Below are 72,089 nucleotides of genomic sequence, written 5' to 3'. Positions count from 1 at the left end.
ACAAAATACAGGTGGAAAAGCAGAGAAAGCCCCAGGTGGGTCTCACAGCCTAAGGCTCGCCTCAGAATGGAATGCCCAAGTGGCGAGAGGGGATCTCAATGGCCCGCAAGGCCTACAACACACACACACAGCAGCCCACCAGTCAGGGGAGGAGGGCGGGTACAAACCAGGAAATGGATGCCGGGGAGTGGAGGGATGGAGAGAGGCACACAGCGGTGGAGTGCTGCACACAAAAATACAGGTGGAAAAGCAGAAAAGGCCCCAGGATGCTCTCATGGCCTAAGGCTCACCTCAGGATGTAATGCCCAAGTGTCGAGAGGGGAACTCGATGGCCCACAAGGCTAAAAACACACACACAGCAGCCCACCAATCAGGGGAGGAGGGCGGGTACAAACCAGGAAATGGATGCCGGGGAGGGGAGGGAGGGATAGAGGCACACAGCGCTGGAGCGCTGCACACAAAAATACAGGTGGAAAAGCAGAAAAGGCCCCAGAAGGGTCTCACAGCCTAAGGCTTACCTCAGGATGTAATGCCAGCTCTGTTAGATAAAGCACAAGCTTGCACATTTTTGCAGAAATAACCCCTGATGCCTGCGTAACATAACAGGTGAATTTGAAGAGTGCACATTTTCCCCTAGAGCGCTATTGACAGATTTTATTGACCTAGGATGGATAAAGGACTGAGTCAACGTGCCAGGATTCGAGCCTGTGACCATATGTCAAACACATGCCCCTGTAGTGGATGCATTAGTCCACTCAGCCACATGCTCAGCAATAATGGTGGTAAGGTAGTAGCTGAGGAACCGTGGACCCTTTACCATACATTAGAATCCGGGTTTGTTTAAAAAACTCCATTTGCTCATTACTGGTCCGGCTAAAGTTTGTAAGAGGTAAAATCCTTTCCGTTTCCTTTTTGTGCATTGTTTATTGGGTGTCTCTTATCCTTTCCTGTCTATAGATATAATTCCCTAAAGATGTTTCTGTATTCGGGGCTGGGCCTCCTCACACTGAGACCCATCCCCTCATCATTTAACATTCTCCAGAAACAAGAAGCAAAAGAGCCCTTGTAGCCCATTTGAGGGCTGATGTTGCAGCCATTTTATACTCACACCAAAAAATGTAAATTGTCCGAATGAGTATGTATGGTTCATAGGAATACACATTTTAATGTTAGGGTCAGTGTTGTGAACAGTGATTTGCTCACCAAGCCATGTATCTGTTATGTATTTAGAAATTCACACATACAACATTTTATCACAGACTTGTTCTTCAAATTTAGAGATCTATGATCACTGTTATATTTCTGAAATGCTGTGTGACTTAATGCAAAGCAGACAGGAACACTCGTTGGTGCTATTTGTCTCCTTTCCCACTCTCATAAGGGTATTTTGAAAGACTACGATAAGAACGTGCCAGACTTTTCGTCTTGGAATGATAACCTTCTATCAGAAGATAATTCATATGGTTAGCCTAGTATTGACCCTTGAAAAATACAAGTGAGATGGTACAAACAGAACACCTGCAACACAGGGCCAGAGGTCAGTGGGCCCCCAGGCCCTTGCAGGCTGGTCACACCACAGTGTGCTAGTACAGACACTTTGAAACTGCATTCAGGAAAGGCCTTCCCTAAGAGCAGATAACAGAAGAACCAATTACTGGGCCAGCAACAGCTGTGTTTTCACATTAAATGTCTTCTATAAAGTACTTGAATTACAATGTAATGAAACCAGCTTCACTTATATAGCACTGATTTATTCATATTGAGGCATGGTTTTGTCGTGAGACACAGCGGTCTAGTTTGGGAGTGACGTGTGCCGAGGGGGGGGCATCTTCTAGTGTTTCGCTGTGGGCACCAAGTTGGCTAGAAACTGCCCTGTCCCTGTGAAACAACGTCAGAATATAGCCTTTCTGTTTACCTGCGCAGCCAGTGAATGTGCAGCGAGCCGCCATCTTGAGAGCACGGACTGTAGTGTAGTGGACAGTTACTGCAACTCAAGGGGCTGTAAATCAGTTGGAGCTCTTTTTGCTACCTCCTGGGGGATTATGTCCCATCCAATATCACTTAGTGGTGGTTATTGCAGGGCACTCGCATCGTTAACTTCTGGGGAATGCCCCCCCCATACCCCCTTCCAGGACAGACAGTAAAAATAATGATTTAACACCGAGCGGTGGCTGGGCTATCCCTGGAGGTCGGCCCCATGCAGACCCGCTCCTTAGTATAATGGATTGATAGTGGTGTGGGCTGATAAGATAGCGCTGCCCAGATAGGCCACACTCCTGACCAGACCTCCTTTGACATTAGTTAAACTGTCAACTGCATTACAATGACAGCTTTGTGAGTTGCCAGGCATGCTATCACACCCTCGACACGAACGCAAACGCTGCTGGTTACACAAGTAAAACCTGCGCCGCATTCCGCATTGTTCTTAATGGATATTCCATCCTCCCTCACTCACGGGCTCGGATCACCCAGGAACGCTCTATTACGTAAGGGCGTGAGGGCTGCAGGACGGGATCTCAGTGAGGCCGAAATTGAAAGCAAGCATTGGCAATGCCAACAGTTTGGGCGTTTGTATAGGCATGGCAAGCCATTTGCCAGGCACGACAATTGACCATTGACGGTAGCAGCTGCAAAATGGTCAAAATGGTGCAAGTACGTGGGCATCTAATAGCAGTGCCTAGCAAATGCCTAATGCACCAAAACTGTTGGGTTTGCCAATGCTTGTTTTTAACAGGACTTCAGTTAAGGACAAACATATTGTTAATACAACGAGAGGCTGAAGGCAGACCTGGGTAAGACATTTTTATTACACCAGTGGCACCTTTACAGCTCCATTTAAGCCATTTATTTGCAGAAGACTGCTTTGAAAAAACACTGGAAGGCACTTGGAGAAAAACGTTTAATGGCACGTCTTGAAAAAGCAAGTTCAAAGGGATCCTAGGAGGATGTGTTTTGTGAGGGGCAGGAAGTGGGTGGTGATGGCCATAGAGATTAACAGGGCAAAGGTAAAACAGTCAATGGATGGGGAAATAACAAACAACATCTATACGATTTGTATCCCTCCTCATATGCCATTTCTCCCTTGTTGTGCTCACTCTGATGCAATAGTTTTGGCGTATAGGTGGCACTTTAGAGCCACTTAATAGCCACAGCTAAACAGTGTTGACAAAGCCAATCATTTTGCTTTTTCACAGTGAGAAAATGTCTGTGTCACTAGGTACTGCCATCATAGGGCCAGGTTGTTCACCTATTAACATTATATGAGGACCGATTGGTACCGGTTCCCCCCTGCATCATCGCACTCCTTTGACAAACTGTAAAAGCAAATGAGCAAAATATCTTCCTAAATATCTTCCTTCTCGAGCTCTTCGCTCATCTGCCTCCAACTGTCTCAGGGTCAGTCGCTTCTCCAAGCAACGGGTTGGTGGTAGAGCTCTTTCTTCGGCTGGGGCCTCCCTCTGGAACAGCCTCCCTGCCTCCTTGAAACTTGAGGAGAACCAGCTCTGGTTCCGTAAGCATCTAAAAACCTTCCTCTTTGCTACTGCTTTCTCTCCTCCTCTCCCCAGCTAAACTCCTGGCTGAAACTGAAACTGCACTGTTTCCGGGCCACCCTCTGATTTCAGGCCCAGGTCCCCTTCCCCACCAGTTGCACACCTGTACTGCCTCCCTGGCAGCCCCCGCACTTGGGGACTGTTTGCTGTATCCCTACAGTCGCCTACCAGCACATGACACCTGATGTTTGCACTTACCCTTGCACTTGCCACCAGCTGGCCGCACTCTTTACTTATTCTTTATTTATTCTATTATCACATGTACGGCACTGTCTCCTCCCCCTTCCCCCACGCACTTTTCTCCTTTCCCCTTCCCCTGCACTTGCACAATCTGAATGACACCTGGCCTAGTAAGATCGTTGTCTCTGTCTTATCTCCGTTTCCCCTCTCTATCTCGTCACACCTTGAAATACTTGTGTGTAGGTGCATTATAAATGCCATACCATATCATATCATAAGGGAGGTGGGTGAGACAAGGGGAGATCATGGACACCACACTCCTCCCCATTTGCTCAGGCAGCACCGGGAGGAAGGTGCTATGCCCCCTGCTTTGCCCCTGCCTGGCCCACTGCAAAGGCAAAGAGGTCTAGAGTTGAGGGAAACGCTGAGGAGTGAAGGGCAAGAGTACTAAGCTCCTCACACACCCCTCTGCCATTTAGTGAACTGCAGCACAGTCGTTGAAGAAGTGCTGGTACTCTACCTTATGGAATAAATCATTTCTGGTGGTAATCGACAGACAATCTCTTTTCTATTTGTAGCACTAGCAGAGCAAGGTTTTCTCTGTAGGCTTCACTATAACAGGACGCAAGACATTGCCCTGCAATCTATTGAAGCGAGTTATCATAGTAGGAAGCCATAGTAGGAAGGCTCTATTTTCTGTCCCAGAGATACAGTGCTATTAGAATCAGTTTCTTCTAGGTCCACCAAGATCCCTTTGGAGTTTAGGCACCGTCTGTCATGTGCATTGTTTAATCGCCGTTCATGGAGTTACCAGACTCTACGCTGCACAGGACTGGTGTCTCTATCCACCAGTATGTCAACGAAACCAAATTTTATTAAATATCTCCCCAGATATCCATCAAGCCAAGCATTTACTAGGCACCAGGTAGGGACTGGATTTCATCCCATTTCATCACCTCAGCTCTCCTAAAGCTGAACATCTCATCGCCAACATACACCACAATCTCCCTGTCTCATCCTGGAACGCCTAGGCATGTTGGCTTGGGGGTATCTCCTTGCCCAGAAAGAAACCCTCAATCCAAGATCCCATCTCATCACCAGAATGAGTACACATCAACAACTTAGACCCCACTCTGATCACCACTCACTGCCCCCCTTACAGGCCTGGATTATTTTTGGTCTGCATTTGTCATAGAGGAATCCATAAAGCCACCTGTAAACCCAATGAGCAGACACACTAACCATCTCTGGCAAATAGAAGGATCATAAAGGACTTACATTTGGAGCCAACCGCAAGAGTGATAGCACGTAACATGTGTTCTCTGAGGGATTTCTCCCCTCATCTATACCCTCACAGACTATGTCCCCTTCATTCAAAAAGGCAGGATGACCCTCTTTCCAAAATGTCACCTCACAATGTATCCCCCTTGCACATTCTTGCTGAGCAAGCATAATTTCCCCTTGCACATTCAAAACTGTTTAATCCTGCCATCTCTCAATTTTCTGGGAACTTCTAATAATTGTTATAAATCATGAAGCTATAAAACATTATCCACAGATTCCATCAGTCACACTTAGCTAAATATATGCATGCAGATTTCTGGTCTGGAATCACGGCAATGGCAGGCATCTCTGAATCATGTGGGTATACACAGTCGTTGTGTAGCCCCATGCCACTGTTAGGCAAGATTGTATTCCCTTTGGGAACGCTACAACACTCCTGTGGGTAATAGGAAAGGAAACTCAACCTTTGGTATAAGGTTGTACTACACAGTTTTGGTAGCGTGTTGAGTAGCCTGGCCTATTTCAAGAGGGGTCAATGTGAGCTGTAGGGGAGTTACACAAAGATTCAGTGACAAGTGTTCAAATAATGCCTTACACAGAAGATTTCTTGAATAAACAAATAGTTAGGTAAGCCTTCTTCAGAAGGGAGCAATATAACAGTACCACTCACATGTACATCACAAAATACAGACTTAATATTTCTAAAGCAGTGAGTACCCTTTTGGGATGGCCCACAGACACAACCTACTCCCTCAGGTGACTTCAGTAGCTAGGGTGCCGGGGACATTAATGTATCACTGCTGCATTTATAATCATTTAGGAGTAAGTCAAAGGAAAAGGTTAATAGAACATACAAGAGACCACAAATATTCTTAAGCAGGCAAATGCTTTCAGATCCTACAATAAGAGTCATTCAATAGAACAGGCTATGCCAAAGTCAATGGGCAAAAGTCTATCTGAGCTGAAGTACTTCTTTGCAGGTTAGTACAAAAAGTCTTTGCACACTGTTTTAGAAGTATTTCAAGAAAAAGAAGAATCAATGTAGGGCCACAAGCCGTTAGACTTATGAGTAGTAGAAGATGCAAGCAACTCTACAGCAAAAGGCAAGTTCTCTCAGACTTTTACAGTACCTTTGTATTGAAGAAAAAGTGCAGCAGATGACTTCTGTTCCTGAGCAGCTCTTCAGATCTCACGGTTCCTGGGCCTCAGTCATGGTGACAAGAGGGAGGACTTCTGGGGACTCCTGCACTGCAATGGGACGGTCACCGCTCGCAAACGGCAATCTTCAAACAGGTGGCTGTTTGCGGTTTCAGATCCTCGCATCTACCGCAAATAGCAACACTGCAGTTCCTGGCTGTCGAGATGGGCTTTCCTTGCTTCTGGGGTTCCGCACTCTGTTGAGGGGGCTCAGGCTTGTTGAGTCCTGCTTCTTGGGAGTCTAGAGGATCTTCCTGGAGCTCTTGGCCAGCTTAAAAGCAATGCACACAATCTGGTGCTCCTCTCCCTGGTGTTTCGGTTTCCAGCAGCAACTCTGTGAAAAGTCAACCAGCTCTGAGAGAATGTCCAAGTGGCTTACTTTGGAGTTGATTGGTCCCACCAACTGAAGGAGAGAAGTCGTCCTTGCAGGGGCTTCTCTGTCGATACGAATTTGGAGTTTCAGCACAGCAGCAGGGCTTCACTGGCTAAACCAACGGTCCAGGAGTTACAGTAGGCATCCTCTTCAAGTTCTTCTTTGGTTCCTCCGTCCAGTGGTCAACTCTGCCTTGCAAGCCAAAAATCTCGCCTTTTATACAGTTCTCTCCCATTCATTCCAGCCTAGCTGTCAGTCACCTAGCATGGTTGTTGTCCTTGCCGGACAGTCAGTTGGCCAATCACTACAGAGTACATTTGGGTCTCCTAGGAGACTAAGCACAGGGAGTTACGGGCACCTCCCTCACTTCCTGCCCACCCCAGACACCCTGGAGCCAGAGGCGGGCTTCATTCGTGAATCCCGCCAAAGGCAAAGCAAACAAATGGACCAAACCTGGTTTGGCGCACAGAGTAAATCTCAAGAAGGACCTTTCCATAAAGAAATGGCAAAAAAGAAGACCGGGGCCATTTTGACAAAAATGGCTCCCTGGGGTACTTTACTGCACCTGCGAACGCAGCCCATGGTAAATGCACACCACGGTAGTTACCACTGCCACCAGCCATTCAGTGAGGAAAGGGTAACATTAAAAATGTTACATGAGAAGCTAGACAAAGGGGATACTAAGTAGCCCCTCCAGCACTCTGGTGGGGACATTGATAAAATTCTCACCCAATTAGAACAGAAATGGGTCCACAAATTACGCACTGTAAAAGATGGTTTAAACATCACCGTAGAGTGGAAGCATCTTTTGTAAAAAGATGTTCTATGAGTGCCAAACATTTGTTAAATGATGTTCTGTGACTGCCTCGCATTTTTACATAATGATGTATCATGACTGCCTTCATGTATGACGCAAATTGAATCTATGCACATGTGGAATGATTATTAACTATAGTCCCGTTGAGGCTATGATCAAACCTGATTGAAGAATAGACACAGTGGCTGTAAACTGTCTGTACATAATGGCCCTGCTCATAATCGTGTTTGTATAGAACACACACAAACTGTTGACACCACATATGGCTACCAATGTGGCCCCTAAATACCACTTTCCAACTTAGGGTCCATCATCACACTGTGACAGATCACACTTGTCACACATGCGCACACCGTATACAAGACCATTTGTCTGCTTGTTTTGCCTGTTTACTACTAGGCGAAATCGTGAACATCTTCCAGGCTAGCCAACAGTGCCGTTTGGTATACATGTCCCACAGCCACTTGAATTTGATTCTGGCCATACTAGTCCAGACCCCATACCGGCACTTATTCAGACCGCCTATTCGGCAGCCTCCCAAAATGGCTGCCGCATATATAAACATCAATGTTACCACGGTAACAGCATGCACTCGCAGCCGTGCTGCCACTGAGACTCTGGACCGCCGGTAGCTCCCTTACAGCGGTTCCTTGATCCAACAAGAGGTAAGCACTGACAGGCGTAATCATGCTGTTGCTCTGCACCCCCGCTCTCTCTGCACACGCGCCTCACGCTCGCCTGCACTAGCGATCAGTAATTACACATGATATGCCTCTTTCCACACACGGCATCCCTCGCGTTTTATGCACAGCATGTTCTGCCATTCTTGTCATACTCACGTCTCCATACTGGCAGCACTATCGCCTCGGTAGTACTTCACATGCCATCTGCAGCCCCAATTAGTCACCTTGGGTAGACACACACTTTTACTCAACGTGAGCACACGGCACCACTTTTTACCACCATAGTGGCACTGCTGACCGCCATAGACATGCATGTTGTAGGCACCAACATCAGCCCTTCACGTCTCCATACTGGCAGCACTATCACTTCGGTAGCGCTTCACACGCCATTGGCCACATGTACTCACCATGGGAAGATGCACACCCTTACTCAATGTGAGTCCACGGCACCACTTTTTACCACCATAGTGGAACCGCTGACCGCCATTGAGTCCCTTCTTTTTATTTATCCGCAGCAAGGATCCTAATTGGACCACTCCTTACACTCTTAACACGACCTGTTGACAAACCGCCACAGGCCCCAGAGGTAAGATACTGACCTACATCACCATAACTCTGAATCAAGGCTAGATACAGCCCCATTGATCATTCCTCTATCTGTTTTGACAGGAGTGACCGCGTGTGTTTAGGATGAAGGCTCCATCTTCCTAAAGTGTACTCAGACACTTTCACACCCCAAGCCAATGTGCTCATTGGATCCGGTAAGCACCAGCATCCCCTCGTTTTCATTATTTACTTACATGTCTACTGCTATACTATATCTACCAACTGAATCCTGACATACTCTCTGTCTGTTTTATTCCAACAGACCACATAGGATACTCCACTCCCAAGAAACTCTTGTCCTGATGAAGGCCTACACCATTAGAGCTCACCTAGCTTACCACAAAATGGCCGAAACACTGTCATGTTGACATGTTATATGTTGTTGTTCAACTCTTGATTGTACCCACATCAAATGGGCTGCTTACCTGATTATGACTCCACTAAATTCTCTAGCTTCCTTCCCAAGGAACCTTTAGAGAATGTACAAACATAAGAATTTGGTTTTTCAAATACTTACCATTTGAATCAATTAATTCAGGTACTATACTCTGTATGTCTTAAATGTTGAATGTCCTATGTTCCTAAAAATTCAAGTGTATCTTGACACTAACTGCAGTCAAAATAAAATCCGAACTGCAGTTTACAGACTTTGCGATAATTCTGTGTCTACCAAAACATTTGGTGACAAATCCAGGATTGAGTTGCTAGATTTTCAGCAGGTATATCTCCTTGACCTTGCTCACTTGCTAGGTAAAGGTTGGGCATCAGTCGTGGTGACTGCATTAAGAGCTGTATAGTCCACACATAATCTCAACTCCTTGGATCCTGCCTTTGGTACTAGCACAACTTGATTAGACCATGGACTTGTAGAGGGCTCTATTACCCCACAATCAAGCATCTTGTTGACCTCTTCTTTTATGTGGGCTCTTACATGGTATGACACTCTGTAACCTCTGCTTTTAAAGGGTAAACAGTCACCAGTGAGAATCTCATGCTGGCCCAAAGGGGTCAAGTCTGGTGATAGTGAAAACAGAGGGGCAAACTAATTTAACAGAATGCTATAGGTTCACTCTCCTCCTTCTCTTGAGCAGAGGCTGGAAGCAAAGCTCCCAGTTCTGGTCTAGAGACATAGGCCTTTAGGCGGTTGGTGTGAAAGACCCCGGGGCCTCCTTAGGATTCCCTAAACCCACCAAATAATTGACCTCTCCCAGTTTCCCCACAACCTTGAAGGGTCCAATCCATTTGTCCTGTAAGGCCATCTGCCTTCTAGGTACCATAACTAGAATTAGATGGTCTTGAGTAAAGTCAACTACGTTGGCCTTTAGGTCATGCCAATGCTTCACCAGAGCCTGACCTGCTTTCAGGTTATCTGCAGCTTCTGTCATCATGTGTGTCATTCTCCTTCCGAGACCTAACACAAAGTCAATGACTCTCACTGGCTTGTTGGAAAGAGCACTCTCCAACCCCTCCTTGATTAGGGCCAAGGGACCTTTAACCGGATGACCATAGAGAAATTCAAAGGGACTGAATCCAACCCCTTCTTGAGGAACATCTCTATAAGCAAAGAGAAGGCATGGCAGTAGAAGTTCCCACTTTCTTGTAACGGGTTCTTCTAAAGCCCCTATCATGCTCTTCGTAGTTCAGTTAAACCTCTCCACCAACCCATTAGTTTGGTGATAGTAGGCTGTTGGGAACGTGTAGGTCACCCCACAGTTTTACCACATGGCTTGCATGTAGTGGGACATAAAGTTGGATCCCCTGTCAGAGATAACCTAAAAATACCAAGTAGGGCCTTAGCCACTGCCTGAGCAGTAACCGTCCTCATAGGTATAGCTTCAGGATACCTGGCAGCATGGTCTACCACAACCAATATAAATGGGTTACCTGAAGATGTGGGAGGGACTAAGGGACCAACAGTGTCGATTCCTATCCTCTCAAAAGGGACTCCCACCACTGGGAGAGGCACCAAAGGTGCCACATTCTTGGCTCCACTCTTGCCAGATGTCTGACAAGTGTGACAGCTTCTACAGAACTTATTTACATCAGACCCCATTTTAGGCCAGTAGAAATAAAGAGACCTCCTTTTCTTGGTCTTCTTAAAGCTTAAGTGGCTAGCTAAAGAAATCTCATGGGCTAACTGTAGAAACAGAGTTCTCACCTCCACTTCCTGGCCACCCCAGATACCATGGAGCCAAAGGCGGGCTTCACTCGTGAATCCCGCCAAAGGCAAAGTGAACAAAGGGACAAAACCTAGTTTGACGCACAGAGTAAATCTCAAAAAGGACCTTTCCACAAAGAAATGTCGAAAAAAGAAGGCCGGGCCAGTTTGACAAAAATTGTACCTTTGGGTGCTTTACTGCAGCTGCGAACGCAGCCCAAGGTAAAGGCACACCACGGTAGTTAAAAGCAGGGGTGAAGTCCTAAAAATGAAAGTGGGGGGACTCATCAAGAAACGCAATAGGATGTGACGTAGTCAGAAATTAGCATGTCAAGGTGAAATATGCGCATTTCATTAAATTGGCTTTAAATAACCACTCAAATTGAACAGGACGAATGGCATTTACTTTCATAAAATCAACACACACACAAAACCAAGACAGGATATTTTCTTCTAATAGTGATTTTGAAAACGTTAAAATGTGTGCATGTTTTAAACTCCAAGAACCAATACTAATGTTTTCCCTGGGACTTGCAGTACCAAATGGGACATTTCACCTTTAGTTGTTTATTATTTTTGATCAGGTTACACAGTGCAGCAGTGAAGTGTCCGGCATGCAAACATGACGACTGTGGTTTGATCCCTGAGGTTTTCATAAATTCAAAGAGGACATCCATGTTTCTCTTTTAGCTGGGGGGACTGAGTACACCCTCTGAATAAATTGGGGGTACTCTGTCCCCCCGCGTGTACCCTTGACTTGAGCCCTGGCTAAAAGTAAACCACTGCCACCAGCCGTCCAGTGAGGAAAGGGTAACATTAACAATGTTACATTAGAAGCTAGACAAAGGGGATACTACGTAGCCCCTCCAGCACCCTATTGTAAGATGGTGTGTGCGGGGTCTAGAAAGTTACAATTGTAGGTAAAGTCAATTTCACTTTACTGCTCTGGGAAACAGTAGTTTATCCCAGAGAAGGTATTAAAACCTTTGGGAAATCTGAAAGACTTCCCTGTGCCACTGCACTGAAGGTGCTGTGTGGCACAATGTAAAAGATGATGCCTATGGAGTTTGTCAGGCTCCATAACCAAAAGAAACACAAAGTTCAGAAATCACATTAAAATACATGAGAGAGTGGGAAAAAAGGGTCTCACTCTCTCCATGTAAATAAATCAAGTCTTCAAATTCCAGCAAAGTTGCTGGGGGTAGGTGTAGGGAATTAGCACATTTCTGAGAATTCTCCCTAACAGCCACCAACACACTTTCTCCATCAAGGTGGCACAAGAGCATTGAGAAAATCAATGCTGGCTCAATGTCTTGTTGCATCTCGATAATACTCTTGTGCATGGGTGAGCCGACCAATGACTGTTCCGGAGAAGCACATATCTGGCCCCTGCACATTGACTAGAAGGCCATCAGTGTGCTGCTCTGCAGCCCCATCTCCTACAATCTATTTTGTGCACTATAAGTGTATTCATTTTGTGCTTGGCAAGTATATGTATAGTTTTTGAGAAATTGACACCATGTGCCTCTGATGAAATGACTACTGTCTAGCAGGAATAAGGGGATGAGTAGGGGCTAAACCGCCTACTCCGCCCCACTCTACTACCAAACCAACAGTGATCCCAATCATAGAGCGGAAACCCAAAAGTTATACCTCCTATGTTGTGCTGGTGCAGAATGAGATCAGGCTATAGATTCAGATGGTGTGTGAGGGGAGGTGCAAACTGATAACAGTAGCAACTCAAACACTCAAAAATACAATAATGTCCAATCAATGTTCTATAAGAATAGAGACTTTGAATTGACAATAAACATGCAAGAAAAACCGAAACCAATAGCAAGAACCCACTCATGTAAAGAAAACACAGAAAATACAGAATGTTGTAGAATGGACGCTGGGTTGATATTAGACGGGCTGTTCAGGAACCTACTTGGTGCATTGTTAACATTCTATAATGTCTTAGAATAACAAGGCAGAGAATGGGGGCTTAAAGGTCACTATGGCCCCAAATGTAGATAAAGGGGACAAGGCCTCTTCACAGTACATTATTCTTGTATTTGGGGGCTCGACAGCATTTAGCAAGGCTTTGTGGCACTTCAGCTGGGGTCGAGCCAATGTCGTCGTTTCGAGTCAGTTGGATCGATGGTGCAATCTTCCGAAAGGTCGAGTTGACGTTTGATATGGTGAGAGTTGGCATTTGAGACAGTGAGAGCAACGGTTGAGCCTGTAGAGAGACAATGGCTTCTGGTGGGTTGATTCGGCATTTGCAATTGCAAATTCGATGGTTTCCAGCAGGTCTAGTGTGCGCCCGAATCTGTTGCTCCCTCAAAGTTAAAGTCTGCAGTTGGATCGATCAAGGCCGTCCGCAACAATAAGTCAAACTGGCGGCTGCATGGCTCGAGATGATGCAAGCAGGTTGAAGTTTGCTTGGGGCCTGTGTCGGCTTGAAGGGCATTGAGTGCAGTTGAAGCAGCTCGAAGATGGTATGAGGTGGTGAAACAGGATTCCAGTTGCTCTTGGACTCTGGGTTGCTGGGAGTCCCAATCCACGTTCTCCAGGACAAGGTGAGTCTTTCTGTTGCACTCCCACTCTAAGGCGTTTAACTGGCACCTACAAGGGATACTTCCTTTCCAGTGAACATAAGCCTACTTCTAGTGCAGCCAGCAGACAGGGGACTTGTTCCAGCATCAGGCACCTCACTGTTCCCTGTGGATGGTTAGGAGATGGAGCTCTCCTGTGCCCTGCATGACTCCTGTCTTCACTTCTGTGGCAGAGGACTTTGGAATGGCATGTACTCGCAACAGAGGTTGAAAAGTGGATCCTCCTTCTCTTGATGGTCCAATAAATGAATCAAGGAATGGGGGAGGTGGGGCGTGACTTTCCTTTAAAAGGCAAATTTCAGCAATTGGTAGGTCTAAAGAACGCCTGCTGTAAGGATTCCAATCTCTATTGCTACAACAAGTGTTATTCGCACACCTAGAGCACCTTTCCTGCAGGAAATGGAGGGATGGGAAATAAGAAATTAACCCTCTGGAAAACCAAGATCATGGGATCCTTCTTCAGGCCAGCCTTCCCTCTTTGGCTACTCTAACTGTGCCCTCGTCCCATGCCTACTGGCTTCAAAGGGATTCCAATTATCTGTACAGTGGTCAGAGGTTGGCTTTGTTATGTCGATGCTGCCGCTGAAGCACCAGTCGCAGGAGCACCAGTCCCAGGAGACGTCCAGGGAAATCTTTTTATGCACTAGGGGAAGGTGTTACCCATACTGCAGATTAAGCAATGGGTTAGCATCTTCGCTATTGTTCCACACGGCAGCTGTGGAAGCAGCATATACATCAATACAGTCAGTCCTGCAACAGAGGTGACACTGTTGTGATATCGAATTGCTGTCGCTGTATAATTGTGTACCCTTGGCAACCACCATGCAACAACCAGGCATGGCTTAAATTTAAAGAGTACACGCTACCAGACTGACTAAGACATAAAATTGTTATAATTTAGATTAAAGGTGCAGAAGAACAAAAAGTCACCTCCGACTGCAGGAACGTTGTGTTCCAGCAGCAATCAGGAATTCACATGTAACCTTTGAACCTGCTCTGTACCACTGCACAGCTGGGTCTGTAGATGACAGAAAACCGGTTACAGCAAAGGCACATGTGCACTGTAATTTTGGCATGTAGCATTTATGAAAGGAGGGCCTGATTAGCAGACCTCCAAAACAGAATTACCAGCATCATTTTATGTGAATAAAAATAAAACAATCCAGAGCTTCCATGCCCTTACTGATGGCAATCCATCTCTGGTCCATTCATCTTATCATTTTTAGTTTGACTGGCTGTGCTAGCCCTTTGAAGAAATGTAGTTTGCAGTAAGAGCACCAACACCTTCTCAATCACTTAATCATCCAATTTTGACTACAATTCCCAGTTGTCTTTTAAATCTGAGGCTAGGTAGGTCTGTGGCTCAGTGGGATAATACATCTAGTGCAGGGATTTGTGTTTGATCTGAAGGTCCCAGGTTTCAAATCCATCAACTCAAGCAGCCCTTCATCTTAAATTACAAATGTGACCACTCTTGAGTTGGGGAGCAAGATGTATATTTTATCTCTGTCTCTGTCAAAAGGCTCCCTGTGCTCTCTATGAATACACCTGTTATGTTATCGGATGCAATGTAAAGAAGGGCCTTGAATTTACTATGCAGCCATTTGCAGTTTAACAATAACCGCCTTTACTGTTGTTTGCACATTCTGACATTACATCGACCAAGGTTGATGAGCTCGGTTATCAAAGCTAATACTTTACAAGCAGCCAACTGCCAACCAGAAGAGCTTTACAACTATCCTGCCCCCTCGAGCTGCTATTACCTGTAGCCCGTGTGGATGTTCCACTTTGCCCGTGGAAACATTGATTACTTAATAGTCTGCTGTCCAAAGGGCAAACTCTATTAATGTATTGATTTCTCTGATGGAAGGCATGACTCACGCACGCGCGGCAGCCTTAAGGCAATCATGAAGGTTATTTTGAGTTCTGACAGAGGATACTTCAAATGTCAACGTTGGTTGGCCTTTTCTGCCTTCAGAGCTTTATTGCCGGAGAAAGTGAGAGACTTAATGATAGAATGATGCCTGCCAAGGGCTAGTAGGGTTGGAGAAATCTTCTGACTTCCTCTGCCTTTTTCCCTAATAATGGCCTTTCAGGGGCACCAGCCTGTTGCAAAATCTCCAGAATTCTTTAAAGAGCTTAAAAATCTGAATTGATAAGAAACTGACGGAGGGAAGTAAGTGGACAATTTTCATAGATGTTACTAGTAGTAATTCATATTTACCCATGACTTAAACAATTTCATGGCTCCTTGAATCACAAAGAATTTACAATCAATAGCCGTTACTCCTGACTTAATCTTGGCTTTCTAGGTGTAAATCATGGGTAAGTTAAAGTGACTCAAAGTACTTTCTTTGTGAAAAAATAACCCGCTCTCGGTTTCAGCCAGCGGTAAATCAGAGTATTTTCCATGTGAATCCCCACCTAGGGATTAAAGCTTTTAAACCATCAAGAGAAAATATGAAATTGGCCTGAAGTGAGATTCAGTAATTGAGGTATTGTATGTTAGTAGTCTGTATATAACCTTTACTTATGAGGAAATTAAAGTACTTAGGACAGAAATTGAAACATACTTTACAAGAGCAGCATAACACATTATAGGAGCCATAAAGAGGGCACCTGAATATTATTATGCTACCATTATAAAGGGTTCCCTTTCACCGTTGTATCACGCTTACGTTTTCCTTCTTTTTCCATTCCTGGGAATGCAGATGGTACATGCTAATAGGCCTCAAATGGAGAATGTTTTTCATGTCGAATCGTTTTGTTAATCAAGTGTACGTCTATGTGTAATCGATCCCAGTGGAAAGATTTTTATGAAGATCTTTTCTCTGAAAGTTGATTTGGAAAGACCGCTCTGTGACTGCACGGAGCGGTCTTTCTAGATCAAACTGTCACGCCCCTGCCACACACAAGTGCGCACAGGGGCTGACAGGCTCTGCGGGACGAGGAAGCGGAGAGCGGGGAGAATGGGTAAGTGTGTGTGGGTTTGTGTGGTGTCTGTGTGTGTTTTGTTTCCGGAGGGTAGGGGCAGGAGTACAGGGAGGGGGAGGATGCTGGGGAGGTGGGTGAAATCCCGAGGGTGGAGCTCAGGGGCTCGGGAGGAAAAATGGAAGGCTTGGGTTGTGAAACCCCCACATTTTTATTTTTGAAAGGGGTAAACTGCCTTTTAATGGTCTTAACAGAAAAAGATTGTGATAATGCCTGTTTTCTGATCAAAAGAAAATCGATCAATTTAAATCAGTCTTTTTCTCTTCAGTCCTTTAAAAAAAGGTATTTTCACATAGAACCATTTGTAACCTATTGTTCAAATTGATATTCTGACAAGCAATAATTACCAACAAATGCATTTTCCTTCATTCCATGTACATAAAAATCAAATAGCGGACTGAATAAAGAATTGATGAATAGTGGATAACAGTTTAAATGCAGAAGGATGAAAATGTCAACTAAAAATGGAGAATCAATCCAATTTTCACCAATTGTGGATAACCAGAAAATATATGTTTGAAACAATGTTCACTGCAGAGCAGAATTTGCCACAAGTATAATATTTCTTTTTTGAGAACTTCCATCGTTAGTCACAAGCAATGTTGTGTGGGATCAGTTAGAGAAAAAGGGATGTTTTTTTTATATTCTATTCCATTTTACTGCCAACTTATTTCAAAGTTATAAAAGTTACTGGAGTTCAAGAAAATGTTGGTATTGGTTTGTCAAAATGTTTAAAACTTAGTTTTAATACTCTTTAACAAAGGATGACACCCTTTTATTTTTGCCCTAATAACTTTTAAGACGTTGCCAACAAATGATGTTGCATCATTGCCATTCACAGATGAGTCGAGATACAATAAGTGACAAAGTGCGCTCTTCACACAGTGCACACTGTAAGCTAAACTGATTCTTAGCTAAGGACTTTAGTGACGATAAAAGGTGTCAAGTTTAGGATGCGGTAAACTGAAGTCTACAGCGGTGAAATGTAGGGTACCAGGCGTATTTGAAAGTCCCTTAAAGAAAAAAATATAGTCACTAATCTGCTATACATTTTTGCAGACTTTTTGAGCACATTAATATCATGGGCGTACATTATTTTATACAGGTGAAAAACTTGAAGAGTGAGTTTTTACTAATTACGTGAGGAAAATTAAAAACTATTCCTCTTTTTTAACTTTTAAATATCAATTGTTAAATTACTTATACTGTTGTAATACAGTCTTGGGATAGCAACATATTTACAAAAACCTTCATACCTTATTTTGGCTATGTTACATTTTTTTCAGAGGGAAACAGCCTATCCCAAATTGTTAAATCATTATAAGACAATTCTATAACTTTGAACACATAAAATAAAATATGCTAAACTTAAAGACCGTTTCAAAAAGCAAATGGAATCTTTTAAAAAGTAAAGTTATAAAGGTTTAATACAATGCTGGTATCTGTTGGTAAACATGTTTTAAAACACTTACAAAACCATTTGCTCACAAATATAACCTTTTAAAAACTCTTTTAAAGAGCCCTTTTCACTGCCACATTAACAATAGTCATAACTATTGATAAATATTCATTTTTATTTTTTATGATGAAATGAATAAAATACCTTTGTAATTGAGTTAGTATTTTTAATCAGATATGTAGTTATTAAGTATTAATTGTGTTGTTCAAGTATTATAATTGTAATGTATTATCTTCCTGTTTATGGACTTAATAACCTATTGTCAATCATTTCCAATTGTTTCTTATATTTTTCCGCTTAGTTTATTTAAATTTATTTCTCTATTCGATCTAATAATTGATTTGATCATACTTGATTGATAATTACCATATTAATATATACTGAGTTCATATTTTCTCACATACTGTATGTCGTTCATGCACATTTTTTGCACAGTTGTAAGTGTACCAAATTTCACATCTGCAACTGCATTTCTAAAACACATATATGTCTCAAAACCAGGGTCAAGTCCTAAAAATGAAAGTGAGGGACTCATCAACAAACGCAATGGGATGTGAGATGCCAGAAATTAGCATATTGAGGTGAAATATGCACATTTCATTAAATTGGCTTTGCATAACCACTCAAATTTAATAGGACGAATGGCATTTGCCTTTCATAAAATCAACACACACACATAACCAAGAGAGGATATTTTCTTCTATTAGTGCTTTTGAACATTTTAAAAGGTGTGCATGTTGTAAACTCCAAGAACCAATATTAATGATTTCCCTGGGACTTGCAGTACCGAAATGGAACATTTCACCTTTAGTTGCTTGTTATTTTTGTTAAGGTTATATTGTGCAGTGGTGAAGTGTCCAGCCTACAAACCTGACGACTGCGGTTTGATCTCTGAGGTCAGCTATAATTCATACATTCTAAGAGGATATTCAATGTTTCTCATTTTTGCTGGGAGCAATGGCTCCACCCTCTAAATAAAGTGGGTGGACTCCGTCCTCCCGCATGTACCCTCGACTTGAGCCCTGCTCAAAACAATAATCCCACAAGCAAGCCTGTAGATGTTTTGTGTTGAGGCTGTGTCATTTTCTAGCTATCGTACATGCTCTGGATCCTGCCATTGGTCATCAGTTATATTAATCACTCGCATGCGTCTAAGGCACATGGCATTGAAGTCAGCACCCATATCGATGCAAGGCGGCATTAGCCCTTGACTACTGGTAGCTGCGGATCACTACACAAGTGTGTGTGAGTGTGTTGGACATGTGGTGATAACCTGGGTCCCCTGTGCCCAAAGTGAGTGCCTCCTACTGCACACTAGTCCCTCAAGGGAATCAGGGCAATTGCATGCATGCAATTTACCCCTTGCTTTTGGCTCCTGCACCTTTTTTTTGGGTTAGTTGTGCCAAGTAATATAATGGCATTTTATTAATAAATACAACATTCAAATAATATGATGCAACATATTTTACATTTCCCAGGGTGCTAGGTGTGGCCATACAGCTGCTTCCTGTGAAATTTCGAAAATGTAGGTGCGCTTTTTCAAAAAAGTGTTTTTTGTGTGTAATTTCACTCCAATATCAACAGTGGGAACTAACATAACTACCTTCTTCAAAATTGCTTATATTTTGTCTCACATTTTCTGGATCAAGTAATGGGATTCCACTTGTGCAGTATGGGAAATTTCTAAAATGTTGGTGGACTTTTGACATTTTCGCCTCATCATACTCAAAGCCGATGAAATGACTTTTTCACATTACCATTCCTCATCCAACTGAAAAAGAAGAGAAAAATCCTTAGTGTATTTAAGAATTATTCTTATTGTTATGAGACGTCAAAAAATCCAAACATTCCCCACCGAACCTGAGAATGCAAATTGTTTCTTCCCCTGGTTGCTTGTAGATACCTTGCTGCCCGCCCTCTCCCTGACCCGTTATTCGCTGCCCACTCCCTTTGATCCCTTGCAATCTGTTTCCGTCGCCTTGTTCTTCACCAATCACTTGTAAAGTGCTCTGTTGCTTCCCAAAGCTAGCTCCACAACTAAATACATGCCCTAATATTAATAATGACAATAATAATACAATCCATAATTAATTAATGTTTACAATTGTTGAAAAGGTGTATTAGTCTTCAAAGAAAAATTTACTCATTCCTTGACTTTTCGTTCAATATTTAATGTTATGAAAACATTGTTAGAATTGTTAACATTGAATGGTTGTATTTCCTCTTGGGAAAATAAGAAATAACCATAATAATTAATTTAAGATAGTCTACATTTGTTTTGCTAATTAATAGTTCCAAACTTTATTTGAAAGTCATAGAAAAATGTTATATCTTTGTTAGAAAATGTTGGAATGATTTATTTTAAATAAAAATCCCAAAAAATTAACTTTGTATTGCACACATATTTCTGTGGAAAATAAAAACAATGCCAACTTTATTTCAATGTTATAAAAAAGAGGTGCGTAATGTTTTCCCAACTGCTACAAAGTTTTGAGATATTTTATTTTCCCCCACTACTAATATGGTAATAGCTTTCAAACATGTGAAAAATCAATGAATTAATATATGCTCGCTACCAAATTCACTGCTCTCTTTCCCTCTAAACTCTTCCCTCCCTAGTTATCTGTTTGCTTCGTCATAGTGTTCGCCCCAAACAACTTTATCATGTCCATTCCTTTAAAAAAAAAAAATAGTTTTATTGTATTTGGTTTCATTTGTAATTTAAAAGAAAAGAACTACACAGAAAAAAAGTGTAAGCCAATAAAATGTCAAATGCAGCATCCAAAAATGTCTTAAAATGCAGTGTGATAAGTTACATTTCTACCCATAAACACAAATTCATTTTACAACAAAAAAGGCTATCATCGTAAAAACCTTCTCTAAAATCATCTAATTTCATTATCAAAACCTGCGGTAAGATTTCCAAGTACAATACAGTGACGCGACTAGGTTTGCTTGTCCAACGAACTAAAAAGCAGTTTTAAAAACCTTGTCAATGCCAGTATCAAGGAAGTTGTTTCTCCTAGCATGAGTGAAGCCCACAACCTTTCTCCCACCTCACTAAAGTTTGGATCAATACATTTATAGAAGTAGTGCACTCAGAGCTGATGTAGCTGTAGAGCAGCAGGTGCACGCATTCTCCTAAGTCACCGCCACCTCACCCCGTCCTATTGGAATGACAGACGAGGAGTTACAATTGCAAATCCATGCACAGGTTTATGCAATATGTCTATACCCCGTTCATTATTTGAAAGACAATATGCACTCAGAAAATACCCTCATAATGAAACAGTGGAAGAAAACTACCAAGAAGGATGTCCCTTGCTGAGTTGCTGAAAGGCTGCCATGGATATAATGGTGCGCGACATGGATGTACGTTAAAGAAAGTCTAATACCAGCAAAAGAATGTCCCAAAGACGATGTATGAACGTATGCTGAAATGATATAAAAACATAAGAATGATGATGCAACTGAAGCACTCCAAGATACAGTACTTATGAATACAAAGAAGAATGAAGTGACTCACTGGTCAATAACTGTAAATGCGCTGAAATGTAAGGTAGAAAGAATACATAGAAAATTCCTTACAAGAGGTATATTTCAACGTTTAGTATGACCATTGGAACAAGATGGACGACAGCTCATGTCAATCAGCCCAACTACCTCCGAATACAAGCCCAGAATCTGAACATGGAAAAAGGAAGAAGCTGTTTTTCTTGCGAAATCTAGGAGTACATTGGCTGTGAACCAAGGATGCAATTTTGAGAGATGAAGGAAAAGCCCAAAGGGAGTTTAGTGAGTAGACCACTTGCAAGGACATATTTCCCAAAGATTGTGAGCAACAAGAATATTTACTGATGCCAAATATTGGACAATTAAAAGGATATAAAGTTAATATGGGAAAAAGCGGGCAAGTCTCTAAAGGCTAATAAACCCAGCATCATTTAATCAAATGATGTTAAATGCACTGTTGAAATTGACAAATTCATGGGCCTCATTACGAGGTGGGCTTTAAGGGATTACCGGTACCGGTTAGGGCACCGGTACCAATAATCCCTTACCGCCCTATTACGAGTTCCCTTTGCGGGTCCTCCCTTAACTCCTGGTTTTACCAGGCGTTAAGGACAGGACCCGCAAAGGGACTTTGGTGCTAATAACGGTACCGCAATTTGTGGTACCGTTATTAGCGCCTTCCCCATTCCCATTGAGCCCTATGGGGGCTCAAATGGGAATGGGGAAGGGCCCTGGTGAATGGGGAATTACCGCCCCCGCCAACCTTGGAATGGGGCGGTAATAGCTCCATTCACCAGGGCGGAATCGGTAAGGATTTGGAGGCAGCCATGGCACTAATAGCGCGATGGTTACCTCCAAACTCCTAATGAGGCCCATGGTCTTGTAACACGTGATGAGGAAATCGCAAACAAGGGCTATTCACTAAGCCGGAAGCTAAGATAATGATGTGCCCACACTCCCTTGAATGTCCCAAGACAGTGCAGACTGGCAAGGTCAGTCTTCAAACAGAAGACACTGGCATGAGGCCTACCGATGAGAGAGTGTGGCCAAATTGGGAAACATGGGGAGAGCTGACATATCTTCAACCACCTGGGTTTCGCTTCTAAGTACGTGCTGTTAGCAAGCCGAATGTCCAAGATTGGAGTTGTGCGGCCAACCAATTAGAATACCCTGCCATGCACTTTTACATACGATGTTGCAAAGCATTATTCCTGTGCCACATTTTCTGCTATGATGCCGTACACCATGTGTCTCGAAGCAGCTCAGGGTGTGTCTCACAGAAAAGAGACCACCAATAAGGGACTAACACACACATTTTCTTTAGGTAGACATGATCCCCTAATGCAATCCCAGCCCTCGATAGGTTTTGTCCTATACATTCTGGCATAGGTAATTGGTAAAATATTCAAGTAACTTGGTACAAAGTCACGCCTATGCATAGCAGCCGTACAGAGTATAGCAAGTAATTTCCCATTTAATGCAATGGTTATCCTCCAACACGAGTACAACTTTTTCTTCGTCAATGAAGGTTTATCTACAAGTTTATCAACGTCAGAGTCGATTAATCTCAAAAGAGATAGTTGATATAAGGAAAAGGACTCTAGTTAGTGCAGTGAGCGCTCAACCAGGGCTCAAGCCAGATCTATAAAAAGGGAATTCTTCGGTGGTCGAACACATTTTTGCTATAATGAGGGCTTTTTTACCAAAGCACGCAAGTTTTATTAGAAGTCGAACCTAACTTGTGTCTCAGAATACAGTTAGGCACACTCAAGGGGAGCCCTATAGTTCTCTTCCAAAGAGATCCTTCCAGTGAATTCAAAAGTCCCCCTAAGTCTAGGGCTGTAATATCCAGGCCGTAAGTCAAAGCTGGGACTATCCTTTACCTATAAAACCTAATCAGTGGTACAACAAAGAACTTACATAGACACCAATAAATACGGTGCAGCTGAGCTTGTAAGGGTTTTATCTTGATTCTTAGAACTGAACTACAAGAACGGTTGGAAATTATAGATCCAGGTATGTCAAGACACCCACTCGATCCAATCTAGTATCACCTACCATCCATCGACAGACCTTGGGAACCCCTTTCCTGGTGGAAATAATGATTTTAGACTTCTCCCATTGATTTGTAGATTATTTAATTCTGTATATTTGGAAAAGATGGTCAATTTCTGTTGTAAGCCAATGGCAGAATGATCAAAAAGACGAATATCATCAGAAAGCGCCAACCAGTGCATTGATATTGAACATAGCTTTACTGGTAGGCAATTTGGATTTTCCCAGAGTCTGTCGAGGTAAGCGGTATATAGGGTGAGGAGTTTGGGGGTGAGAATACAGCCCTGGCGTAACACAGTGACTGTCGGAATGTGACAGGACAGGGAACCTTCTTTATTAAGCCTGATTTTTTTAGTGGAATGCTCAAAAGGCCTTATGCCACAGTCTCTTCCTAATAACTCGATCCAATGAAATGCTTTATAAGTAGCTATATAAGTATTCTTACATGAGGACGTGAGCAAATAGCATGGAGATGGCTTAGAAGAGTGCATTTAACAAGGTACCCTATACCTTTTGAAAGCCCACTTGAAGCCTCAATGGCTCAACCTTAAAAGCCCCAGCTCTTTGAGCAAAAGAGCCACAAAGATCTTACTAGCAGTGTCCAAAATAGCGATTGGATAATAGTTACTCGGACAACTTCTGTCACCTTTTCCTCATCCTATTTTTCCTTCTTCCTCTCCACCTCACTTCCTTCCCCTTTCTTGTTCTTATACTAATCAGCTCTTTATTTTTACGTTTCTTTTCCCCTCATGCTGCGTTTTCCATCCCACTCTTAACAGATACTTTTGTTTCATTTTCTGAATAAAAAGTTAAATTTCTTTCCTGGCTCTATAACTTCCCTTCAATCATGAATATCCTTGCTACACCAAAAATTTACTAGAGTTGACAACCCCATTTTTCATACCTTATGTTGCCTCAGTTCTGTTTTGGTGCAAATTGTGAAAGTGAATCTGAAGCCAGCTGAGAAAAGTACCCAGCACCATAATTGATTAGCCATTTTCACATTTCTTCCTGCTGATTGTAATGCAGTTTTCAGAAATGTTTGTTTTTGATTGAATCTTAACCTCTGGCACTGGGCTGTGAATCATAACCCCTGGCATTGCTCTGGGCAGTCCTCCAGACCATTGCTTTTCAGCCTACCTTCCAACAAAGAAGGCTAAAGACCATATGCAAATCAGGCTTGCACCTGTCCCCAAAAGGGACAGTCCAGACTGACCTTCACGAGGCCACAAACAACCACAGTCAAGTTTCAGGCTCTTTGGGCATCGTCAGTGAGGTGTAGCTTAAGTCTCTCATCTCAGCTAGGCTCAGGACCCACGTCTAGGCATTCCTGTCGCACTCAAGGTGAACTTAAGCAAAACTCTTGCTTGAATGCTTTCTATCTTCACCTCTCTTTTGGAGGTCTTACAAATTGACTCAACTACCAATAGAGGTCCAATTAATTTTTCCTGTCATCTTGAAAGTCCACAGATTACTCAAAAAAGGAGTGGCAAAGTGATTCCTTATTACAGCAAGTTGCCAAAAGGGGGAGTGGCCAAAGGCAAGCCAGAGTTCAATCTCTGTTACTGTAACAAGTGACCAATGCCTTATTAAGTCATACTCCGAGTGCCTTGTCCTGCAGGAAATGAGGAAATTGAGGGGACAGGAAGGGAGAGAACCCCAATAGAAAATAAAAATAGTGGACACACTTCTCAGGCCCGGCTTTCCCTCTCTGACTACTCTAACCCTGCCCTTTTCCCATGCCTGCTGGCTTCAAAGTCTGACTGTAGTGCAGCACTCTGGTTTGAGGCTTGCCTTTGTTATGTCAGTGCCCTTTTGAAGCAGCTTTCTCAGGAGGTCTCCTAGTGAGAGCTTCGATGGCTCGAGGGGAGGTGTTACCCTTCCTCTCTGGGAATCACAGGAAAACAAAATCCTGGCTTTGTCTCACTTGGATCACTGTAGACATCCAGGCTAGCCCTGAATACATGGTGCCTATACAACACTTACATGAGCTCACAGGGTTGACACTTGCATGCTATCAAATTGGTGTGGCTTTAATAATAGTGTGCTCTTATCAGTCACCATACCATAAACAAGTATGGCTTATTCTTAGAGATAAATCTTTCACAAGACTTGTAAGGCAACAATTATTACATTATACAGGTGCAGAAGGTAAAAGGCAACCTCTGGCTACATTGGCTTTGGCTCACAGCAGCTGTCAGGGATGCACAAGTGACTTTAGAATCCACCCTGCGCCACTGGAAAAAAACATTTGCTGCAGCAAAGGCACACGGATGCACAAAGCTTTTGGAATGGATATGTATGAAAGGGGGTCTAATTAGCAGACTCCCCTTTCAGAAACAGAATAACCCACATCATTTTATAATAACACAAATCCACAAAAGCAAGGGCTTTTACATCCTCTCCAGATGGCCTTCTGTCACAGTGGCCATGCACCGGGCACAATGACTATGCATAAAGTGCAGGTCAGACATGGACTGTGGTCACACTCTACAGGCTCTGCTACGAGGGTGCAGTGACCCAAGCTGTAAAGTCTCAAGGGCACGGCCTGAAGCCATACTCTACTGGTACTATGCTCTCATTTTCTTATGAACAGTTCTACTATTCCAGGACAATTGTATTGTTGCTGATGAGTTACACTGTTCGACAACATTTGTATTGTTTTAGATAGCTTTATTTTATTTTCATTTTATTTTGAGGCGTCTTGCATGTCATATTATAGCAGGGCACCCATTTCAAAGCACTGGGAGAGGAAACAAGAAAAGGGGGTTATTCACATCGTATCACAATGCAAATGCACATCCCAGCATGGATGGAAAGAAACTAGTACCACAAAGAAAAATAACATGGCTGTTAAGGGAATCCTTTTTTTAATATGAAGCCTCTTTGGAGGTGGAGCAACAGAAAGCTGATGACAGGTGGGGCAGGGCCACACAATCTAAAATGGAAGCCAAGTGTGTAGTGCACAGTGTGACGTTTGAGGGAAAGTTAAAATCTGAGCTCCAGCGGAAGGTTGTTCCAGAGTTTAGATCCAAAGGCGGCAAGAGAACAGCCACTGTCTATTGTGTAAATAAAGATTTGGGCTTGCTTAGAAGGTTGACTCAGGCAGATCCCACGATACTGGAGGGGCAATGCCTCCTGGTGCCGAGAGAGAGATAGTTGGGGCCTTTATTGGAGAAGCTCTTGTGCTCTGTGCAGAGGGTCATAAAAGTAAATCTTTATTCAACTGGGAGCCATTTCAATGCTTTCAGAGAAGGCAAGAACAGGTGCCAAGAAGATTCAAGGATGCAAATGTGCCTAGTCTCCTTATTTTGGAGGAGTTGAAGCTGGGGGATTGAGTTTTTGTTAAAGAACCAGGTAGAGAGAATTGCAAAACTCTAACCCAGATATCACCAGTGCTTGAGCAAGCTCGATTTTTTTAGGCATTTCCGGGTATGGAGACAGTTTATTCATCATGTGCTGCTGGAAACACATCTTTTGAGCAGTCAGGTTAATTTAAGTGGTAAGGGACATGCTTTTAGAAATATTATCTCTATATTTCTGGCTGTAGCAGAGGAAAGAGGGCTAGTGTTGGTAAAAGAGTGGACTTGGAGGACCAAAGCAAATCATCTCAGATTGCAGGGTTCAAGCACAGGTTGTTACTGAATGTCCATTTTTGATGTTTCTGGAGGAATGTGGCAGTTGCGTCATGTTCTGTTTCTTTAGGTGAGTCTCCAGAGGATCTGAAAGTAGGTGGTGAAGGAGAAAATCAACTTGGCCAGGTCGCTAACATAAACATTGAAAAGCCCAGTTGTGATAGTGGAGAGCACCACAGGTTAGCTGACTGATGGGGGAAGTTAAATCATACATTTTTCATGCCAGGGTAACTCTGGAAGGCAGTTGAGACATGATATACATCATACTATTATATGTATTTGTGATTTATTGTATTTAAATTTTACTTTACGCCTTTGTGCTTCACAATCAAAGTAGGTGTTACAAAAAGGTGTAATAAATAAATCGTAAATCAATCAAATAGATAGGATCTGATGCTTAAGAGGGGATATAAAAAGAGGGGGTGAAGACAAGAAGCGAAAGGGAAGAACAAGGGCATTCCAGTGTTTTGGGGCAAGTGGAGTAAAAGAGAAAAAACAGGGACAGATAATGAAATTGAGACTGGGAACAGAGAATAGAAGAAGACAAGAACAGTAAAGAGGGGTGAGGCCATGTAGATATTCAAAAACAATACAGAGGATGTTAAACAATAAGCTAGATTCAAAGGATAATCAGGGGAGAGTGAGCAAAGCCGGAGAAATAGACTTGCAGAGAGTTGAAAGCTTCAAGAGCATGCAGCGGTAGAAAAGTGAGAGAAAAAAAAGGGAAGAGTCAAAGGATAGGCCCAGGATAAGAGCGGAAGAGAATATTCTAATAGTAGATGGGGAAAGTTAATAACAGAGGGGTTGGAGTAGGGGGATAATTGAGGCAGGAAGAGATCCTCAGTCTTGGAAGGATAAGGCCAGACATCCAGGATTGGATTTTAATGGTATATTGAAGATAGTCTGAAAAGGAGAAGAAAGGAAGGATGATCTGGGAGTCATCCATGTAAAGGTGATCAGACATACCAAAGGAAGCTATGTAAAGGGAAAAAAGAAAATACCCTGCATTTCAGAGCTTAACCTCCACCCCAAAGGCACACTAAATGCCCACCCTACGCTGTGGCAGGGTTTGTGGCTGAGAATAGTGCTAAGCCCGAAGAAGGGCTCTAGAGAAAGTTGGACATCTGCACGTTTGTACAAGAAAAAGTACTACCGCTGAGCACCTGACAGGCATATTATTGGACAGCAATATTGCTGTGGGTCTACCTTCTAGGTGTATCTATGTATCAACGCATATTACCTTTGTAGGTATGATAAACATTAGATGCTATCAATATCTTTCCCACATAGTCTTATCACTAAATCAAAGTGTTTGCACTTGCAATAAACTGTATTTTATACTCATGAATAGAAACACATTAATAATGCTGTCACTCTCTTGGTTAACATGTATGTACATTTATTCTCTTGAAGAGATAATATATGAGCATTACAAACTGAATAATCAAACAATGTACATTTTCTATTTTATTTATTTATTTATTTATTCAGATTTGTAGAGTGCACTTTTCAATAAAGTGATTGAGTAAATACCCAGCTTCCTACTCTTCTATTTACTTCTCAAACATTGTAAAACTGCCTACCACCAATCAACGATGTGTGCATGACCTATTAAAATGTAAACCCATACTCATAATTGTGATGCTGTGGATTGGCAAGACGGGGTCAGATGAGGTTATACAGACCAAACTCTGGATAAGCCATTAGGTGGCAAGGGTAAAAGCTCTGTCAAAAAGTCAGTGACCTCTATGGGCAGTTACCTACGGACAACCTAAAAGTGATCTACAGCCATGGATCAAATAAGATTAAAGGTAAAGCATCCCCCTGCCTCTGCACTTTGATGTCGTCACTTATCCCAGCCAACGGAGTACATGTGGCACCACAGGTTACATATGTACATTATGCTGAAACTCTGTACCATGCTAAACTCAGTGTTTCACCAGCACAGGAAATGTTGCAAGGCTAACCTAACAAAAACACATCATAGGGCCTCATTACACGGAAGTCGGTGAGCCATGGCGCTATTAGCGCCATTGCTCATGCCGGTAAAATACCGGCACCGCCTTGGCGGAAAGGGGATTTACCGCCCCATTCCAAGGTTGGTGGGGCAGTAAATCCCCCTTCCGCCATTGCCCTTCCCCATTCCCATTTCTGCCTCATAGGGCTCTATGGGAATGGGGAAGGCGCTAATTACGGCACCGCAATTTTACAGTGCCGTAATTAGCTCCGAGGTCCCTTAGCGGGTTGGTTTTTAACGCCTGCAAAAAGTAGTAAGGCGGTAATGGTTAACGGTCACGTTACCATTAACGGTGGCCGTTAACCATTACCGCCTTCCATGTAATGAGGCCCATAGTGTCTCTTAATGGTTCCCCCATGGAAAAGAAAAATCTATGTTGAAAAATATGGGTATAAATGTCTTATGTCAGCAACCAAAATTTTCTAAAGACACCTGAAGAAATCTAAAATATGTTTGCTGCAGCAGCTCAGGAAGCATAACAAAACAGAATTTGGAAACATTGGCAAAGTGCTAATTTGTATGCTGATAGACTAGAATTACAGTCGTGGACTTGGCATTAAAGTTTCTGCTTGCTTCCTTACCCAAGCAGGATCGAGTATTGCGGGTCAGTATTTATCCTCAAGGCTCTTCCCCTCAGTAACCACAGCTTAATAGCCTTCAGTGAAATGTCAGGAACTCATTCCAGCCTGCTAAAACAGCTGCTTTATAATGATTAGTCCCTCCTCTGCTTCCCATTTACGGAATCTAATTCTAACAGATGATGATCTGTTGACAATGACAACAAACAGTGGAAAATCATTGAAAACCTGTGGGGAACGTCTCTGGAATACACACTCAAAGTCCACAACCGACAATATGGGGTTCTGGATAAGACTACAACAGATGGCAGCCTGAAATGCTTCTACAAAAGCCTACAAAACATGTTCTTATTATAGGCTAGTTGTGACATCACTAATGGACTTTGAAGAAGGATGGGGAAATGTGCCCCTTCCTCCCCCTTCTATAAGGTACATGACATGGAAGAAGGCCAGGCGATACCGTGAACGCCCATACTATTTTGGACCAATACCCAGTGCTTCTATGATCGACAAGAATGTCGAGAGGTACTCACTCAGCCAGCCCTACAGACCAGGAGCGGTGCAAATCTTCCCTACAGTGGACGAGGAGCGCTGTGCTGCAACTAAAGAGACCTCCATTGACAGTATTGATTAAAGTGCCAAGAAGCCATATTGCTGTCATCGTTAGAGACACCACGACTAAGCAGCATTAGACCGGAAGCACACGTGCAGTCCGCACATTAGGACACAACCACACACTGGAGTACATGAAGAACACAAGCGTATAGTTCTGTAGTTAGAGGACAGATACATATGCATACTGTCATTGCTTTTATTATTTTGTCATTAGCTCAATGCAACAATGCATAAACCGCAAGAAGCAAGAGATCCTGAGTAAAGCTTGCAGATGCTTTTATGCAAATAACCTTATGGAAATGCAGGAGCACCTATGGGATCTGACAGAGGCACATTTGACTAACATATGCAGAATATAGAATACCATGGACACTGTAAGAACTGCGTAATGGTTTAGGAAAATAACAGCAGGCCACAAGCCTCTCAGCAAGAGCTGAGCGGAGTTGGATTCAGGCTGGATAAGAGCAAACATGTGACAAAGGACCCACTGTCCAGGCCACCAGATATGAGTGACATTCCATTCCCTGAATGACAGTAACACCAGCTGCAATAAATGCGAACAATTCTTCATAATTCAGAGCAGCAGAGCTCCAAAATCATGGGGCCTCATTACGACTTTGGAGGTAGCCATGGCGCTATTAGCACCATGGCTGCCTCCAAAATCGTGTCCGGGTCCGGGTTCCCTGAATGGGGAATTACCGGGCCATTCTGAGTATGGAGGGCCCGGTAATTCCTCCTTCAGGGAACCCAGGCCTGGTCCTTCCCCATTCCCATTTGAGCCCCCATAGGGCTCAATGGGAATGGGGAGGGAGCTAACAACGGGCCCACTCATAATGGGCCCGTTGTTAGCTCTCTGGTTCCCTTGCGGGACCCGCTATGGACATCTGGATAAACCAGACATCCACAGCGGGTCCTGCGAGGGAACCTCGTAATAGTGCAGAGTGGGTTTAACGGTGCTGGCACCGTTACCGGCGAATACCTGACCCGGATGACTCAGACGGGCATAAACCAGCACTGGGAGAGGCAGTAGATCCCACGCTGCCAGACAGAAGTTTGCAACAAAGATGTTAGAATGTGAGACAAGTGTTGCACAAGATGAACAAGCATTCTCATATTCTAAGGTGCTACACACGAGCTACAATTCAGATACATAGTCGTTCTTATTACCTTGAGAAGGTACACCAAGAGCTGAGAATCTTTGCAGATCCCAGGCCTGGGGTGGTCAGCGCTTGACACTCACAGTTCAGGCTCCTAGGGGTGGGTAGCAATGGGCAGGAACCAATGGTAAGACTCTCACACTGTAACATTGTTAGAGATAGCAATTTGGGGATGGACCAGGCCAGCCACCTGACATGCGAGAGCCATTAGATTAACATGTATAGTTTCCACTATAGGTGGACTATTACTCACTACCCAATCCAGTAGTGCGATAGGTTTTCTGGAGAGGGGCCCAGGTTGTGACATCATTCTGAGCAACTTTAGGGCAAAACTGGCCAGCACCCAGGAGACGTTGAGTGGTCCTCAGATTTCTTGTTCCAGATCCCTGTTGGTTTTCACTGTAATAAACTGCAGTTTGAACTTGCTGTCTGACTGGGTCTACATTCCTTTTGGGGGAAGGTGTTGGGACTTCCACAGTCTGCAAACTCCTAGTGGTCCTCATATCTACCTGAGAGTTTGTCCCAACAAGTTGGTAGCAAGAGGATGGTTGGCTGCGCCAGCCCGGCACCGGGTCACTCCTTCGCCGCTAAACCTGAGAGGTTGCGGCACCCTCACATATTTCGAGAAAGACGGGAAAATGCAGGCCCATTTAAAGGTCGTCAGGATCCCTTTGGAAATCATCCTTCCCGAGATCAGCGAGTTGTCCAGGCAGACCAGGACGGGGAGGCAAGTGCCTTGATGGGGAGCTGTCAGCCGAGCAGAACCAGCACAACACGGAATGTAAGTATTGATCCAGTCCAACTGCAACTGTGGGTGTGAGGGAGGGTACTGAGTATTGTGGAGTATTGTTTGGTATTGTTGAGTATTGGTGAAGTATTGTTTTGTAGTGTTATAGTATTGTTTAGTGTCGCTGTAGTGAGTAGGCACAGGAGGGGAGGTAGAAGTCCCTTTTCTACATTTAAGGCACATTCGGTCTTCGAGGTAAAAGGTTCTGGTGAATAACCTAGACTATTGACTTAAAGGCTTGGATGACAAAAGTTATGTAAGTAAGGTATTCCTATGGGTTGGGTGTTTTAGTTCGGGTCATAGATGATGGTATCCCTGTGAGGGTTAGCAAGGGAACTAGCCTAGATTGCAGAAGGTGAGTCAGCTGGTTTAGTCTCCTGGAGAGAGGCATTTCACACGATAGGTGGTGTAACGGGTGCAGCTCGATCACAAGACAATATTGGTACACTCTGCTGGACACAGCTGAAGTAATAGCAACCGCAACAGTTCACACCGCCCATGGGAGTAGGGTTTGGGGCGGGGCAGCACACAGCAGGGATTCTGAGGAAGTGGAGGTTTACAAAAGAGAGGTGGCGTTGGGCCACAGATGCATCATAACCAAGGTGGGTTTCCAGGAGGGTTTCGGGGATATGGACAGCAGATGCAGCAGGTTTTTTCAGGACAAGGGAGGGAGCCACCACAGAGCTGGACTTGCGGCCAGCTAGGACACATTTCACAGGCATGTCGATATAGAGGCACACAACAGAATTGGGGCAAACAGGGTCAACAGCAATATCAAGGAGGCCACAATGATTATTATGCACAGGAACACAAGCACTGATACAGGTACAACAGATGTCAACACTGATACCACAGTATTTACAAGCCCCACAGTTTAGGGGGAGTACCCAACAACTAGCCCAGATACAGGATGACAGTGCACCGGCACAGGTGGAAGCCGTGGCAACAGTACACGTCCAATGACTGGAAGGGGTCACAATGGTGGGGAGCACCTCTTTACAGGCAATGGGTTATCCATGCACCCCCTGAACCCATAGACCTAGGGCCCTTTAAAATGAGGTAGTAATACTTTGAGATAGATGGGGATGCAGAAGTTACTCAAACATCAATAATCAAACCAACTCAGGAAGTTGGCAAATCTTGGTGCTGTTTTATTTGCAGTTGTCTAAAACAGGGAGTTACAACAGACATCAACAGACGTTGGCTCGATTTCTCTCTGCGCATATCATAAAAAAAACAACTTTTATAGTCAAAGCTCATCATAAGCGACGTCATACTACGTGTCACACTTAAAAAACCTAACTGAGGATGTGATAGGATTACAGGGAACATCTAAGAATACGTTCCATATTAACGGGGGTTGTGATTGGGTTTCTACTGTCAGGTGGGCAACTAAGCCCATCCCAAGTGAAAGTCATCTTCCGTGTCATACTAATACTCAACACTTTATTGGTTATACTTTTTAAATATTTAATGTGATTTAGTTTACAAAATAAACTTTACAAATATTATACAAATACAAAACAGAATAATATCATGGTATCCATCACATCCTAAAATCCAAATAACAATAATAATCATAAAAACCATTTAACCATTTAACCATTATTCTTCATATATATATATATATGTATTGGTAATACAAACTATATGGCTCTTACAGACGTGCCCCTCTACCATTGATATGGCACCTTTGTACCCCTCTGGAATATTCCACACGCTAGCGGCACGCAGGCTACCATACCAGGTCCAGGAAGGGTCGGTGTGCTCATGCCTCCCCACCAATTAGCCCAACATCTATCATCACTCTTGCAGTCTGCCAGTCAATTTAGGCTTTGAACTTGGTCTTGTAAAAGCTCTCTGTGCCTGAGAAATAAAGGGAGTATCTGCTTGGCTTCGGTATAGGTTGACTACATTTCTATTTGGATCTGACCCTGTGACTGGAGACCACTTTTCTGACCTCTTTTCTGTATTTAATTCTATTAAATTATGAACAATTGATGCCTTATGTGTTTTTCCATTCAATTTCAAACAGAGGTTTGTTTCTTTTTCACGTTCATGTAACTGGATGGACAACCAGGCTCATGGTGGCCTCGTCTTCTTGGTGCTGGGCCAGCCAAGTCTTTCTTCTATTTCTCCATCGCCTTTAGTTATTTTCCCACTGCGCCACACTGAAAAACCCTTTCCAATCACACGGTTTCAAGCCTTGCTAAAGGTGGACTGTGGAATATCCTGCTTCTATACATTCCCATGTATCATACAGTGGTGCATCACTGCAACTATTCACTACGTAGCCAGCCTTAAGATCACTTTGTCTACTTGCGTTACTGTGTCTCTACAAGTGTAAACTGATTTGTATTTTCTTCCCCATTTCTGTAGCATGAGCATCTTCATTTCGAGCCCGAAATGTTGCTCATCTTTACCACCTCCTCTTCAGAGCTTTTAGATTGTCTATGATATTTTACCTCATACATCTTTTCTAGGTGCGTTAGCTCTGCTCTGCATGATGTCACCAGTCTTCTCTTTCACACATTTTCACACTTCTTCCAGGACTTTGTCCAAAAGGTCATTACTTATTCGGGAACGCATATTTGGCTTTCTCAATGGATACCTTGTTTCCAAGATCTTCTTGGGTATAGGCATCCTCACTGGTACTGCACGTATTGCAATTTCCGGCTCCTATCATATAGGCAACATGGGGGCAGAGCTTTTGGTGGGGGTACTTTATTCCACCTCTACACCCCAATACGACAGCCCACAGACGAACTTGATATGTCCCATCCTGTCGATCACACCCAACCCTGCGGAGAAACTTTGCACAAAGGTGTCGATAGGTGACAAAACTTTTCCCTTTCTTGTTGACACTGGGGCGAATAGGTCATGTGTAAGGGAGGGAACATTTAAGTTGTTGGGCCATGCCATGAACACTTAAGGATTCTCAGAGGCTCGAGAAGTGGTTCCTTTTACTGATAATGGTCCTCATTACGACCCAGGCGCTAATGGGTTAACGGCGCCGTAAAAGGCTGCGGCGCCGTTAACCTATTAGCGCCTAATTACGAGGTCCCTTTGCGGGACCCGACCTTAATGGCTGGTGTAGACCAGCCGTTAATGTAGGAACCCGCAAAGGGACCTTGGTGCTAATTACCGTGCTGCAATTTGCGGCACCGTACTTAGCGCCTTCCCCATTCCCATTGAGCCCTATGGGGCAAAAATGGGAATGGGGAAGGGCCATGGAGGAAGGGGGAATTACTGCCCCGCCAACCTTGTAATGGGGTGGTAATTCCCCCTTTCTCCATGGCGGAGTCGGTAACTTACCGGCATGAAACATGGTCCTAATAGCACCATGGTCTTCCACTAGGGTCGTAATGAGGCCCAATATTTCTCTATCTATAGGAGATCACGACTTATCACTACCTTTGCTTTACTCTATACAACACCTGTAAACATATTAGGATGAGACATCATGAGCAGACTAAACATAAATATTTCATTCACAGACAAAGGTATGGTGTGTTCAACACCAGGCATGCACATGTTAAATGTAAAACAGATTGTCCTAGCATATTGTGGACGCACGGTATAGAGGGGGGTGCCAGTGGACCCAGAGATGTTTCCATATGGGACTGACATTGCCATTGCATGGATGCCAGGCATTGCAGGGAAGGTGTAGCGAGTACCAAGGATGAGCCCGAAGGAACGATCATGTCCATAGAGATAGAGGCGGTGTTGGCAAGGGAAGAATGGATTGCAGTGAATGCAGTGGATGACACTGGGAGGGCATGGAGAGCAATAATTGCAATTGCAGAAGGGTGCAGGCTGCCCACAGTGACAGATGATGAAATATTTGGAGAAGAGAGACAGGAAATGGAGATGGTGTTCGAAATGAGTGTAACATACTATAACAGCGACTCCCTCTAACTCAAACTCAGCTTCTCTCCCCAATGCACCATTGCAATACACATTGTCTACCGACCCCCAGGTCCCCTATGTGACTTCCAGTCCGCACTCACTCACCTCCTCTCAGACAATCTCAAGAAACCTTCCAAAGCTATCCTTCTCGGAGATGTAAACCTAGGTATCCATGACACTAAGGATCCAGCTGCTAAATCCCTCAACTCAGCCCTTGAGACTAGGGTTCAAGAACACTATATGCAGTGCCTTAAGTGGCACTACAAATCGAGCCGGGGCTCATCGTGGGGGCGTGGCCCGTTAGGCCACGCCCCCTTGACGAGCCCCGGCTCAATGGGCTACTGGCACCCCTGCCAGGCAGCCTTTTGTAGAGATTAGCACCCTCTCCTCTATAGAGTAGAGGGCGCTGATCTCCGCATTTATTTTGTATAGGCTTGCCTGGCAGGGGACAGCGCCTTGCCTATTCAGCCTTAATGGTGGCGCTGCCCCTCACCAGCTGGGGAGGGGCAGCGTCACCATTAACGCTGAAAGGGTGAGGCCACTGGAAGCAGAGGCCTTGCATTCTAAATACTGAAGCTCCCGCGGATTCGCGGGAGTTTCAGTCTTTAGGAAAAAGGCCTCTGCTTCCAGCGGCCTCACATTTTTTCCATAATGGTGGCGCCGGCCCACGTGCATCACTTGATTAAAGAGATGCCTCGCAGGTGCGGCGCCACCATTATGGCTAAAAGGCATTTTTTCCTGAAGCTCTCGCTCACGAGCGAGAACTTCAGGCTGTAGAAAAAAATGCCTTTTCGTATAATGGCCGGGGCTATCAGGGGAGATTAGTGGGCCCCGGCAGGGCTCCGCTTCAAAACAAAATTTCGGAGCCTGCCGGGGCCCAGCCCCGGCAGGCCCTGGCCCACTTAAAGCCCTGACTATATGATAGGTTATGATAGGTTATTTATTTATTATCTATCTCCGACCCCACCCACTCTCTAGGGAGAACCCTGGACTGGATCGCCCAACATAACTGCCCTATGACCATCAAGGGTAATACCCACACCCCATGGTCTGACCACCACATCACCTTTTTCAGCATACCCATAACAAACTCCTCTACACCATCTCCTCAACTGTTACCACCTGCCCTCGCAAGAAGCTCCCGCCAGCTAACTAAAGAGAGATTATTACCCTTCCTCTAAGGCCCAGCCTTCAGGCCACCATTCTCCACGAATCCAGAAACTCTCGCACTCTCATACGAGGCCGCCATCAAATCAGCCGTCAACGCCATAGCCCCGCTCAAACCCTGTAACCAAAAACCCAAGACTCACTCTAATTCTTAGTTCACCCCAGACCTACTCATACTTCGCACTGAAAAACAGACAGCCCTCACACAGTGGCAAACCTCTGACTCAGATAAAGACAAACTCGCCTTCAAAGCACGTTCCAAAGAGTACAAGAAGGCCATCATCCTTTCCACAGCTAAATCCTTCTAATCAAGAATCACTTAGGCCAAAACCAACACCAAAGAAATCTTCTCCATCTTCAGAGAACTAGAGACCCCTACGCCCGCCCCTCTAAACCTCACCAAAGATAAGACATGATGTGACGAAATCCAGACAGCCATGCCCAACAAACCTAGCACACTCTAAACCAAAATCCAGTCCACTTAGCACCTGTTCACCACCACCACCCCCACCTCACTTGACTCTACCCCCGTCTTTTAATTCAACGCCATACAGGAACAAGAAATTATCAACCTCATGAGGACCCTAAAACCATCCAACTGTAAGGGTGACTCCTGCGCTGCCTCTATTATTAAAGACTGTGGCAAGACCCTCGCACCATTTGTGACTGCTTTCATCAATGCCTCATTTGCCACTGGGAAAGTCCCCTCCTGCCTCAAGGAAGCTTGGGTCCGCCCCCTTTTGAAAAAACCCTCTCTCGACCATAACTCCCCCAATAATTACAGGCCCATCACCACCGTCCCCTTCCTGCTCAAGATACTGTACAAAGCAGCCTACCTGCAGGTGCAGCACTTCATTGAAGAAAACAAGCTCCTAGGGCTATTCCAATCTCGTTTTCGCCCCAGGCACGGGACAGAAACTGCCTTACTTGATCTGAAGAATCAGATGGACGATGCCAGAGACCTAGGCAAACCAGCTCTACTCCTACTCCTCGATCTCTCCGCAGCATTCGACCTTGTAGACCACCATGTCCTATGCCATCACCTTTCCACTACAGCCAGATTCTCCCCCGACACCACGACCTGCATCTCCTCCTTCCTGCAAGACAGAACTATGCAATTATTCTCTGACATAGCCTCCGCCTCTCCCACCATCATGCTCTGTGGAGTTCCTCAAGGCTCCTGCCTCTCCCCCACCCTCTACAACATCTGTGCCTCAACTCTGACAAGACAGAACTCCTCTTGGTAGGTTCGCCCGACACATTAAAAAACCTTGACTCCATAAAAATTCCTGTATCAGACTCAGTCAAAACCCTTGGAGTCTAATTAGGCTCCAATCTATCCATGAGTAAAGAAGTTAGTGCTATCACCTCTTCAGCAGCCTACCACGCCAAACTAATCAACGCAGCTAGGCCATTTCTCCCCAAAGAGAACTGCACCAACATAGCCGGAACATTCACAGGCTCAAGGCTAGACTACTGCAACGTCCTCTTCCTTGGAACCTCCACCAAAAACCTGGACAGACTACAAGTCATCCAGAACAATGCACTCCGCGCAGTTCATGGCATCACGAAAAGAGAACACATTACTGCCGCCAGTAAAGCAGCCTATTGGCTTCCAATAAAAGAGAGAATCTTATTCAAAACCCTGACACTGACCCACAAGTGCATCTACCACTCTGCACCTGAAGATCTCTCACAAAGGATTCACCCCTGCTCCTCCACAAAGCCAATTAGGACACCATACGCCAACATGCTCTGTGTGCCGATGATAAGAAGAATTAGAGCAGCTGGCTCCAGCTTCCCCTACCTAGCACCATCACATTGGAATGCCCTACCTCCCTCTGTACGAGGCGAGGCCTCCCTCATGCCCTTTCGCAAAGCCATGAAATCAATGATCTTCACCTGAAACCTGCCACTAACTAGAACCATAATCCACCTGTTCACCGCCTAAATGTGACTCCACATAGATGTTACTCACCTATGTTCATATGCATATTATATGTATCCTAATGTATACTTGCTCATTTTGCTCAATGTACAACTGCTTCTCCCCATGTGCCCTCTCCCTGTAACTAAGCTCCCCTCAAGTAACAGTGCCTCAATGCCCAAGGGCTGCTGTGCGCTATACAAATGTAATAAATAAATAAATAAATACTGGTTACAGATACATTACAGGGAGGTGCCACAGGGAATGGCTGTGGCGCTGGAGGTTCCACCCTCATTTTGGGAGGAGGACATGGAAAAGGTGCTCAGCAGTTTATGGACCACAAGTCCTTATGATGTGGGCTGTATGAAAAACATAGGTGGAGTGAAGATTAAACTGAAACCAGGAGCAATTTTACCAAGGGTAAAGCAATACCCCCTAACCAAGGAAGGAGATGAATGCATTTATGAAACATTTTCAGCATTGATTGACAGAGGCATTCTGGTACTGTCAGAATCTCCATGCAACACATCAGTGTACCCCGTGCGCAAGGCCAACGGGGGGTCATGGCATTTTATTCAGGATTTAAGACCTCTTAACCACATTGTAGAAGCAGAGTATCTTGTAGCAGCAAACCCGGCAACAATTTTGTGCAGCATTCCAGTGGAACCCACCTACTTCACAGTCATTGATTTAAAGAATGCATTTTTTTTAGTGCCACTACACCCAAACTCACAAGATTTGACCAGCTTTATTTACCGAAACCAAAAGTGGAAACACATTTGTTAACCACAAGGGTACTGCAAGTCCCCATCTATCTTTAACAGAGTGATACAGATGGATCTACGTAAATTAGAGACAGAAAGCACAGTTTTGCGATATGTAGATGACATTTTGATTTGCAGTGAGACAAAAGACGAGTTCACAAGGGACTCAGTACACATGCTGACAGTGTTAGCTGACAAAGGGTACAAGGTGGACAAGGCCAGACTACACTATTGCCAGAATGAGGCGCTATACATTGGACAGATGATATCTAAGGACAGCTGATACATTGCTCCAAAGAGAGCAGAGACAATACGCAAAACACCCCAGCCCACGACAGTAAGGGAAATGCAACAGTTCTGGAGTTGTGCAATTACTGCAGAGCATGGGACTTTGACTACAGTACATACACCAGGCCACTACTAGGCACACTGGCACAAAGGGGAACAAAGACACTGACATGGACCACAGAAATTACTGAGGCTTTTGAAGAACTGAAGGAGGCCATAAGTACTGCTCCAGTGTTAGGGACCCCCGGCTATAAGAAGAAGTTTATCTTATTTTCACACACTGACAGAGTAGTGATGAAGGTGGTACTGACACAGAAGACAAGCATGGGCCATAAGCCGATTGCTTATTACAGTGGACAACTTGACCCAGTGATGAGAGGACATTATCCATGCAAGCAATCATTGTCAGCTGCAGCCTTCGCAGTAGAAAAGTCATCAGCAGTGACAATGGGGTGCACCACCACATTGTACCTGGAGCAAGCCCTCTTTGCGATACTGCATAAGCCAAAGAGCAGACTGACCATGCAAAGAGCATCAGGGTATAAGGTGATACTATCAAATGTAGGACTGAAGATAGTAAGGTGCAAAACTGTAAATCCAGCAATAGTTTTGGCAGATGTTCTCAATGCAGGAGACTATGCACATGGCTGCACAAAGAACAAAGAGATGTTCAGTGAGACTCACAAGGTGGAGGAGGACGCACTTGAATGGGGAGACGTGCTGTACATTGAAGTTTCATGGACAATTGATGAAACTGATGGGATCAGATGTAGTGGGACTGCAGTGGTAAGACTGAAGGTGGAGGGGACAAGCGAGATGGGTGTAAGTGCGTGACTACCACCCCATTACTCAGAACAGACAGCAGAACTAGTATCTCTTATATTAGCACTAGAACACACCATAGAAGTATGTAACAATTTATTCTAACTCTGCCTACGGGACGTCGACAGTACACTCAGGATTGGCGCAAGAGCTCAGGAGAGGGTTGAGGAGAGTCGACAGGACCCCAGTGCAGCATGCACTATTATTGGGCAAGTTGATGGAGGTGATTGCGTATCCAAAACAGGTAGCACCGGTGAAGTGACAGCCCGACATAAAGGTCAAAGACCTTATTTCAAGACGAATCGAAGCAGCAGATTATTAGGCAAAGGGCATACCATATTTTGGGCAATTAAGGGTACTAAGGAGAAATCAAAGGCTCAGGGAGGAGTGAGGAACATGATAATGAGGGAAGGTTACAATGTACTACCAGAGACGCAGATTATGGAACTGCAGGGAGCTGCACTCCTGGAGGTGAAGGAGCTGTGGGTAAGGAAAGGATGCTACACGTCTCCAACAGATGCCCTATGGCGACAGAACAATACAGAGAAAGTAGTCATGCTATTAGCATTGCTGAGGACAGCATTAGCACAATTGCATTATCCAACACATACAGGGAAGGAGGTCATTGCTACACGCATTGGAGAAACTTTGTTTTGCCCAAATATAGATGACAATGCAGTTGATTTCATAAGTAACTGCTTGGCCTGCCAGCAGTTTACAGCAGGGCATACTTTGAGAGTTTTGAGAGGAGCCATACCAAGACCTGTATGACCATTTCTGCATCTCCACATGGACTACCTGGATATGGCTCATATTTGCGTAGGTTACCGCTACATGATAGTAGTTGTCTGCCCATTCTCTAGGTGGATAGAGGCTGGGCCCTGTTCACATGCTGACCCCCTAAGAGAGGCCACGTTTCTTGTCAGGGAAATTTTCACGAGATGGGGCATGTGTGAGGTCCTGTGGTCTGACAACGGCCCTCATTTCGCCAATGAACTGTTTCAACACATCACAACCTTACTAGGCATCAAGCACAAATTAGCCTGTGCGTACCACCCACAAGCAAATGGAGTGTGTGAATGCTTGAATGGACTCCAAAAGGAGTGTATAGCCAAACCTCAGCAGAGCGCCAACAAAAAACTGGCTACATTGTTTACCTTTGGCCTGGTTTGAATTTCACAACAGGCCAGGGTCCGACCACAGTTTAACACCCCATGAGGTGGTAACAGGACGGCACATGAATCTTCCCCTGGCTCCTCTCATAAGAGCTTTGAAAGATTGTGAGAACAGTGCAGATGTGTTAGGACATCGACAGCGACAACGCACCACAAGACAATGAACTAAAGCATTCTGTGAAACTGAGAGATATTGTTCTCCTGCGCAACTTTGTGAGGCACTGGAATTCACCTCTGTTCACCGGCACTCATGTGGTTGAGGCCGTAGCAGACAGAGCTGTTAAGTTGGTAGGGAAATCCATCTGGAATCACCTTTGAGACATCAAGCCCTACAAAGCAGTAGCCCCACCTGGCAATAGAGTCTCAGTGACCGACATGGCCAATGTTCAGGACCTCGATAAACTACAAGTGCATGCAGACTTCACCGAGTTAGGGACACATGGTCACCCCATGTTTAGGCGATCCCAAGCAGCAGAAGCGGCCACTGGAACACTTGTATAGATTGATGAATGACACACTGTCTGTTCGTTATTATTCCTTTCCGCACACGCAGGTTGAGGCAAGTGTTTTGGGGACTGTTTAGGTTATTATCCTGATGTTACATCCCATCCATCACCCCAAAGCTTTTTCTGACCAGTTTGTGGACTATATAAGCAGACCCAGATTATTCAGAGCACGTTCCCCTACAGTATATTTGGCCCAAACATATCCTCAACTTGAACACACTGAATTTCCACTGTTGGCTACATTGAGAGACCCCTCAGTAAGAAAGGTCTGGGAGGAGGTATTCGCCTTCGCCATTTGTGATTATTTGGTTCACAGGGCTTGAAGGTACTGACAAATACTAACACAGTAAAGACGTTTTTTGCAGATTTCAAGCAGGCAACTCTATCACCAGGCTGCAAGGATCAAGCAGCGTAAGTGGGTATGAAAGAAACAATAAAGAACATTATTATCATGTTGTGTCTATTAATTCTTAGTAGCTTGATGGGATTTGTATTTTGGCAATTATATGTTGCTGTTAGCACTACCACTATAGCCTATACTAACATTCCCCGACCCAAGCAGGAGGGCGACCATGTCAATTGAAAGAGAAGACACTGCTGATAAGGTAAGGAGAGGTAAGCGCAGTCTTGACACAGGGAGTCAACATGTATCTCACTGACACAGCACGAGTATCTAACAACATGTGGTATAAACACATAATATGATTGGTTATTTATAGCGTGCTTAATACCCAAAGGTTTCTAAGCGCAGACCCGGATATCGAGCCTGTGTTGCTCTGTCTCGTCTTGCTTCCAAGGCGAGCACATTGCCCCTAAGCTATCCTCTCAAGACTGCATGACCAAAGCAGGTAAGGAAACCACTGGGGAGAGCTGTTATGTCTGCTCTTTGACCCCCTACACCAAGGGTGCCTATAGAATGTTCATAGCAACTGAAATACAGCAGCAAAAGCACAGTGCCTGATGTATCTTGAGTTGGTGCAAACATGATGAAGATTGCAAGGGAAGACAGCAACACTGAGGTGGATGTCCAAAGGGACATTCCCCTTTGAAGATAATTACATAAAGACATTAGACATGATGAACAATTACTGGCAGCTACATGAAGGGTTGCAGTACATAACTGACAGACCTGAGAAAGGAGAAACAAAGACTATTAATTACACTGAAGGAACTGCCATGTCTCTGGACAAGAGTGAAGGAGATTGGAGGAGAGCCTGGCTGCTGGTAAAGGCCACAGATATTAGTGTATGGATGAGTGTACACTAAGGATGGATGACAAGATGGAGTTGTGGGAAGCAAGGCACTAGCACAGTTGTCAGTGAGCAAGGTGCAGGAAGAACATGACAAGTGACTGAAGGAATGGAAGAGAGGTGCAGAATTAGTAAGATGGGTGGATAACGAAGCTGGACCGATGCCAATAATTCCCCTGAAGACACCTGCCCTGTGCTATCAGAACAATAGCGATGTCTAAGTTGGTGAGAATGTAGGATGCAAGGCAATTGACCAACTTGCAGCAATGAGAGCAGGAACCGCAGTGCTGATGGATCACTACTGGGCATATGAGAAGCTGCCACCTGAGTGGGGATGGAGTATGCTCATTGGTACATATTAACATGCCTTTGTTGGTTGTACCCAAGAAGGATGTGAAGCTCGAAGACTTCCCAAAGATGAACAACAACAAGAGAAGGAAGAGATCGGCAAAAGTGGCACAACAGCCCAGATAGATAAGGCAGAGAAGCAGGATGGATTGAGCAGAATGAAAAGAGGGGGAATCATTTCTCAGAGGCATAAGAAACGGCAGTGGACGAGATCCCAGCAGAACACAGGCTGTTTAGTAGAACACAAATGTTCTTTGCATCAATAATACCAGGAGTACAAATGTACACAAATGCCAAGTGGTTACAGATCACTCATCGGGACCTGATGGTAACGATTAACTCTACAGTGAATGGGTTCAACGCTATTAAAGAAGAGCTCAGAGAAATAAGGTTGGTGTCGCCACAGAATAGTTATGTTTTGGAACTCCTCATGGCCATGGAAGGAGGAGTTTACGCAAACATAAGGAGTTCCTGAGGTACAGAGAAGGACAAGAGTTGGCTAGCGTACATATGGTCATGGATGCCATCATGGCTGTCAGACAGACTGAAGGTGATAGCTGAAGCACTCATGCTGGGAGGAGCATCAGTGTGTGGGATCAAGCTCTGCATGGCAAGGTGCAAGAAAACAGCAGAATAGGCTATCTGAATGCAGATCCTGATGGATGTGAACATAGGAGGAACAAAAGATGAGATTGTTGCAGAACAAGACAAGCTGAGAACCAAGATTGCACAGTGTGAACTTTTTCCAGCAGGCACCATAAAGCTTGACAATCCGCATGATCCAATGTTCTATGAAGGGAAGTGGGTTTGGTGGAACCCTGAGGGAGTATGCTGTTACATGCACTGGTCATTCGATGACCACGCAAACTATTATGGACACCTCAGAGGGAAATCGAAGATATGCCAACCCAGAGAAAAAGGACCATCATATAAGGATGTGGTCACAAGTCGACCAGAGGGTGGATTGAAGAGGGGTGGGGAAATTCGACCCACCGCCACCTCCTATAAGGTACATGATGTGGAAGAAGGCCAGGAGATACTGTGAATGCCCATACTATTTCGGACCAATTCCTAGTGCTCCAATGAATGACAAGTATGTTGAGAGATACCCATTCAGCCAGCCCTACAGACCAGGAGCGGTGCAAATCTTCCCCAGAGTGGACGAGGAGCCCCAATCTGCAACTAAAGAGACCTCAATTGACAGTATTGATTAAAGCGCCAAGAAGCCATGTTGCCGTCGTCGTTAGAGGCACCTTGACTTAGGAGCGTTAGACAGGGAGCACACGTGCCATCCGCACATCGGGACAAAACCACACACTCGAATACATGAAGAACATGAGCATACAGTTCTGTAGTTGGAGGACAGATACATATACATACTGCCATTGCTTTTATCATTTTGTCATTAGCTTAATGCAGCAACACAGAACCCGCAAGAAGCAAGAGATCCTGAGTATAGCTTGCAGATGCTTATATGCAAATAAGCTTATGGAATTGCAGGATCACCTATAGGACCTGACAGAGCCATGTGTGACTAACATATGAAGAATATAGAATAGCATGGATGCTGTAGGAACCGCATAATGGTTTAGGAGAATTACAGCAGGCCACAAGCCTCTCAGCAAGAGTTGAGCTGAGTTGAATTCAGGCTGTACAAGAGCAAATGTGTGAGATAGGACCCTCTGCCAGGGCCACCAGAGACGAGTGACATTCCATTCCCTGAACGACAGTAACACCAGCTGCAATAAATGCAAATAATTCTTCATAATTTAGAGTGGCAGAGCTCCAAATCATGGTCTCCGTACACTTGACCCGGCTGACTCAAACAATAGGCAGAAACCAGCGCTGGGAAAGGGAGTTGATCCAAAGTCTCCAGACGGAAGCTTGCAACAAAGATGTTACAATGTGAGACAAGTGTTGCATGAGATGAACGAGCACTCTCATAGTCAAAGGTGGTACAGATGAGTTACAATACAGACACATAGTCGTTCTTATTACCTTGGGAAGGTGCACCAAGAGCTGAGAACCTTTGAGGATCCCACGCTTGGGGAGGTCAGCTCAAGCCAATCACAGTTCAGGCTCCTAAGGGTGGGTAGCAATGGGCAAGAACCAATGGTATGACTCTCACAATGCAACATTGTTAGAGATAACAATTTGGGGATGGACCAGGCCAGCCATCTGACATGCAAGAGCCAGTAGATTAACAAGTATAGTGTCCACTATAGGTGGACGATTACTCAGTACCCAATCCAGTAGTGCGATAGGTTTTCTGGAAAAGGGCCCAGGTTTTGATGTCCCTTATTTCGCAACTTTAGGACAAAACTGGCCTGCGGGCCAGGCGACGTTGAGTGGTCCTTGGATTTCTTCTATCCTTGTACTGATCCCTGTTGGTTTTCACTCTAATAACCTGCATTTTGAACTTGCTGTCTGACTGGGTCTACTTTCCTTTTGGGGGAAGGTGTTGGCCTTCCAAGAGTCAGCAAACCCCTAGTGGCCCTCAAATCTACCTGGGAGTTTGTGCCACCAACTTACACGAATAAAATTACACTCCAACTGTAATAAGTTATCAGAATTGAGTTGGGACATTACAAATGCCAGCTGCTTGAGGCAGCACAGAGCAGAATTAGAGCAGACACTGAAGCACTTAATTAAACCTGTGACAAGCTTTTCAAATTCCTTTCTTCTAAAATATCTTTGTTTGACACTTTACAACCAATAAATGACCATGAGATGTTTATTGAAGTATGTTCATTTTGTGCAATACTGGAGTTTAACATTGGAGAGTAAGAATGGATCTGCACATTATCATTTATTTTAAACTAAACAATGATTTTTAAATGCACTTCTTTAAACTGCCTAATAATTTTTCTTCAACACGTTACATGATGACTAATAGTGTTTAAAATGAACGGATTGTCTGTTGTACTTTAATCATTAGGTATTGACAACTGAAAGGTCTCTTACATTCAAGCAAGCAAGACACAGTGTGTGACCATGTATTATAAGAAAGAAAATACCCTTTACTGTGTGTAAAAAGGATATTGTTGACATTCCGAAACTTAAGGAACTCGCCCTTCAGCTTCATTCCTCTATTTGGTCAGAGAACTCTTTGGTGACTGGCAATTGCCTTTTGATGTACTGTAGGGGGTACTTTATCCAATATATTATCTTCTGCAAGGCATTCAGCATGATGTTTCATCACAGATCGCCCCTCCCACCTGAAATGACCCACTACGAATGGCCAGTCTACCAGGCGAGCAAGAGCACGGGTGATGAGCCAGCCAATCCTAAACTATCCCCCGTCAGCTCACACCGCTCGATGCCCGACCGTTCCCACTATCAGTGCGTGCCTGCGGGATCCTGTGAATCAACTTTCGTGGCTCATGGTGTGGATTTAAAGCCATTCTAAGACGCAGGAACCTTTCCTTTGGATTTGCAACAAGAAGGGGCTCTCTCAAGTAACTGCTATTAAATCCCCTGCCAAAATGAGTAGGTAAAGTTTAGTGCTCCAGTCTTACATAATATTGCCCCTGACCTTATATTTCACGTGTTGACTCAAACCATAGTTTCTTGACTTTACTGCTATCACTGTCCAGGGAATAGGATCAGGTTTTTGACATTCATTGCCCACTTTCAGCTTCTATTACTTGAAGGAGGTAATTTGCATACCCTTTCTACAGTATGCGCTACTGGTCCCCTTTCCGCCGCTTCTTTAGTAGGGTGAGAGCTCATGTAATGAAGATCCCTCTAGGAACGTCCAGAAGGTAAATAGGCTGATCACATGTCTTGATTTCTAATTCTACCTTCTTAATAACATTAAAGATTATTCCAGTAACCTGGGAGTTAGGAGGTCAGGAGATGCTTGGAAAAAACACCTGCAACTTCTGGGCCCACCATCCACCTTGGTCTTCAAGACGCCATATTTGGAATGTTACTTTCTTGGAAGTAATTGATCTTTTTTAGAGCTACATTAAGCTCGCCCTAATACCAATCAGTTGGTACTCCTTTGGGACTGCAAGGGTGTAAAGTACTCTGCCCACATGCTGGGACAGGCCCCACTGGTAATAATGTGCCCACAACCAATACACAGTCACAGCTTGGGGATCTCCAACACTTTAAAAGAACAGACCAAAATAATTCCAGAACTCCTTGCTTAGGTACACTATCGTGACTGTGAATAGACATGCTTGTTTATGCCATATATAAATATATATCAGAGAAATGAAGACGTGAACTGTATAAAAAGGTACATTAACAACGACAAGCTGCACACCACACAGCGAGGAACTTAAAGCCTGTGTTCTGTGACGCCACACTTGTGTTCGGCCGACACTGTTTACACTATTAACCCCTTTGCGCCCATCCACAACACCTATCGCCTCTGATTTGTGGTGTGATGTCATCAGGTTCAGAGGACGGTGGAATCACTTCCTGTTATACGTTGTGGGTGTTAAAGTGCCTTGGGAGCTACTGTAGCTACTCCTATGTAGTTGGCGAGGATGCCAGTGTTTTTGGATTTGCGTTCATTCTGGGAGGAAGCCCTTCCATAGAAGGCTGCTGGTGGAAGCTCTGTATCTTTTAGTACCGAATATATAAATGCCCAAAAGAAAATTACAATGACGGTTTCCCGCTTTAGTATTTTGAAGAGAGCATTAGTTATGTGGCATCAATGGGAATACAATAGAGCAGGGTCTGCTACCTTTGGCTCATCAAATGTTTCTTACTACAATTCCCATTATATCTGGCTACTGACTATGCTGGTAAGGGATGATGGGGGTTGTAGTCAAAAACATCTGGAAAGCCAAAGGTTGCATATCCCTGCAAGCGAGAGTATTTTCTGATTGATTGGCGTTGATCTATTGAATTATTCTACGTGATTTCATAGAATTTCCCTTTTGAGTACAATTCTTCCCACTTTGTGAGTCGCCCGGCCTTTTTGCTGGACTATTTTATTTTTGATCTAATTCTCCTGAGTGAGTGGGAACCTATTTCCCCACCTACTCACTCTTTTCCTCTAACCTTGGGAACCCTTTTGACCTCTTTTGGGTACTTTATAATGGAGTTATGCTTTCCTCTATGTTTTCTGGCACCTACAATTTATTATTGCAGCACACATCACTTTCTGTGCAGTGTTGCTGGAAGCTCCTTGAGCTTTCCCTTTTCTTTACCTGTGTTACCACATGTTACCAGGATAGGGGATATTTGTTATCCCACCTATACTTTTCTTTTGTGAGATGAGCACACCCCACCTCATTTGGAGTAATGAGGGGACACATAGGCCCTCATTACAACACCGGCGGTAACCAATGGCGCTATTAGCACCATGGTTGCTGCCGGTATTGTAACGAGTCTGCCAATGGTAAATGGGGAAATACCGCCCCATTCCAAGGTTGGTGGGGTGGTAATTCCCCATTTACCATTGGCCCTTCCCCATTCCCATTTTTGCCCCATAGGGCTCAATGGGACTGTGGAAGGCGGTAATTACGGTACCGCAAATCGGAAGACAAGCCGTTAAGGTCGGGAGCCACAAAGGGACCTCGTAATCAGGATTTAAGGGTTTAATGGTGCCGACACCTTTTACGGCGCTGTTAAACCCTTAACGCCAGGGTCGTAATGACCCCTTTAGTATCCGTTTTCTCACTTCTCCTGTATTTTTCAAGTTACAGTGACAAATCCATCTAAGTGGCTGGTGGAAGTGGATGTTTTGTACTGATTTTTGTGAAACCTACATCGCAGACTGTATTCACAGCTGCGGTATGGAACACATGGGTCGCCATTGACCTAAAATGGTGTCTGTCTACTTTTTTCACCAACTCCCAGTGGTCGAAGTGGGCTGGAGCGTTTGGGAGCGGTGCTCCTCTACTTTGTTTAATTATGTTTTATGGTTCCCATACTTTATTTTCAAAAGAAACCGTTCCAGAATGGGTTTGTTTTAAAATAAATGTGTATGAAGAACTTGAAACTTGCACTTCAGTGCAGTGCACTGAACATTCTCTTAAAAAACAGGTGCATTTGTTTGGGGGTTTGTATTGCAGTGGGATCGAGCATGGCGATGGGGTTTGTGGGTAGCTTGGACAGGCCAGCAGAGAACATAGTTCCACTAATTCTTTTCGTACACTTCGACCACTGCCAACTCCTGATGACTTATCCTTTTTTGAGACTTCTTCTGCTGACCTGGGTGTGGGAGCTGTTGTGTGTCCTGACCCACGTTTGAGCTATCATGCTGCAACATTTGGTGCTGTGGGCTTAGAAAATCCAAGATGGCCAAAAAGCCCACATGTACGCCAGAATAGGAAAACTGTGCAGTACTGGCATGGAAAACATCATGATGGCCAGAACTTCCCAGAAAATGCACAGGGAAATGCATGAAGAATAGGCTGCCACCCATTTTTGCCTAAGTTGTGAGCACAGGAGGACACTGCCTAAAGCCACCATTGGGCTGCCCACACAGTAGCCTGAAACCATTGGGAATGGCAATGCTGATTGCCAAAAGCAACCTAGAACTGTGGGGAATTCATTTTCTTAAATCCCAAAAATGGTTGCATTACCAGTACTCACCACTATCAGAAAGCCGGCGTTTTAAAACCACCAGACTTTTGTGTAAAACTGAACAAATGAAACAAAACCAGACCAAGGAAAGACTTGCTAAGAGGTGGATACAATGTAAAACTATACTCTGAAATGACTTGAAGGAAGTAATTATTTAATGTGTATGTAAAAATCGTAATAGACTTAAACTGGGGGACAAAAAGTGACATTTCGCTGAAACCTGGCTTGATGAAACTGAATTCTGCCTTACATCTACCCCCAGAGGAGTTAAAACCTGCTCAGCCACTCTTCCCCTTGCCAAAAGGAGTTGTCACCTCTCTGATTAGATTAGGGGTGGAGCAGCTACAGGGAGTTGAACAAAGGCCTGTCCTGGGCCCAGGCAGATGGTTTATTGGGGGGATCGTAAATGGATTCCTTTTGAACAAAGCCCTTCCTTGACTCAGGCAGAAGTTATATTGGGGGCGTCGTAAAAGTGGCTTCCTCTTGGCAGAAACGGGGAGGGGCAGCCCCCTCTGAGGACAGGCTGAGCTTAAAGAAAGTGGATAGACTGGTTTCTCCACCATGTGACCTGGGAAGACACACCCCCGTTGGCCAGAAAATGATTTTAAGAAAGATGTATAACTCATGGTGCGGACTTGTCAAAATTATCTAAATGATACCATAATTCTTGTGATTTTTCTGCCCACATTTTAAGAGGTTTTAGGACCCGGTGGTATGATCTGGGGGGTTGCTAGCGGAAAATAGGGTTTCACTCCAAATGTCTGCATGTTAAAAATCTGACACTTCATCAATTAATGTCCATACTCCTTGCGCACATGTGTGTAAATTTGGGTAAATGTCCGATATTGCAAAACCAGTTAAAAAGTGCAAAATGTTGCCATTTCTGAATGCAAGCCCCCAGGAAGAGCAGAGTTTGAACAGAGTATACCTCATGTGATATGTGATGGGTGCATGTAATTTTAAACAACTGTGTATCTGTGCAATATGTATTTGAATCAAATATAGATTTGTGGGCAAACTGACCAGGGGAGGATCCTCTGACCCATAAAACCTACAGCATCACTCTGAATCACATTTTCTTCCCCCAATCATGGGAGAGGGGAGAATTGGGCCAATGACAAGTAGAGAGGGGCAGGCTTAGCTAGGCCCAGGCACACACCCATTTTCAAAACACATAAAAAGAGACTGCTGGGACAGGTAAAGACATTCAATTCCATTTGCTGTGGAGCATGCTGACCGACGACTTCACATCCAGAGATCCTACACTTAGACTTCCAAGCTAAACAGAGAACACAGAACTTTGAACCAAGAAGGCCCGCTGCAAGCAAAAGTATTTGTCAGCAGGCCCAAAATCATTTGCAGACTATTCACAGCCAGGCTGAGCTGTTGATTCTGGCCTGAAACCCTGCGCCAGAAAGATCCAGAAGCAGTGCTGTACCCCGAGAAAGCAGAGCAGTATCCAGAACCAGAGGCCAGAGATCCAGAGTGACCCAGACCGCTGTGAGCAGAACCAGAGAGCTGACCCAGATCACTGTGAAGTGCCGAGACCAGAACCAGAGTCCAGTCCAAAACCTGACCAGATCTGTGGCGAGGCCTATTTCAAAAATATATTGTGAGTACCTAGCAGAACTGTGCAGAACCAATCTCTTAGTTAAAATAATCTAATCCAAACTATTTTAATCTAACCAGAACTGCCTCCTCGAAGTTGTCACTTGTCATTTTGTAAAGCTGCACCACTGTCACTTGTCAATTCTGCAGCTGCATAGCTGTCACTTGTCATTTTGAGTTTACTTAAAATCCGAAAAACGAACTTTATTTAATCGTCCGTATCTCTGGTACCGTTTGGGCTATGAACTTGGTTTAACTTTCCTCTGTAAGCTTAGAATCTAAGCTCTCCAACAAGCCTAGAACCGACTTACTACTCCTTATACGTTCTCCGCAATCACGATTCACGCATTCGCGAATTTTGCCGCGATTTGCGATTTGGCCCGATTTCTTTACTTGTAAAAAGATAGCTGCTTTTGCCTGAACTGCTAAAATTCGTTGCATCTTAAGAACCATCCCTTAATCATTGCTAAAGTGAGCCTGAACTCATCCCAAGTAGCTACCACTCCCCCTGAACCTCCTAAAGGGAATTAAAACAATTTTCAGCATATTTCTCACTTCATTGCCATCACGTTTTAAAAGCATTTTGGGCCTGTGTTTCAAACTTCTATCTGTGGTCTACGCTTGCTGGGGTGAACTGAATTATATTTGATTGCATTCCTAAGAACTGTGTGTGTTACTTCCATTTCCTTCCATTTCTTACATTGCATAGGGGAGGGGGGTGAATTGCCAGAGAAAAAGTGATTATATTATCTTTTGCTAAAATCATATCAAGTATTTCTGTACTGCATTTTATTCCTCATTGCTTTTCCCTTGAAATCATAAAAGTATTTTTGCTACTTTATCCATCCTATACTAACTCCTCATTGATTATAAAGAAGTGTGCTAGTGCCAGATTACCCATTGTTGATCAACATCATATGTCTAAGTGTACTATCAGATATGAATTTATTATACAGTGTGATATATATATATTGTTTAAATTCTCAAATAAACCTTTTAAACTTGCAAAACAGAACTACTTCTTGGCTCAGTGGGGTCAGGGGATTCTAAGAGAGGGGTGTTATATAGGGGTAGTCATCCAGAACTCATGAACTGGACATAAAGATATATTAATAAGGGTTTCCATTCAGTATCCCAGACTAGGCATTGACTTAGCTGTAGTGTTGAATTGAATCCTCTTACAAAGTGGGGTCTCGTCCGGGATGTCTGGGCTAGATCTATCACTTGTGCAGCTGAATACAGTGTGCTAACTGACGGGATACATACATCCGGTCGGATCACCACTCTGTTTTACGCTGTAAAGCACTCTTCAAAGAGACACTCTAAGGAAAAGGCCTGCTTTGCAAAAATAAAATACTAATTTCTGTAAGTCAGGACAGAGATCAATCTCTAGAATGACGACCTTGGTAGACAAGAAAATAGCAAGGGAGCACCTCTTACATAAGCTATTTGTGAGAGGTGAGTGGACTCACCAGGACCAAACGGTCTGGTTGCAGGCCATAGCGCAACAGGTCACTGAAACAGGGTCAGACAAATGGAGAGATCAGGGTCCATTACATGTGGCCCTGAGTGAACTATATATGGCTCCTAAAGCCAAAGATGAACACAATAAGATTGCCAGGATAGCGGCATACCTGTACCTATATATGGGAGACATGCAGGATAAATGTACTGAAAGCCAAGATCTGGCGAATAAGCGACAGATGGCGTTAGAGAAAGTCCAATCTGACCTGGTCTCTTCTGAGCAGAGGCTGCAGGGGAGCCAGGAGTCAGAAAATGATAGTAGGCAGTATATCATTAAAATAAAAGAGGACATGGATAGACTGCAACAGGAGAAGGCTGATCAGGATACCAGATTTCTGGCCTTGCAGAAGGAGTACCAAGAAGGGTTGGACTACCTTCTGCAGAGCCAGAAAAAGCTGGAGCAACAACTGGACTTCAACAGGGCATGCACAGAACAGGTAGCCACCCTGCAAATTCGATTAGACAGAGAGAAAGAGGAAAGCAATACATTGATTCTGAAAGACCTGGATACCCAGGCAGAGTTTGATCAGGAGCACCAGAAAGCTGGTGCCTTCCAAAGGCAAAGGGACGACCTGGCGGCACAGATTCAGGCTCTTAGTCAGGAAAGGGACATCTTAGGCCAGGAAGTCTGCCACTTAAAAAGGAAAATGGAAGAAAATCACCTGGCCCTCCAGGGACTGGGTGACCTCCAAAAAGAACACCAGAACTTGTTAGAGCACACCAGGAGGGTGGAGGATGCTCTGGCAAGAAAGGAGCAGGCCAATAGGGACACAGCTCAGGAGGTAACCCTCCTGCAGCAGAGACTGGCCCAGTACTCCAGGACCAATCAGGAGGCACAGAGAGAAAATGAGGCTCTCTGTCAGCACAATGATAGGCTCCAGCAATAGGTAGCGATGCAGGAGAGACTGATAGAGTCGAGTAAGGCCTTAACTGAGGAACTGAAAGCGCAGGCTCTTGCATTGCAACAGGGAGCAGGGGCGGATAGAGACCAGGTTCGCTGGGAGAGGGAGACTCCTGAGCATAACCTCAGGAGCCCTAGTACCAGAGGCCTTCATATCTCTCAGTCCCTGGACTCTGCCACCCCTATGTCCCCTCGCGCACATGAGCCCAGGGCCACGGGGTTGGCAGATTACTATCCAACCAGAAGTATGGGACTCATAGGCCAGTACCTCCCAGGAATGGAGGGGCGTGCATCCGGGTATGGGCACCCAAGCACGGTGCAATTTAGTGGGGAACCCCAGGAGAGTAGGCCCATTAAGGGCATCCTGAAAACTTCTGCCCAGTTAGGTCAGTGGGGGGGGTACCCATCAAATCCTGGCAGCAAGGAGGAATCTGAAGACTCCTCTGAATGGCGCAGGACACAGGAGACCAGGTCCCCACATTCTGCCAGCCATTCCCAGGCTCGCAGAATCCGGGAAAACCTGGAAGAGCAGGCAGGAACCTCTGGGAGCAGTGCCTCTGAGTCAGAGGATGAATGGACCAGGGTTACCCGAACCAAAAAGGCCAATAAGGCAAAAAGGGCCTTGCTTAAGGACCCATTGAAGCAAATAAAGGCAATAAGGAGTGTCATCACGCCTTATCATAAGAACGCCAAGTATTCCGTTTGGGAACACTTGGAGCTCTATGAGCAAATGATGGAGACTTTCCATTTGAAGGACAGCAGTAGCTGCATCCAGTACGTCAAATGAACATTCTCCCCAGAATACTCCAGTTTCTTTGCGGGGCTGGAGGACCAAAATCATTTAAGATGGTCCACCTATAAGGCGGCCATCTTGAAACATTTTTCTGTTCACAGAAATCCTCAAGAGGCTCGCAAGGCAGCCTACAATTTGCAATGTGGGGAGGATCATGCCCCACAAGAGTTTGTGCAATAATTAAAGCGTGCTTTTGCACAGACCACCAGAAGGTTGCGCACAGACAGCAAAGAGTTTCTCAATACATTTTTCCATGCTCTCCCTAAATATATAATGACCCAGCTCGTGAGAAATTTTCATTAGAAAAGATCTTTAGACTGGGTCATTGAACAGGCTACCCGGATCTATGAGGTGCAGAAGCCTATCGAAAATAAAAATAACGCGCCGAAAAACCCCAAAACCAACAGCACCCCTGCTGCTGCCAAGGTGGCAGAGGTAAAGGTTGCCCCCGTTTTAGATTTGGAGATGGGGGGGCCTCAAAACCTGCCTGCACCAAATAATTCACAGCCCAGAAGGCCCTCGGGCCAGTCACCGACAGGGAGTCGAGGAGGTAGTCCCACAAATGGGGTCCCCCGCTCCCCTGACTATGTAAGTCCCTGCTACAAGGGAAACTGACCAATCCTGGGTTATGTGTGGAGTCCTCCAGCCCAAGGGGAAGATCCGGCCAAGCACCTAACCCAGGGAACTTCCCTCCCAACTTCCCACAGGAGGGCAGAAATTCTCCAAATCCTGGGCAGAACTTTTTCCCCAGGTATCCACCCAATTTCCAGCCCCAAAATCATCCATCCTTCTTTCCCCAATTCCCTGAGCCCAGACAACCTAATCCGGGAGAGGGGAGGCCAAGGGTGGAGGGGTACCAAAATCTTCCCAACCAGGGGTACTACCAGAGAAGGGATAGCTACCCTTCCCGGGATCAGCCCAGGGGAGAAAATAGAGCCCCGTATCAGCCTGAGCGGGTTTCACAACTTGAGCGCCAGGTCCAAAATATGGCACGAGATCTGGGTCACATACTGAGGGCTCAACAGAACCCTCAGAAGAGCATGCCACCGTCAAATGCCCCAAACTCTGGACAAGGTGCTCCAGAACAATGACGGGGGCAGCACCCCGATAACACAACGGTTCCCAGGGAGGAGGCACAAGGGGAAGGGGGGTGTAAAGCCTTGGAGGAAGCTTCCTTCCCAACTTGTAAACAGCCCCTGGAAAACCAGGAACCGGAAACAAAATCTCCTACCCCTGAAAGCCTGCCTCCCAAGGAGCAGAGGGGGGGTAGGAGAAACAAAGGACCCAAACAGACCCACTTTGTGGAGGAGGTACAGATCTTCCAATTTGAGGGAGAGGGATCCTCAGAAGATCCTGGGAAAAGGAAAATGGGTCCCAAGGGATTCCAATCTAGACTGGGTAGATAAGGAGACTGAGCTACCGCCGCCCATCATCTCATCCCAGAACCCACAATACCAAAATCCCCTGGTTCAAACCCATCCTGGTGACTGCCTCCAAAAAGGGGGGGGCGGCCCAGAACCAGAACCAGGGGAACCCACAATGGCTCTGATCTCCAGTTGCCAACTTTTTCTTTCAGATTCCCAAGACTCTCCACAGAATTCTGCCCAAATCTATTCTCTAGCAATGTCCAAAACCAGAAAGTTAGCCCACCAGTTGTCCAAAAATGTGCATTATCTGTGCCCCCTTGAGGAGAAGGAGGGAAGATACTATGCCCCGATACAAGTACAGGGGCAGGGTACAATTTTGGCACTGGTGGACACTGGATCCCAAGCTACCCTTCTGTCCAAAAGGGCCTTTGAGGAACTAAATGCAGGAAGGGGGGAGAATTACCAAATTCCTCTCACCTCTCTTCCTGGACAACTGCAGAACTTTGATGGGAAGGAAATTCCCGTTGAGGGGACTGCAGACTTGTACATTAAAATTGGGTGACACAAGGTGAAACACCCGGTCATAGTAGTGACTCCAGAGGGCACCCCTTGTTTACTAGGGAATGACCTCCTGAGAAGGTTGTCACCCCTAATAGATTGTGTAAACAAGGTCCTCTGGACCCAGACTAGCCGACCAATAATATTAAAACAGAGTGTCAGCCATGTTAGTTTAAATGGCACCTGCCACATGGTTGAACAAAAATCTGACCAAGTAGAATTTCACTTCCAGAACAACCAAATTCCAGATGTGACAGTAATAGCAGTAGGACAACAGACTGGTGATGGGGGGTCCTCTCTATTTCTGAAAATCAACCTTCCTTCCAGTTTAAGGTGGTATTCCACACTGGAAGGAAACACCCTGAAATTCTTCACCAATCCACAATCAGAAACTCCCACTCCTATCAGCTCGGAGCCTGGCTGATATTCAGAAAATTGGAGAGCAGTTGTTCATCCCTGTTCAGTTAAATGGTGGGAAGGACTGTGTTCTCGCTCGAGTGTGTGTGAACAACGGTAAGAGCTTCATCAGCGAAGCCATGTTCCGCCAACTCCCAAAAGATCCAGCCATTCCCACATTCAAACTGATAGACAAATGGGAAATGGACCTGGAAGCACCTAATTCCAAAGATCTCCTGCCAAGCAGGTGTATGCTCAAATTCTCCATTGGCAACAAGAGCATAGTCCATAATTGTTGGGTCGTGCGAGACGTCACTGCCGCCTTTTACTTAGGCAGTGACATTCTCAATCGCTTTGCCATTAGTTTGGACCTAATAAACTTCAAAGCTTGGTCCCAATTAGCGGATAATCCCATGGGCTTTGATGATCCAGAAAAAGCATTTAGGTCAGCTCAATTGCTACCTTATGCAGTTGAAATTCAGATTAAAGAGGAAGTCACCATCCCAGAAAGGACCCGACAATTCTCCCTGGAAGTGAAAGTTAAAAGAGGACAACATTTGAAAAACCCTGATGCTTACATACATCTAAACGCTTCTCTCCAACAGCAAGGGTTGGGGGTAAACCCAACTCCATTAGTCAATATAGAACATGACACCATCCCAATAGAGGTGGATAACAGCGACTTAAAGAGTATTACTCTAGCCGCAGTCACCATTATTGGAATGGCGGTTGATGACCGACATTTCTCCATTGATTTAAGAAATGAACTGTTAGGACCAATCCCCAAGGACTGTTTTGACAGTGACAGTGAGGAAAATACAACACCAGACAGGATTTTTACCCGGCATGGGGGGAACTTCCTGGTGTACACTTCCTGCCCCTATGGTAAGGAAGATGTGACTTGTGACTTCAGGAGGGATGAGGTGATTTTCCAGGTCCTTGAGGGTTGCCTTTCCCACCTGAGGCCTCCAGTCCAAATCAGCACTCTGACCAGGGACTTCTCCACCCAGCTGGAGGAGGCCGCTGAGATAGTCAAACCAGAAGTCTTTCCAGGCTTCAGGCAGATGGTGGAAGAGAGAGTCAACCTAGCTGATGCCTGTGTGACTCTGGAACAAAAGCAAAAGTTGAAACAAGTTTTCTTGGATTTCCAAGATCTCTTTGCGGTAGACTCATATGACTGTGGCCGCACCGACATCCACACAACAACAATCCCCACGGACCCTGGAATGACTCCAGTGTTTGTGAAGCAATATCGCTTGCCTCTCGCATCCATGGAGTCCCTTACTGAAATAATTAAGAACCTAGAGTCCTGGGGAATAATTCGTCCAATACACAGCACCTTCAATAACCCGGTGCTGGGAATATTGAAGCCAAACGGCCAGTGGAGACTCTGCGCCGACCTCAGGGAGCTCAACAAACGGGTCCATACTTCCCGATGGCCTCTGCCCTACATTGACCAAGGGCTGGCCCAGATCCAGGGATCACAGGTATTCACTGCAATAGACCTGACCAATGGATACTGGACTGTGCCTGTCAGTAGGGAGGACCAATACAAGCTGGCTTTTACCTTTGGGGGCCAGCAGTACACATGGACCCGGACTCCCTTCGGATACCTCAACTCCGGCAATGAATTCAACATTTTCCTACATAAGGCCATGCCCGACCTGGGTCCGAGGGGTAACCTGGCTTATGTAGCTGATGTCCTCATCAAAAGTTCATCTGTGGAGGAACACATAGCGGAGATCCGTTATGTTCTGACACAGTTGAGGGCCGCCAGAGCAAAACTTTCCTTTCAGAAAGCACAGTGGTGTAGAACCCGTGTTAATTTCTTGGGGCATGAGATTACTCCTCAGGGTCTCTGTCCCCAGGAAAAGAAAGTGGAAGCACTTCAGAAACTGAAAGGCCCCACAACTCTGCAGGAACTAAGGAGCCTCCTTGGACTGACTAATTACAGCAGAAAGTTCATTGAAGGCTACGCAGAGATCACTAGACCCCTGATTCATCTCTTGAAGGGGGGGTCAAGTGGGAATGGGGTCCAGAACAATCCGAGGCGGTAAGACAACTCAAAAGAAGCCTCTCACAAGTGCCTTGCCTAGCTTACCCTGTCAGAAACAAGGAGTTCTTCCTGGAGACGGGGTTCTCTAATACGTGCTTGACGGCAGTTTTATACCAAAAGCATGACAATGTCAATAAAGTAATCTCCTATGCGAGCAAAACTTTATCCTCTGTGGAGGAAAAAATCAACGATTGTGAGAAGGCACTCCTGGCAATGGTGTGGGCATTGAAGAATTACCGCCCGTTTATCCAGGGGGAACACATCATAGTGGAGACTCCACACCAGCCTCTGCAATATCTCCAAAGTGACAGAATCCGGGCCGGGAAGGTGAGTAATTCCCGAATTACTTCCTGGATTCTGTCAATGCAAGGCTTTCCTGTGGAGGTCAGATATGGCCAAAACAAGAAGAGTCCCCTCACGCAAGGTCTGGCTGACTTGCATGATTGTGCCAGAGAAAACTGTCTCGAGGACGAAAGTCTAAAAATCAAGGACAACATGGAGGCATACCTTAATTCCCCACACAAAGTCTTTGAAGAAGACAAGTGTGAGGGAATGCCCACTGTCTATGTGGATGGATGCTCTTACCATGTTGACAACGATGGGGAGAAAGAACTGGTGGCTGGCGTAGGGAATGCATGGGTGAAGGAGTTTCCAGAACCCTCCGCTGGATACAAAATTGGTCCCCAAAGTAGTCAGGTGGCATAATTGATGGCTATGCATCAGGCCATCCTCATTGCTGTCCAGCATCAACTCCACGAACTGGTCATAATCACAGATTCGGATTATGTACGGAACGGGTTCGTGGAGCACCTGGTTAATTGGAAAACCAGAGGCATGTTATGTGCTAATAACAAACCCTTGAAACATGGGAAGTTAATCCAAAACATTGATGATCTGGTCACATCGAATGGGATGACCATTTACTTGAAAAAGATCAAGGGTCATTCCAAGGTAGAGGGACCAGACAAAACTGGAAATGACTTAGCTGATCAGCTGGCCAAAACCGGGGCCATCCAAGGGGATCTAATCGAAATAGAGTCCCTGTTGGGGGAAATCCAGGTCACTGCTATCACTAAGTCCCAGACAAATGATCACAATGATCTTTCAACTGCACAATGGAGTAAGGAGACCCCTGATGCTGTTTTAATTACAGCTCAGAAGGGGGATCCAATTATTGGTAAGTTTTACCAACACCTTGAGGACCCTGAGAACTTTCCCCTGACGGATACCGATTACATTGGGAAAGAGGACCTAAGAGTGTTGATGAAATGTCCAAAAATGTTCCGGATCCAAGACGGTTTGTTGGTAAGGAAATCCAAAGCTGGCCACGATCAGTGGGTGGTTCCTACCTCATTCCGAAGCTTGATGTTAAGTCATGCCCATGATGCGGCCACCGCCTGTCATAGGGGGTTTCACACAACACTGGAAATCTTAAGAGAGGTTGCATACTGGCCACACATGGGGCAGGACCTTGACCAATACTCGAAGGGGTGTCTTGTGTGTGCACAATTTCAGCCATCATCCCTCACGCACCGTGCGCCTCTCCAAAAGAGGGGGACGACACTGCCATGGTCAGACTTGCAAATCGACTTTGTAGGCCCTGTGATTCGCTCGTCTAGAGGAAACAAGTACATGTTGACCGTTACATGCTTGTTTACCAAAAGGGTGGAATGTCTCCCAGCCCCAAACTGCAAGGCAGAAACAGCAGCTGCCCTGATGATTAACCACATCTTTTCCCGTTTTGGTCTACCTCAAAGGATTGAGTCAGACAGGGGTAGCCACTTCACCAGTGAAGTAATGACAAAGATGTGGGAGATACTGGGGGTCAAAAGGAAGTTACATATTGCTTACCGGCCAGCTTCTTCTGGGGCAGTAGAGAGATATAACCGAACCATTGTGAGCATATTAAAGAAGTTTGTGGCAGATTCTGGGCCAAGTTGGGATATCCGATTACCTCTGGTCCTAATGGCCATCAGATCTACCCCTTCATCTGCAACCAAAATGTCACCATTTGAGTTGATGACTGGACGCAAGATGGTGCTTCCCCAGCATTTGCTCTACAGAACCCAAGAGCAAACATTGATAAATGCCTCCACAACTCATGAGTATGTGGAGAATTTAAGGAAACACCTTCAGCATGCTTTTGCCTATGCTCAGCTGAATCTAGAAAGATCAGCCGAGAGCATGAAGACCCACTATGATATAAAAACTACCCGAAAGGAATATAAGGTGGGTGATCGGGTCTATCTATACAATTTCCAAAGGAACCAGGCCAAACAGCGAAAATTCTTGCCTACATGGAAGGGACCCTTTGAGATTATAGACAAGATCTCCCCTGTGGCCTACAAGATCTGCATCCCCAAAGGCGATTTGGCAGAGCGGGAAGACAAGTGGGTCCACATAAACCAATTGAAGTGTTGCCATCCCAGGCACACTTTGCAGCAACTGGAGGAGTCCTCTGTAATCCCAGAGGGTACCGCTCCGGAGTAATTCAATTCCAACCCTAAAATATCCTACATATAGCCTATCAAATTCTGTGTTTCTCAAGTTTATGTGTTCCTGTCGCTTAATTTAAAAAAATGTGCATGTTCATATCTGTTGAGTTCTAAAATAGATATGCCACCCCACTATATCAATGGTGGGGGAGAAATGTCCATGAATAGGCATTGCCGCTTTTCCTTTGTCATCCTAGGAGAAAGAAAACCTGGAGACTGGCCAGGGAGGACGATCCGGAGACCGGGAGCAGAGACCCAAGGGGCCCGGGGTACCGCCCAATATTCCCATCCGGACCAGTGAGGAGAACCGATCGATCAGTACCTGATGGAGGAAAAGATGCTGAACTGTGCCATTTGCAGAATTGGAAGAAGATTATGCGGACATACCAGTGCGTGGGTCATAACCTTCTGTGTACCCGACTCCCCATCGACTCAAATTCAAAATGCAGTCACGTGGGGGGGGCTTTGTTGGGTGTCCTGACCCACGTTTGAGCTATCATGCTGCAACATTTGGTGCTGTGGGCTTAGAAAATCCAAGATGGCCAAAAAGCCCACATGTACGCCAGAATAGGAAAACTGTGCAGTACTGGCATGGAAAACATCATGATGGCCAGAACTTCCCAGAAAATGCACAGGGAAATGCATGAAGAATAGGCTGCCACCCATTTTTGCCTAGGTGGTGAGCACAGGAGGGCACTGCCTAAAACCACCATTGGGCTGCCACACAGTAGCCTGAAACCATTGGGAATGGCAATGCTGATTGCCAAAAGCAACCTAGAACTGTGGGGAATTCATTTTCTTAAATCCCAAAAATGGTTGTATTACCAGTACTCACCACTATCAGAAAGCCGGCGTTTTAAAACCACCAGACTTTTGTGTAAAACTGGACAAATGAAACAAAACCAGACCAAGAGGTGGATACAATGTAAAACTATACTCTGAAATGACTTGAAGGAAGTAATTATTTAATGTGTATGTAAAGATCGTAATAGACTTAAACTGGGGGACAAAAAGTGACATTTTGCTGAAACCTGGCTTAATGAAACTGAATTCTGCCTGACATCTATCCCCACAGGAGTTAAAACCTGCTCAGCCACTCTTCCCCTTGCCAAAAGGAGTTGTCACCTCTCTGATTATATTAGGGGTGGAGCAGTTACAGGGAGTTGAACAAAGGCCTGTCCTGGGCCCAGGCAGATGGTTTATCGGGGGGATCGTAAATGGCTTCCTTTTGAACAAAGCCCTTCCTTGACTCAGGCAGAAGTTATATTGGGGGCGTCGTAAAAGTGGCTTCCTCTTGGCAGAAACGGGAAGGGGCAGCCCCCTCTGAGGACAGGCTGAGCTTAAAGAAAGTGGATAGACTGGTTTCTCCACCATGTGACCTGGGAAGACACACCCCTGTTGGCCAGAACATAATTTTAAGAAAAATGTATAACTCATGGTGCGGACTTGTCAAAATTATCTAAATGATACCATAATTGTGATTTTTCTGCCCACATTTTAAGAGGTTTTAGGACCCGGTGGTATGATCTGGGGGTTGCTAGCGGAAAATAGGGTTTCACTCCAAATGTCTGCATGTTAAAAATCTGACACTTCATCAATTAATGTCCATACTCCTTGCGCACATGTGTGTAAATTTGGGTAAATGTCCGATATTGCAAAACCAGTTAAAAAGTGCAAAATGTTGCCATTTCTGAATGCAAGCCCCCAGCAAGAGCAGAGTTTGAACAGAGTATACCTCATGTGATATGTGATGGGTGCATGTAATTTTAAACAACTGTGTATCTGTGCAATATGTATTTGAATCAAATATAGATTTGTGGGCAAACTGACCAGGGGAGGGTCCTCTGACCCATTAAACCTACAGCATCACTCTGACTCACATTTCCTTCCCAATCATGGGAGAGGGGAGAATTGGGCGAATGACAAGTAGAGAGGGGCAGGCTTAGCTAGGCCCAGGCACACACCCATTTTCAAAACACATAAAAAGAGACTGCTGGGACAGGTAGAGACATTCAATTCCATTTGCTGCGGAGCATGCTGACCGACGACTTCACATCCAGAGATCCTACACTTAGACTTCCAAGCTAAACAGAGACTACAGAACTTTGAACCAAGAAGGCCCGCTGCAAGCAAAAGTATTTGTCAGCAGGCCCAAAATCATTTGCAGACTATTCACAGCCGGGCTGAGCTGTTGATTCTGGCCTGAAACCCTGCGCCAGAAAGATCCAGAAGCAGTGCTGTACCCCGAGAAAGCAGAGCAGTATCCAGAACCAGAGGCCAGAGATCCAGAGTGACCCAGACCGCTGTGAGCAGAACCAGAGAGCTGACCCAGATCACTGTGAAGTGCCGAGACCAGAACCGGAGTCCAGTCCAAAACCTGACCAGATCCGTGGCGAGGCCTATTTCAAAAATATATTGTGAGTACCTAGCAGAACTGTGCAGAACTAATCTCTTAGTTAAAATAATCTAATCCAAACTATTTAATCTAACCAGAACTGCCTCCTAGAAGTTGTCAATTGTCATTTTGTAAAGCTGCACCACTGTGACTTGTCAATTCTGCAGCTGCATAGCTGTCACTTGTCATTTTGAGTTTACTTAAAATCTGAAAAACTACCTTTATTTAATCGTCCGTATCTCTGGAACCGTTTGGCCTACTCCTTATACGTTCTCCGCAATCACGATTCACGCATTCGCGAATTTTGCCGCGATTTGCGATTTGGCCCGATTTCTTTACTTGTAAAAAGATAGCTGCTTTTGCCTGAACTGCTAAAATTCGTTGCATCTTAAGAACCATCCCTTAATCATTGCTAAAGTGAGCCTGAACTCATCCCAAGTAGCTACCACTCCCCCTGAACCTCCTAAAGGGAATTAAAACCATTTTCAGCATATTTCTCACTTCATTGCCATCACCTTTTAAAAGCATTTTGGGCCTGTGTTTCAAACTTCTATCTGTGGTCTAAGCTTGCTGGGGTGAACTGAATTATATTTGATTGCATTCCTAAGAACTGTGTGTGTTACTTCCATTTCCTTCCATTTCTTACATTGCATAGGGGAGGGGGGTGAATTGCCAGAGAAAAAGTGATTATATTATCTTTTGCTAAAATCATATCAAGTATTTCTGTACTGCATTTTATTCCTCATTGCTTTTCCCTTGAAATCATAAAAGTATTTTTGCTACTTTATCCATCCTATACTAACTCCTCATTGATTATAAAGAAGTGTGCTAGTGCCAGATTACCCATTGTTGATCAACATCATATGTCTAAGTGTACTATCAGATATTAATTTATTATAAAGTGTGATATATATATATATTGTTTACATTCTCAAATAAACCTTTTAAACTTGCAAAACAGAACTACTTCTTGGCTCAGTGGGGTCAGGGGGATTCTAAGAGAGGGGTGTTGTATAGGGGTAGTCATCCAGAACTCATGAACTGGACATAAAGATATATTAATAAGGGTTTCTATTCAGTATCCCAGACTAGGCATTGACTTAGCTGTAGTGTTGAATTGAATCCTCTTACAGAGCTCCTGATCTGTCTTTTGTCTTCACCAGGTTTCCACGGGAAAGCCTTCCCGGAGGCGCTAGTGTGTTTGGGTGGACAGGAAGCTGCAAGGACACTGAAACGCCTCAGGTCTTTGTCCTCCCATATGTCTGCTTGGAACAAGTTCTGACTGGGTGCCTAGCTGTCCCCTTGGGACAGTGACCCCCAAGTTTGAATGTAGCATGCATGCTGATTGGCTGGGTTCCTGTATATAAGGCAAGGGTCTCGATTCAGAAGCCAGAGTTGACCATTGGAAGATCCATTCCAAAGAAGAAGAAAGAAGAAGGATGTCTGCAGCAACCTACAGTGACCGCCAGAGCTGACTGATTGACAGCTGCAACTCCAGCCCTTTCTTCTGTGTGACAGGGAAGATCCAGACCAGACATCCTCCTCCCTTGGACTGGTGGGCCTAACCAGTCTGGAGACCAGCTACAGTTTGAGCCATCACACAGTGAGCTGAGACCTTCTGGGCCTGCAATCTCCAAATAACCTCGGACTTGTGGCACTGCTGTGGTGCATCCTCTTGCCAAGCGCGGTTCCAGCTGCAAGCTTGTGGGCATCTGTCTGGTCCTAGAGAGACCCCATTCCGATCATAGAAGTCGTGGACCGAGAGAAAGAACAAAGTCTGCCGGGGGACAACTGTTGCTGCTACGAAGCCTGTGTCGAACCTCCACAACCAAGTGCCACAAAGATTGTCTGCTGAGCACCACTGTGACAGAGCCTGACTGCTCCCACCAAATGATCTTCCTCCAGCTACCAAGGCCAAAGAAGCAAACTGGAGCTGCTGTCACCTTACTTTGGGGACCTGCTGGCGACATTGCTGTTCTTCACTGAAAAAGGTACTGTCTCACTCCTGGGTATCTACCTGGGAAGTTGTTGTATTGCTGTTCGCTCCTCTTGAGCTTCAGGAGTCACGTTGGGGTGGACGACCCAACCGTGTTCTCCCAGACCTCAGGAAATCTGTCCTAGGGGTTGAAATCCTTCAGGTTGCCTACTTAGCCCCGCCTGAACCCTTTCAATCAATTTTACATTACGTACGTGCTACAAAAAGCATCTTCTGAGAATGTATACCTTTGACAGCATCTGTCTTCCTTTGTTCTGCCGCCAAATGGTCACTGGTCTTCCAGTGTCCCCTTCTGACCCTTTAAGACACTCAATCCCCAGATAGGTTTGGCCTTCTAAAGTTAAGGCCTAGACAAAGTTATTTACTTACCAGTCTTGCTCTTTCCAGTAAATGTTGGTTGATGAGATGATTAGATAACTTGAAGCTACTCCTACTACCGACCTGTTATTCTTCTAAACGTCTACTATTGATTTGACCACTGCTACACCAATAAGTCTACTGTGTATATCTATTTGTGTGGACTGTTTTTACCTACCTGAATTGCATACTGATTTTAACATTGCCCTAGTGTATATAATAAATAACCATATTTACATATTACAGTGTGTACGTGTTTCCTTGACTATCAGTGTGCTCAAACGTCTTTGTACGCAACTGCAGCCCTTCTCCCTCCTATAGTGAGCCTGGTTTCTCGACCTTAGCTACTAAACCTTGTGGGTAGTTCAGGACACACCTAAGAGTTGTAGCCCTGTACTCCTAAGAGTGAGTCTTGTAAAACCCTACCGCAGGTGGACTTTAGTAAAACTCCCTAACCGTGGGTGTCATTGTGGGATTTGTCTTTTTGTTCTCCTTTTAGTGGGGGTTCCCCCATATCCCACCTCTTTCTCTGTCTCTTTCTCACATTTTCCCACTGCCAGTCCCTTCTACTCCGCTGCATATATCTATGCCCCACCCACTTTGAAACGTACCACAAAGTATCTTACCAGTTTGGATTGGCTCTTCGTGGGAGGTTTGATTAGTGGATTGCTGTGTTTAAATATGTTTACTGCTATGTTGTTGAAATTGCCAGAAAAGTAGTAATGAACCATTGCCGATCTGCACTGGGAGCGGGGAGGGTGGTGAGGGTGAGGTTAGAGGGGTGTGCTCTGATTGGCTGCCCACATGCGCAGCATTGGCCAAGAATGCATCATGTTGGCAGACAATCTCCGAGACAGAAACCAGGAGCGAGACGCATTGCCTTAAACACACACTGTACGGCGCACCGCCCACACTTCGCTCTATATCCAAAGGGCACTCCGCTTTGATCAAACCTACACAGACCTTGTCATTATTAGCCCCAAAGAAACGATAAGCATCCAGACCGCACACATTTGACAGTGCGTCTTCCATGCACCAGTGCTTACATTTAAGGGAGGAAGAGATCATGTCTCTCAGGCTCATTTGTTACCCGTGGAAGCTCGGATAACATTGCGACTGCTTGCCATCACACACACGTGCCTATATGGGGCTAGGCTAGCCCTGGCTATTTATCAGAGAGAATGTGATAGCTGCAGGCGTGGAGAAGAACCCCGAGGTCTAACTACACCAATCTGTTCACCATGCCTAGAGGTAACCGGCGAGCCTTTAACCAGGCCGCTGCGAAGCTTTGGAATTGCCTGCCTCCTGATTCGCAGCGAGTCTTGAAACCCTATCTTTTCGCCTGATCAGTGTGCTTATTGCCATTGTTTTTTATGGGTGGTTCTGGTCTAAAGGAGGTATATTGTTATGTTCTCGTTGCTATTCTGTTTTGTCTTTGTATTTGTTAGAGCCCTGATGCCTCTGAGCTTGTTATTTGGAGCTATATAAATAGTAAATAAATAAATAAAAATGCACATAAAACGCCTGAAAATCAAAATACCCTTGCAATGCATACTTCTTGAAACATGAATACCTACATATATATATATATTATGTGCATTTCACCATTTTCTTTAGCCCAACCCCCACCACACTCAAGGATCACAGCACTGCACGCACAGAGCTGCCCATCCACTTATTAGCGTATTAACCTCTAATAAGAAGGGGTGGGTGATTAGGGTGCAATGCATGTCCCAGATGAAGGGTGCCATGCATGTCCCAGACTGCAGCACACCTTTGAGAGAGAGTGGACTAGTGTGCGGTTTACTGACTTGCCTTGTGCTTCTAAGGCCACAGCAGCGATGTGCAGCTTGAATCTCTAGGCAGAGAGAGATCGGGACCCACATCCGGTTTGACGTGATTTAGGGAGAGACTAGCTCCTGCTGGCACAAAGGGCCAGTGTTGAAAGGCCAGCGTGTGGGCCAATTTTAATGAATCAATGTGCTTTAACATTCACTCTTGCTGCAGGTTTTCTCCAAAATCCACCCCAACAGAGAGGCGGGCTGAGGCATGGGCAGTCTGTGCCATCGCCTTGGGCCCAGCGCTTTTGGGGGCCAGCAGCCTCCTGCAGCCGTGAGTATAAGAAGTAATGAGGGCTGACTGCTTCCAGCCACAGGGCTTTTCTTGTGCCTGTTTGAGTGATGCCATGCTGTCTGCTCCCAACTCCCTTTGATGAGCTTCTAGAGACAAATACCTCTGCCCAGCAACCCAGTGGGGCCTACCAGTAAGGGCCTATCACACTCCTTGTTTAAAGTAATGGTCTATTTAAGAACCTTTGTTTTGGACAAGGGTTTGAAAGGGGCATTTTATTCTGAAAGCACATACAGAAAAACTAGTTACCACCCAAATCTGTCTTCTTTGAAGACAATTACAATAGGTTGACAAAAAAAAAGTGTTTTGCACAATAGTATTCATAATTCCGCATTTGGTGTGCTAAATACTTTTTTGATGGGGGAGCAATGTCACATTTCACTCGCATCATATAAAGCATTATTTTGTTAAACGATGCAAAAGTTTGAAAGACAGCCTACAAGCCATTTTTAAAAATAATTTTGTGGAATTGCATGCTGGTATTTGTAGTCTTCAAATGGGGTGAAAATAACGCACCATTTGCACTCTTTGTTAAACATATTTCTATAAGGATTCCTATATTGCTGGACTACTTTAATTATGATGTGTGTACTTTTCAAGTCTGAGTATTGTTGAAAGCCAAACGTCGTGGTGAGGAGTTTAAAGGATAAGAGGGCACATTTGTTGTGATGGTTTCCCAGGTCCATGGATGTGGGAAGAGAGGTGGCTGCACTGTAGATGTTCTACCTGGCCCTGTGCTGATTTTCAGGGTACAAGTTGAGATTACGTGTGGGTTGACAGCCTCCACCCTCTTTTTTCACAGTACCAACTCCATCCCCCTTGGGTGGTTTTGAGGTCAGCATATAAAAAAGCTTGTTTGCTCAAGTTTCCGCCCATCAGGATTTGAACGCACTAACCCACAAAACCACATGAATGTGTCTTCAAAGCACACGTCTTCTATTGGTATTTTTCTTTCCATAGAATATTTCAAAATAGATGTTTGGGTTAAAAGGTGCACTCCTTTTAACTTTGCCAGAAGTATTCTAGGAAAATCTCCTCTAGCTGTATTTTTTTGGGTACTGATGATTCATTTTGTGAAAGACAATACTCATTTCTATTTTGATTTTCGCCTATTAGGAAAGGCCAGTTGAATTAATTGTGCCTATTTCACTTTAGGATAGGTTCCGTCCCTGTGCGTATGTTAAGGTCTCACACACTTTTTTCTGGCCTTGAGCCCTATTGATAACATTTGAAGACCTGTGGAATTGCTTACTCTGACTGCCTCAGTACCTTTCTGGTAAATAGGATTTGTTACTATTTGTTACTCTTGCACTTTCCTGCAGCAAAAGCACTTACCCTGTTTGGCCCAGGGCCAATCCCTGCCCTTACATCCTTGGTATGTGCATTCGTGTTAGCTCTGTTTGGATAACTTACCAGTGTTCCTCATTACTCTTTGTCATTCTCTTCCTTGTCACAGTACTTTCTTTTGAGGTACCCATCTCTATAAAGGCCTCAACTCACTCAGTGGCCTACTCCAAAATAAGCCTCACTCCTGATATTGCTACAAATGTAAAATTAACAGTTACAATTCAGATATTGAATGTTTATTTGATCCCCATGGATATTAATGACTACATTTTGTGACATCATTTTCTGCGATGCAAATAAAAGGGCCACACACATGTTTCACCACACATGGCCTCACAAACGCTAAGGTCGGCCCTGCCACCACTTACTACTCAAAAAAAGTCTTTTAAAAAGTCACCAACTGACATTTGCAAAAGGCGGCCTGTTCTTACAGGACCCACACATTCCAATCCCTGGGGAAAGTCCCATTGAACACAAATGTTGATACAAAGAGACGCTTGAGCCAGTGCTTTCGAACTAATGAGCATTCCCTGTGGAGGCATTTGCATCCCATCGATTTTTAGCTCATCTATTTGATTAAAAAGATGTCCAACCATATGCAGCTCAGGCTTGATCCCGCCCCGAAAGGAATCAGTGACAGGGCAAGCATTCCACTTATCTGGGGCCGTTTTCTTATAATTTGGTGCTACCCGGGTAGATGGCCCTGCTTCTAAGGAGAGGGGAAAGTCACTGCTTTGGTTCGTTATAGTTTCATTAATACACCCTCAACTGGCAAAATTCCCTGTAGCGTTATCACCAAATTCATACTGACCGTGTTTGCTTTAGTTTTGGTTCTTGCCATTTTTTGAAAGTACAGAGGGTCTCACACCGGGTGGAGTAGCTTTGAGTGGGTTAAAAGATATGGGGAGTCCTTGGAGCATCAGGAAAAAAAGTGCCCTAAAGATCAAGGGACGCTTACAAGTACTAAGCTAATCTAACAATATAATAAAAGGCCAGATGTATGTTTGTCTAATGCAATAGCTTTGTCTGTTGTCACCGCTAGAGGGACCTGTTGGCTTACGATATATATGCTGGTCCTACTGTGTCAATGAAAACTTGCACTCAGGCCCGTGTACACGGGTCTGCACACTAGTTAGTCACTATTTTGTTTACTCCCCATGATATCAGCATTGCATCCTGTTCAGGGCCTGGAGCCCTTCACCATA

The sequence above is a fragment of the Ambystoma mexicanum genome, chromosome 4p, assembly GCF_040938575.1.
Source record: "Ambystoma mexicanum isolate Mex_15411 chromosome 4p, UKY_AmexF1_1, whole genome shotgun sequence".
Classification (NCBI taxonomy): domain Eukaryota; kingdom Metazoa; phylum Chordata; class Amphibia; order Caudata; family Ambystomatidae; genus Ambystoma; species Ambystoma mexicanum.
Note: the sequence above shows the minus strand (reverse complement) of the source record.